Source organism: Oratosquilla oratoria, chromosome 22 (genome assembly GCF_046742065.1).
Source record: "Oratosquilla oratoria isolate Oo_2021 chromosome 22, ASM4674206v1, whole genome shotgun sequence".
Classification (NCBI taxonomy): domain Eukaryota; kingdom Metazoa; phylum Arthropoda; class Malacostraca; order Stomatopoda; family Squillidae; genus Oratosquilla; species Oratosquilla oratoria.
This window is the reverse complement of record NC_134798.1, coordinates 49,962,048-50,034,136: the sequence shown is the minus strand read 5'-3', so window position 1 is coordinate 50,034,136 and position 72,089 is coordinate 49,962,048. Positions and strand designations below refer to the sequence as shown.

General features: G+C 38.5%; 2 protein-coding genes across 2 annotated transcripts in view; both read left to right on the top strand.

The window, feature by feature from the left end:
* Positions 1 to 27,828, top strand: part of LOC143037571 (uncharacterized) — a 41,733-nt gene extending 13,905 nt beyond the window's left edge. The window contains exon 2 of the mRNA XM_076206000.1: positions 22,089 to 27,828. Coding sequence (XP_076062115.1) covers positions 22,093 to 25,704 — 3,612 coding nt within the window. The 5' untranslated portion in view covers positions 22,089 to 22,092 and the 3' untranslated portion in view covers positions 25,705 to 27,828. The remainder of the gene's footprint in view (positions 1 to 22,088) is intronic.
* Positions 27,829 to 29,738: 1,910 nt separating this feature from the next.
* LOC143037572 (uncharacterized) lies at positions 29,739 to 55,760 on the top strand. The gene is made up of 2 exons (XM_076206001.1): positions 29,739 to 29,924; positions 51,476 to 55,760. The coding sequence occupies exon 2, from the start codon at positions 51,483 to 51,485 to the stop codon at positions 54,234 to 54,236; it is 2,754 nt and encodes a 917-aa protein (XP_076062116.1). The 5' UTR covers positions 29,739 to 29,924; positions 51,476 to 51,482; the 3' UTR covers positions 54,237 to 55,760.
* Positions 55,761 to 72,089: the final 16,329 nt, after the last annotated feature.

The window sequence follows — 72,089 nt, the reverse complement described above, 5'->3', positions numbered from 1 at the left end:
CCTATTGGTGTTTTATATTCAATTTTGTCCACTATTCTAGGTTCAGATGTAATTATTAAGTCTAGCCTCGATGGTTCTTCTTCATTTCTATACCTAGTGTTCTCCTGTATCCATTGTGTCATTGAATGGTCAGTAATCATCTCAAGTAGAGCATTTCCCCATGAGTCATCACCACTCTTTACTGTCATTTCTTCCCAGCAGATTTCTTTGCAATTAAAGTCGCCCATCATAACTATTCTTCCTCCGTCTTCCATTATTTTAGTTAATGCTATCTTTGTGTCCTCTAACATACTTTTATATTCACTCTCCTCCCATGAGGCTGTTTTCTGAGGCACATAATTGATCACAAATTTTCTGCTCTTCTTATCTCTGTCTTCCACTTCTATCATAATCATCTCTACTGTATTCTTTCCATATATGACACCTTTCACGTTTATATCCTTCTTTGTCAGGAACATAACTCCACCCCCTTGCTTTTTCTCTCTGTTTCTAATCCAATAATTGTATGCGTGATGTCCTACACTGTTGGGTGGTAGTGGGCCTTTTAATTTTGTTTCTACAATTCCCATTATGTCCGGTTCTTTTTCTTTCAAATAATCATTCAGCTCATTCAATCCTGTTATTAATCCATCTATATTTGTGTAAGACACTCTTAGTTTTCTGCCACTTCCATTGTGTTCTCTGTTTCCCTTATGTTTTTCTTTTGTATGTCGAACTTCCTTAGTTTCATGTTCACTACTCTCCAATAGAATCTCTCTTTCTCTGACTCCGTTCTGTTCTCGTTTTTTGCCTTAGCTTCCAGTCTTTTCTGCTTTTCTTCCTCTCTTTCCTCTTTATTCATTTCTCTTTTTATCCATATCTTTTTGTATTGTTCACTTATTGCTAGTTTCCCTGTTTTGGATAAGATATTCTCTGCCGTTGTTTGTGACTTGAATTTAATCTTAATTGGTCTGGTCTTGTCTGTGCTATACTTTCCGAGTCTAAATTTCTCTTCGATTTGTTTCATAATTTCTGGTTCATCTTCCTGAACTGATTCTAGTAATTGGCTTACTTTTTCATTTTCCTCTTTGATTCTTGTGGTTCTATCTGGGTTATGTTTCTCTTCCATTCCTAATATAATTATACATTTCTTTTTGTCTGCTAAGTCTCTTACTATATTCTCCTTCTGTCTCATCACTTTAATAACTGAGTTTTCAGTTTGTTCATTCATTTGCTGTCTGATTATGTCAGTGAATGCAACCTTGCTATTTTCTTGAATTTTTTTCCAACCCTCCTTGTTCTCCATATTATTCTCCTTTAAGACTTTATTCTCATCTTTTACTTCTTTTAACTGTTGTTTTAATTCTTCAATTTCCTTAGTTAAGTTTTTGTTCGCCCTCTCTAGTTCTTCCAATTTTTCAATTCTCCGTATTATACTGTCAACATTACCGAACCTACGCTCCAGGTCCTCGTTCATCTTATTGACCTTCTCTTCTAGTCTTGTCAGTTGGGGGGGGTTGTGTCCCCCCCACCCTCTTTAAATCCCTTGAAAATATTCTCCTCACTTTCTACTATATTGCTCCTATCTATACCTCTAATCTTCACATTCCTATTAGACATGTCGTCATCATCCAGCTCGTCTTGCGGTCGTTTGTCTACCTTTCGGCGGCCCGTCAGGGCCAATTCCTCCACCTCCTCATTACCTTCCATTTCCCCAGCAATCCCTCCCCCTCTCCTCTTTCCTTACTTTCCCACTACCCCACGAGCAATTTCCCCCCACCCTGCAAATACAAAAAGGCACTTCTCTTTGCGTTGGGATCCACAATTTGCACTTTTCTTCAGAACGTTCTTCAAGCCGTCCATTCGTTGAAAGTGTGTGTGTGTGTGTGTATTTACATAGTTGTATTTACCTAGTTGTATTTTACGGGAAGGGGAGCTATGCTCGTGGAGTCCCGTCTTCATATTTCATTTTATCTGTTTTTGCACACACTGTTTTCTCATCTAACTTGTTCCAAATTACTCTGTGAGGAAAGCTGTTCTTTTTCAGATCTCTTCTATAACTGTCTTTCTTGATTTTCTTTCCGTGTCTTCTTGTATTTCTATCATCCCATTTTATTAGATCCTTTCTATCAGTAATTTCTATGCCTTTCATGATTCTGTAAATAGCTATCAAATCTCCTCTCTCTCTTCTTTGCTCTAGTGTCTGTAGCTCAAGTTTTGCAAGTCTCTCTTCATATGATAGTTTTGAGAGTGTAGGTGCCAATTTTGTAATTGCTCTTTGTATTCTTTCAAGTTTTGTTATACATTTATTGTACTTGGTGACCACATCGTTGCTGCATATTCCAATCTTGGTCTTATCAAAGTGATTAGTATTTTCTTCACCATTTCTTCATCCAGGTATATAAATGCAACTTTGATTGTTCTTATTGAATTATAAGTTTCACCTAAAATCTTATTTATATGTTTCTCAGGTGACATATTATTCATGACAATGACTCTCAGGTCTTTCTCATTTTCTACTTTTTTTTTTATTCTTCCATCTCCCAATTTATATGATCCTGTTATTCTGTTTTTGCTTTTTCCAAATTCCATTATACTACACTTTTTAGTGTTGAACTCCATCTCCCACTTCCTACTCCATTCCTGTACTTTATTTAGATCACTCTGTAGTGATTCACAATCTTCTTCCGTGTTCACTTTTTTTAATAGTTTTGCATCATCTGCAAAGAAACTCATATAACTTTCAATTTCTTCATCCATACCATTAGTATATATAACAAACATTATTGGGGCCAGAACTGTTCCTTGTGGAACACCGCTTATAACTTCATCCCATTTTGAGTGTTTGTCTCTTATCACTACTCTCATTTTCCTTTCTTGCAAAAAGTCTTCCATCCAATTAAGCAGTTTGCCCTGTATTCCTCCTTCAGTTTCTAATTTCTTAAGCAACTTCTTATGTGGTACTTTGTCAAAAGCTTTTTTTAGGTCTAGAAATGCACAATCAGCCCATCCATCTCTTTCTTGTATTATATCTATTAGCCTTGAATAGAAACATATTAAATTGGTGACACATGATCGTCCTTGTCTGAATCCAAATTGCCTTGGATTTAGCACATTGTTTTTTCTAAATATTTTACCCATCTACTTTTGACAATTCTTTCACAAATTTTTGCTATTGTACTTGTTAGAGAGACTGGTCTATAGTTGTTAGGGTCTTCTTTATTTCCTCCTTTATATATAGGTACTATATTTGCTTTTTTCCAATCTTCTGGAACTTTTCCTTCTTTCAAGGAACTGTTTATTATGCTATGTATTATATCTGCCAGTTCATTCCTGCATTCTTTCAAAATCCAGTTTGCTATTTCATTTGGTCCATGCGATTTTTCTGACATCAAGATTACTCAAATGTTTCATTATTTCGTTCTTTGTTACTTCTATTTTCTTTATGGGAGGGACTTTCTCTTTCCATTCAATCTCTTCAGGTTGTATGTTCTCCCTTGTAAACACTGATTTAAAATGCTTGTTCATAATTTCCACCATTTCTATTTCCTCTGTGTATTCAACTCCTCCTTGTCTTAATTTCTCCAAATCTTGTTTGTTTTTCAGTTTGGTGTTTACAAATCTAAAATAATTTTGGTTGATCTTTACATTATTCTATGACATCTTTTTCATATTTTCTCTTTTCCTCTCTGCACACTTGTACATATTCATTTCTATAACAAGTATATATTTTCCATTTTTCAGGTCTTTTGTCTTTCTTCATTTGGTCCAAGCTTTATCTCTTTTGTCTTTTAACTCCCTACAACTTTTGTTGTACCAGCACTTTACATATTCTTTTTCTTGTTTTTGTCTTGGGACATATTTTTCCACTCCTTTTTTATAATTTTTTGTCAAAATATTCCATTTCTCTCCCACTGTTGTTTCTTCTTTGTATATTCTTTCCCCGTTTTCTTTTTTAAAGAATTCTCTTATTTTATAAAAAGAAAAAAAAAATCATACATCATTCTTCCTTTTCTATATTGTTCATTTCTTTTCATGTATTTTTCTTCATTTAGTTCCAGTTCGATCAATATGTGGTCAGTTTTACTTATTGGTGTCTTATATTCAATCTTTTCCACTATTTTAGGTTCAGATGTGATTATTAGGTCTAATCATGATGGTTCTTCATTTCTATACCTAGTGCTCTCCTGTATCCATTGTGTCATTGTATGGTCAATAATCATCTCGAATAAAACATTTCCCCATTAGTCGTCTCCACCCTTTACTGTCATCTCTTCCCAGCAGACTTCTTTGCAATTAAAGTTATCCATCATAACTTTTCTTCTTCCATCTTCCATTATCTTATTTGATGTTATCTTTGTGTCTTCTAACATACTTTTATGTTCACTCTCTTCCCACGAGGCTGTTTTTGGAGGCACATAATTTATCACAAACTTTCTGCTCTTATCTCTGTATTCTTTCCATATGTGACATACCTCACGTTTATATCCTTCTTAATCAGGAACATAACTCCACCCCCTTGTTTTGTCTCTCTGTTTCTAATCCAATAATTATATGCATCATGTCCTACACTGTTGGGTGGTAGTTGACCTTTTAATTTTGTATCTACAATTCCCATTATGTCCGGTTCTTTTTCCTTCAGATAATCATTCAATTCAATCAATCATGTTATTAATCCATCTATATTTGTGTAAGACACTATTATTTTCTGCTACTTCCATTGTATTTTCTGTTTCCTCTTTGTTTTTCTCCGGTATGGCCCATCTCCTCACTTTCATATTCACTACTCTCCAATAGAATTTCTCTTTTTTCTGTCTCTGTTCTGTTCTCGTTTTTTTCCTTAGCTTCTTGTCTTTTCATTTTTTCCTCCTCTCTTTCCTCTCTATTCATTTCTCTTTTTATCCATACCTTTTTATATTGTTCACTGTCTGCTAGTTTCCCTATTTCTGCTAAGATATTCCCTGCTGTCGTTTGTGACCTGAATTTAATCATAATTGGTCTGGTCTTATCTGTACTATATTTCCCGAGCCTATACATCTCTTCAATTTGTTTCTTGATTTCAAGTTCATTTTCCTGAACTAATTCTAATAAACTGTTTACTTTTTCCTAGTTGATTCTAGTGGTTTTATTTAGATTATACTTCTCTTCCATTTCTAATATAATTATACAATTCTTTTTATCTGCTAAGTCTCTTACAATATTCTCCTTCTGTCTCATCACGTTAATAACTGAGTCTTCAGTTTGTTCTTTCATTTGTTGTTTTATGTCAGTAAATGTAACTTTACTGCTCTCTTGGATTTTTGTTCCAACTCTGTGCTTCTTTTGCTATGGACTCCTTATTCTCCTTATTCCTTTAATTCCTCATTCTCATCTTTTACTTTTAACTGTCTTTTTAATTCTTCTATTTCTTTAGTTAGTTTTTTTTTCACCCCTAATTCTTCCAATTTTTCAACTCTCTGCGCAATCTTTGCTATTGTTCCGAACCTACTCTCCCAATGTTCGGTCATTTTCTAAAGTTTTTCCTTTAGTCTTGTTAATCAGGGGAGGTTGGTATCCCCCCCCCCTCATTAAATCCCTAGAAATTATTATCTTCACCTTCCATTGTGCTGCCGTTATCTATATTTCTAATCTTTACATTTTTGTTAATCCCATCTCCAAAATCATCATCGGTCCTTCGCTTGTTTACAAGACGCCTGGCCTCCTGGACCAAGTCCTCTCCTTCCACATTTCCTTCCATTTCCCTCAGCAATCTCTCCCCTTCTCCTTTTTTATCACCTTCCCACTACACCATGAGCTTTCCCCTTCCCTATAAATAGAATAAGGTATTTCCTTGACGTTGGGATCCACGAAAATTTCACTTTTTTTTTCGGAACTCCAATCTTCGACGTCCATCCGACGAATGTGTGTGTGTGTGTGTGTTATTTGTAATATAGGAAAAGAGACTTGTGGGGTACTGTTTCCATATACTGTAATATATAAATAATTTATATTGTTCTGGGTGGCTAATGAATGCACAAATAAATTGTCAGTTTAATATATTTTGTACACAAACACGTGGAATCACTACAAGGTAGACTTTTCAACTGATGCGCCCGGCTTTTTCTTGCGCGGGAACGTCCGTCGCATTTGCAATATCTTACATAAAATAAATTATATACATAATATAATCATTACAATAAATACCAAAACAATACAATATAATATTATATAATATAATTCCACTAAACACCATGCCAACACAATATTACTCTATTTAACTGTCTCACATTGTAAGTTGTTCAGAATGGTATTTTTCGAATGTCTTCTTTTCTCAAAATCCTAGCAATTTTATTATTGTTATTATCATTACTAGTGCGTTATACCTCTAGGATGTAAACAATGTTGGTTGTCCTTTGGTATCTCTCGATCTTATCAGTAGTTTTCATTTACGATGGGAACCACTGCTGCCTATGCCATGAAACAGATACGATTTTTTTCCTCCATCACCCCTCCATAAATCAAGACTTCATGATCAACATTTTATTAGCAGCACTTTTTTATCATATATATATATATATATATATATATATATATATATATATATATATATATATAGTGTAACTTTCGTTTTCCAACGAGTAAAACATAGTTGGTTTATTTGTAATTAAAATCATCTTCACGTTTTTTTCCTTCTTGTATCAGCGTCTACATCCTTGTTTACTTGTCCTCATTGTTCTGTCCTTCATTCTCTTGTGTATATACTGTATATATATATATTATATATATATATATATATATATATATATATATATATATATATACGTATATATATATATATATTGTAACTTTCGTTTTCCAACGAGTAAAACATAGTTGGTTTATTTGTAATTAAAATCATCTTCACGTTTTTTTCCTTCTTGTATCAGCGTCTACATCCTTGTTTACTTGTCCTCATTGTTTTGTCCTTCATTCTCTTGTGTATATATATACATACATACTCGTATGTATATATATATATATATATATATATATATATATATATATATATATATATGTGTGTGTGTGTGTGTGTGTGTGTGTGTGTATGTGTGTGTGTGCGAGAGAGAGAGAGAGAAAGAGAGAGAGACTCACCATGGTGATTCACCAGGGTCTTAGATCACGTTCTGAACTCGTGATCGTCAGTTATTTCCCTCCCAGAAGAGAGCTCAGACCTTACACACACACACACACCCAACTACCCGCCCACGAAAATTGGAGTAACGAGTCCCATCGCAGCGATACTGAAATTATTACAGGCCTGGGCGGGATTCGAACCTGGACCGCCATAGTGGCGGCCATGAACACTACCACTGCGCCATGAAGTCGTGTGTGTGTGTGTGTGTGTGTGTGTGTTGTATTATATTGGATTGGCATCATGCGATTTGAAGTCGCGAAGCTCGATTAGATAGACACCGAAGCAGACTTACTAGTTGGCAAAGGGAGCGGGGGGCGACCTCAATTTTGAACCAGAAAGTAGAGTTGTCAACCTTGAAGCGAAAGTTTTCCATCAAAATTGTCTTTCGCTGCCTTGGGCCCTAGGACCAAGATATTTCCGTCCACCTTCGTTTCGTTTCCATAGCCATATCGCAGAAGAACTGACAGCCAATGCCTTTTCCACTCTGCTTTATCCTAGCCGTTGTCATGACAACAGCCTCATATAGCACAAGATCACTGTTACCAGCTACCGTAGGACTTTTTTTTTCTAATCTATATACCATGGGCTTCTTACCCCTTAAAAGGTGGTGGTAAAGTCAAAGGCACATATCCACTTCCACCCATTCCACTTCCATCCACCATCCTTTTCTCCCACTCATCTCAGTTCCTGGTAGATGAAGGGTCATCCCTGTCTCGTGCTCACTGTCAGGGTCGGAAGCAATGCAGCAAGACGCAGCACATTCACAGCAGGGCCGCTTCACTTACACGGCAACCCGACCCCTCTCCATCCCTTCATGCGGAAATTAGAGAGTACAGGGAGAAATCCATTTGGGCTGCGTCAAAATATCATGCATCAGCAACCATTCTCCACTCACCCCTATCCCCTGTCTACTCCCTTCCTTCCATGACAGACAGATAATATAAAAAATCCCTTCGAGCTGCGTCATAACATCATCTATACACAGCATCCACTCACCCTTATTCCCTGCCTTCTCCCTTCCTTGTTCAACATTTTCCTCTTGTTCAAAGCCCCTTTCACCCCATCCATCCATCCATCCCATCCTCGGTCATCCCTTCAAGTTCACTCCACCTCTCCCTTCCACACATGTTTTGCCAATCTTTCCTCACTCATTCATTCCATGTGTCCAAACCATCCCAATAATTTTTCATCAGCCCTTTCTGCCAGCTCCCTTTCCACTCTCGCTCTCATCCTCACCTCATTTCTCACTCTATTCAACCTTGTAACCCCTACCATACTTCTCAGACACTTCATCTCAAACACATTTAAACTTCTGCCTTTTAAATTCCAAGATTCCGCCCCGTACAGTTTCGTAGGCACAATCACCCCTTCATACAATCTTCTCTTTGCATCCATTCCCAGATGCCTATTTCTAATGACACTTCTGTCTCCCAAGATAATTATTTGCTTCCCTCAATCTACAGTTTACCTCCACCCTACTCCTCCATTTCCTACTACATGCGACCCCAGATACATAAAACTCGCTACTCCCTCCAGCCTCTTTCCTTTAAGACTTGCTTCCAACTCGCTGCCATCCTCTACCCTTGTACATCTCATCACCTTACTTTTACCCACATTTACTTTCAGCTTTATCCTATTGCATACCTTCCCAAACTTCATCACTAATTATCTTAATCCCTCCCCTGACCCTTAGCACACACACAATGCTGTCCACAAACAATAACTAGCTCACATCCCACTCCCCTCCAGTATCTTCAACAATCTCCAGTCCCCTGCCCATTACCACATTTACCTGCCATACCACCCCATCTATGCACACATGGTACAGCCATGGTCATATGACACATCCCAGACGCAGTCCCTCCTTTACCTCAAATGACTTGCTCTCTCAATTTCCAGTTCTAACACGGGCTCTACTACTCTTGTAAAAATCTTTGACTGCCCTAACAGCTTTCTCCCAATCCCATATATCTGCAATACCTCCCATAGTGCCTTTCTGTCTACCCTGTCAGCCTTCCCCAAATCCATAAGAGCCCAAAAAACATCCTTTCCTTTTACCAAAGCCTTCTCACATATCTGCTTTACCACAAAATCCTGATCCACACATAATCTACCTTTCCTAAACACACACTGTTCACTAATTACTTCCTCTGTTCCTCTCCTAATCCTCTCAATTAAAACTCTACCATACGCTTTCCCAACTACACTCAAACCGAGCCATCTGAAACTACAACAATCACGTTTGTCCCCTACGAGTATTCCTTTGTAAAGCGGAACTACACAGGCACTCCTCCATTCCTCCGGCACTCTCCCCTCCTGTAGACACACATCAACCTCACTAGGCAATCCACTGTAACTGTACCTCCCTTCTTCAGACACTCCACATGACCCACATGAAGCTTCTACCTCATCTTTTATCATATATCTGTCCAGTTTATGAACAACTGACTCTTTAATGATACTGTTGATTTTCCAACCAAAGACCTTGTAAATTTATCCTACTAGAAAGCTTTAGGTAAAAAAAAAAAAAAGTCAATAGTATTGTTTTGAGTCAGTTGTTCATAAACTGGGCAGCCCATGAAGATTGTGAAGAGAGAGGCGTGACGATGTGGTCCTTATGTCACAAAGGAAAACATAATTTACCTGAGAATCATAAAGTATGTCCCCTCTTTTTTTATGGTCACATGAAATCTAATGTGTATCATTTTCCAGTGATATGTCATTCTCAAAATGCGCATGTGAAGTCGAAAACCTTAATTTTGAGAATTAAGGTGTTGCATAGGCTGACCAAAAGGGACCATAAAAAAAAATTGGGGACTGCTATATTCAGTAATTAATCACTTGGAAAACTGCATCTCATACAACCCTACATCCTTTTGCTTCTCATTATCTTTACAAAACTTGGAAGAGAACCTTCCCCCTTTATCTTCTGTGCATGTTTCACCCAAACCCACACTTCCACCTACCATTCTCCAAATTGCAGACATTGGGCTGAACCCAGCGTGTGATGTATATGTATTTAGCTAATTGTAGCACTATACAGGAATGAGGCAACGCTCATTGGGTCCATCTCCTACTCTCCAATTCATCTTACCTAACCTCAAATTCATGTGTATGTGTATTTACCTAGTTGTATTTTACGGGAAGGGGAGCTATGCTCATGGTGTCCCGTCTTCATATCTCATTTTATCTAAACTGTTTTTGAATTCATGTATTGTTTTTGCACACACTACTTTCTCATCTAACTTGTTCCAAATGTCTATCAATCTGTGCGGAAAGCTGTTCTTTTTCAGATATCTTCTATAGCTTTCTTGATTTTCTTTCCGTGTCCTCTTGTATATCTATCATCCCATTTTATTAGATCCTCTCTATCGATAGCTTCTATTCCTTTCATGATTCTGTAAATAGTTATCAAATCTCCTCTCTCTCTTCTTTGCTCTAATGTCTGTAGCTTAAGTTTTGCTAGTCTCTCTTCATATGGTAGTTTTGAGTGCATTGGTGCCAATTTTGTAATTGCTATTTGTATTCTTTCAAGTTTAGTTATACATTTTTTTGTACTTGGTGACCAGGGGCCGTATACACAAAACTTTTTTGTTAGCCTTAACAATCTCTGCTAGCTAACAGAAAACCACTAAAAGTTATACACCAATGCTTAACTAACAACTGTTAGCTAGCAAACATTTGTTTGTCAAGTACCGCTAAACAGCGCTGAAGTTAGCAGCTTATGAACATGTAAATGGACGTATTATCAAAAATTGCACACATAAAACAGTGTTATTAATGCAGTTGTTCACAATTTATTAATAGAGTATCATGATAGCACATAGATATCGTATGTATGGGTTTTTAGAAGTACTTATTAACCAACGACAGATATTTTTGGACGAAGGCGCATTGTACAGGCGGCCGTGCCACAGACAAATCTTCCGACAGAAGACTCAACAATAATTTCAGAGGACATAGACATGGCAGAAGAAACACAGAAAAAGAAAAGGAAGCCAAACTGGTCACAAGAGGAAACACTCCTCTTGATCAACGTGATTATGGAGAAAAAATAATAATAAATGGGCGATTCAAGCCAAGTTTAAACCACAAGGATAAGAGGGAGGCATGACAAAGCACGTTGATGCTATGGTATTGTTTTCTGTTTACATATAAATGTTCATCGACACTTGGAGCCCCAATTCTAATGTTTGTGCCATCTATGGTACCCACAACACCGGGAAACCTACAGTTTTCCATGAACTCTGCTTGTTTTACTTGCATTTCTTGGCGAGTCAATAGGAATTTTACAAACTGAGTTACAATATCTGGTTCTGATAGTGCATCAATTGTTTGAGTAATGACACGGCTGATTGATGCTTGCGAGGTCCCAAATTCGTCACTGCTGCATTTTACCTGTGGCTAAATATCATAGGGTAATTGCCACCTTCGTCTCAGGACTCAGTGGTCGATTCCGTTCTGTTCGGGATTGAAGTTTGTCCCTCACTAAATCAGCCATTTTTATTATACCAGCACGGTTCATTCTGAAGCGTTTGATGAGTTCGTCATCATTGTACTCGTTAATTAAATATGTCCCGTCGCTGTCGATAAACTCGCAGTTGTTGTTGCTCCGCCATCTTCTCTACTAACAGGAACTTGTTAAGAGCTTAATAGTCCTCCTCAACACTTTTATCTTAACAGTACTTTTAAGGCCCTAACAAGTTTTCTGTATCACTGTTAGTGCTTAACAGCTAAATGTTAGCCTTAACAGGAATTTGTTACCCTTAACAGCTATTTGTTAGTGCTAACAAGTTTTGTGTATACGGCTCCAGCCGTATACACAAAACTTGTTAGCACTAACAAATAGCTGTTAAGGGTAACAAATTCCTGTTAAGGCTAACATTTAGCTGTTAAGCACTAACAGTGGATACAGAAAACTTGTTAGGGCCTTAAAAGTACTGTTAAGGTAAAAGTGCTGTGGAGGACTATTAAGCTCTTAACAAATTCCTGTTAGTAGAGAAGATGGCGGAGCAACAACAACTACAAAGACGACAGCGACGGGACATATTTAACGAGTACAATGACGACGAACTCATCAAACGCTTCAGAATGAACCGTGCTGGTATAATAACAATGGCTGATTTAGTGAGGGACAAACTTCAATCCCGAACAGAACGGAATCGACCACTGAGTCCTGAGACGAAGGTGGCAATTACCCTATGATATTTAGCCACAGGTAAAATGCAGCAGTGACGACTTTGGGACCTCGCAAGCAACAATCAGCCGTGTCATTACTCAAACAATTGATGCACTATCAGAACCAGATATTGTAACTCAATTTGTAAAATTCCCATTGACTCGCCAAGAAGTGCAAGTAAAATAAGCAGAGTTCATGGAAGACTGTAGGTTTCCCGGTGTTGTGGGTACCATAGATGGCACAAACATTAGAATTGTGGCTCCAAGTGTCGATGAACATTTATATGTAAACGGAAAACGATACCACAGCATCAACGTGCTTTGCCATGCCTCCCTCTTGTCCTTGTGGTTTAAACTTGGCTTGAATCGCACATTTATAATTATTTTTTTCTCCATAATCACGTTGACCAAGAGGAGTGTTTCCGCTTGTGACCAGTTTGGCTTCCTTTTCTTTTTCTGTGTTTCTTCTGCCATGTCTATATCCTCTGAAATAATTGTTGAGTCTTCTGTCGGAAGATTTGTCTGTGGCACGGCCGCCTGTACATTGCGCCTTCGTCCAAAAATATGTCGTTGGTTAATAAGTACTCCTAAAAATCCATACATACGATATCTATGTGCTATCATGATACTCTATTAATAAATTCTGAACAACTGCATTAATAACACTGTTTTATGTGTGCAATTTTTAATAATACGTCCATTTACATGTTCATAAGCTGCTAACTTCAGCACTGTTTAGCGGTACTTGACAAACAACTGTTTACTAGCTAACAGTTGTTAGCATTGGTGTATAACTTTTAGTGGTTTTCTGTTAGCTAGCAGAGATTGTTAAGGCTAACAAAAAAGTTTTGTGTATACGGCCCCAGATCGTAACTTGGTCTTATCAAAGTGATTAGTATTTTCTTCACCATTTCTTCATCCAGGTATGTAAATGCCACTTTGTTCTTATTAAATTATAAGTTACTCAAAAAAACTTGTATATATGTTTCACATGTTACATATTTTTCATAATAGTGACTCCTAGGTCCTTCTCATTTTCAACTTTTTTTATTCCTTCTCCCAATTTATATGATCCTACTATTCTTTTTTTGCTTTTTCCAAATTCCATTATACTACACTTCTTAGTATTGAACTCCATCTCCCACTTCTTACTCCATTCCCATACTTTATTGAGATCACTCTGTAGTGATTCACAATCTTCTTCAGTGTTCACTTTTTTTAACAGTTTTGCATCATCTGCAAAGAAGCTCATATAACTTTCAATTTCTTTATCCATATCATTAATATATATAGCAAACATTATTGGGGCTAGAACAGTTCCTTGTGGAACACCACTTATTACTTCATCCCAATTAGAGTGTTTGTCTCTTATCACTACTCTCATTTTTCTTTCTTGCAAAAAGTCTTCCATCCATTTAAGCAGTTTGCCCTGTATTTCTCCTTCAGTTTCTAATTTCTTAAGCAATTTCTTATGTGGTACTTTGTCAAAAGCTTTTTTTAGGTCTAGAAATGCACAATCAGCCCATTCATCTCTTTCTTGTATTATGTCTATTAGCCTTGAATAGAAACATATCAAATTGGTGACGCATGATCGTCCTTATCTGAATCCAAATTGCTTTGGATTTAGCACGTTGTTTTTTTCCAAGTATTTTACCCATCTACTTTTGATAATTCTTTCACAAATTTTTGCTATTGTACTATTAGAGAGACTGGTCCATAGTTTGTAGGGTCTTCTTTATTTTCCCCTTTATATATAGATACTATATTTGCTTTTTTTCCAATCTTTTGGAACTTTTCCTTCTTTCAAGGAGTGTTTATTATGCTATGTATTTTGTCTGCCAGTTCATTCCTGCATTCTTTCAAAATCCAGTTTGCTATTTCATCTAGTCCATGTGATTTTCTGACATCAAGGTCACTCAAGTGTTTCATTATTTCATTCTTTGTTACTTCTATTTCTTTCATTGGGGGACTTTCTCTTCCCATTCAATTTCTCCAGGTAGTATGTTCTCCCCTGTAAACACTGATTTAAAATGCTTGTTCATAATTTCTGCCATTTATATTTCCTCTGTGTATTCAACTCCTCCTTGTCGTAAAATAGTTTTGGTTGATCTTTATATTTTTCTATAACATCTTTTTCATATTTTCTCTTTTCCTCTCTGCGCACTTGTGCATATACATTTCTATAACTAGTATATATTTTCCATTTTTCAGGTCTTTTGTCTTTATTCCATTTTGTCCAAGCTTTGTCTCTTTTGTCTTTTAACTTCCTACCATTTTTGTTGTACCAGCGCTTTACATATTCTTTTTCTTGCTTTTGTTTTGGGACATACTTTTCCACTCTTCCACTGTTGTTTCCTCTTTGTATATTTTTTCCCAGTTTTTTTTTTTTTTTTTTTTTTTTTTTTTTGAAAGAATTCTCTTATTTCATAAAAAATCATACATTAATCTTCTTTTCTATATTGTTCATTTCTTTTCATGAATATCATTTAGTTCCAGTTCAATCAATATGTGGTCACTTTTACTTATTGGTGTCTTATATTCAATCTTGTCCACTATTTCAGGTTCTGATGTGATTATTAGGTCTAGTCTCAATGGTTCTTCATTTCTATACCTAGTGTTCTCTTGAATCCATTGTGTCATTGTATGGTTAATAATCATCTCGAGTAGAACATTTCCCCATGAGTTATCTCCACCCTTTACTGTCTTCTCTTCCCAGCAGACTTCTTTGCAATTAAAGTTGCCCATCATAACTATTCTTCCTCCATCTTCCATTATCTTATTTAATGTTATCCTTGTGTCTTCTAACATACTTTTATGTTCCCTCTCTTCCCATGAGGCTGTTTTTGGGGGCACATAATTTATCACAAACTTTCTGTTCTTCTTATCTCTGTCTTCCACTTCGATCATAATCATCTCTACTGTATTCTTTCCATATGTGACACACCTCACGTTTATATCCTTTTTAGTCAGGAACATAACTCCACCCCCTTGCGTTGTCTCTCTGTTTGTAATCCAATAAATATATGTGACATGTCTGACACTGTTGGGTGGTAGTGGACCTTTCAATTTTGTCTCTACAATTCTCATTATGTCCAGTTCTTTTTCCTTCAGATAATCATTCAATCCTGTTATTAATCCATCTATATTTGTGTAAGACACTCTTAACTTTCTGTTACCTCCATTGTATTTTCTGTTTCTCTTGTTATTCTCTAGCATGTCCCATTTCCTCACTTTCATATTCACTACTCTTCAATAGAATTTCTCTTTTTCTGACTCTGTTCTGTTCTCGTTTTTTCCTTAGCTTCTTGTCTTTTCATTTTTTCCTCCTCTCTTTCCTCTTTATTCATTTCTCTTTTTATCCATACTTTTTTATATTGTTCACTGTTTGCTAGTTTTCCTGTTTTGCTAAGATATTCTCTGCTGTCGTTTGTGACCTGAATTTAACCTTAAATGGTCCGGTCCTATCTGCACTATATTTCCCGAGCCTATACATCTCTTCAATTTGTTTTCCAATTTCAGGTTCATCTTCCTAATCTAATTCTAATAAACTGTTTACTTTTTCTTTTTCCTCTTCCATTCCTAATATAATTGTACATTTCTTTTTATCTGCTAAGTCTCTTACTATATTCTCCTTCTGTCTTATCACTTTAATAACTGAGTCTTCAGTTTGTTATTTCATTTGTTGTTTGATTATGTCAGTTGTCAGGGGGATACAATTTTCGTATATACTCGGTATTATTGAGAATTGGGCGTGAGAGAAAAGAAACACAAAGGTAACACAACACGTGTTTTTATTGGATAACAAGAGCACAACTAAACCAACTGAAACACATAAAATATATATCACCTGTGTGATATATATATATATATAAGAACAATTGTATACTAAACCACTCCTCGGCTCTGCGTAGTCTACTTCCAGACGAATCCCCATTGATGTCCTAACGTGGACGGGCGTACGTCTCCTCCTTGGTCTCCTTCTTGTGTCCTGCTCCTCGTGGTCTCCTACTGTTCCGGGCCCTCCCTCCGTGGAACTGGGAGGGGAGGGGGGGGTCCGCCCTCAACGGCAGACGGCCGTAGTAGCGTGTCTCCTGGTCCCTCGTGGACTCCTTTTGTCCCGGCGCCCTCCCTCCGTGGAACTGGGAGGGGAGGGGGGGGGGGTCCGCCCTCAACGGCAGGCGGCCGTAAGGTGTGTGCACTTCTGTCCCGAGCCCTCCCTCCGTGGAACTGGGAGGGGAGGGGGGGGGGTCCGCCCTCAACGGCAGGCGGCCGTAAGGTGTGTGCACTTCTGTCCCGAGCCCTCCCTCCGTGGAACTGGGAGGGGAGGGGGGGGGGTCCGCCCTCAACGGCAGGCGGCCGTAAGGTGTGTCTGCACTTCCGTCCTGGTGCCCTCTTATACATCCGGGAGGGAGAGGGAGAGTGGGTGGGTATGGCTGTGCGCATGCGCACAGCAGATACCTCGTAGGGACAGTTGGCAACACTGAGCCAAGCCTGACCTCACGCCACGATTTCGGCCGGCCAGGTGTGCTGGGTCACCACCACTCCTTGCTTCGTTTCGGCCAAAATCACGTGAACAGTGGATGATGAGGCGTCGCGCCGACAGCCTTCCAAGTCTCGTCACGTGACCCACGTGACAGTTCTCCGATGATGGGGACAACTCGCGACGCGGGTCGCGAGTTGTAAATGTGCCTATTAGCCTTGCTACCTCGATCTTCCGGATGAGCGAAAAACCTCAGGATCTTTCTTTTTCCTTGAGGGAAAACTCCGATGGAAGATCGAGAAGCTGTGGCTAATGTGACCACTAAACCAACTGAAACACATAAAATATATATCACCTGTGTGATATATATATATAAATAAGAACAATTGTATACTAAACCACTCCTCGGCTCTGCGTAGTCTACTTCCAGACGAATCCCCATTGATGTCCTAACGTGGACGGGCGTACGTCTCCTCCTTGGTCTCCTTCTTGTGTCCTGCTCCTCGTGGTCTCCTACTGTTCCGGGCCCTCCCTCCGTGGAACTGGGAGGGGAGGGGGGGTCCGCCCTCAACGGCAGACGGCCGTAGTAGCGTGTCTCCTGGTCCCTCGTGGACTCCTTTTGTCCCGGCGCCCTCCCTCCGTGGAACTGGGAGGGGAGGGGGGGGGGGTCCGCCCTCAACGGCAGGCGGCCGTAAGGTGTGTGCACTTCTGTCCCGAGCCCTCCCTCCGTGGAACTGGGAGGGGAGGGGGGGGGGTCCGCCCTCAACGGCAGGCGGCCGTAAGGTGTGTGCACTTCTGTCCCGAGCCCTCCCTCCGTGGAACTGGGAGGGGAGGGGGGGGGTCCGCCCTCAACGGCAGGCGGCCGTAAGGTGTGTGTGCACTTCCGTCCTGGTGCCCTCTTATACATCCGGGAGGGTGAGGGAGAGTGGGTGGGTATGGCTGTGCGCATGCGCACAGCAGATACCTCGTAGGGACAGTTGGCAACACTGAGCCAAGCCTGACCTCACGCCACGATTTCGGCCGGCCAGGTGTGCTGGGTCACCACCACTCCTTGCTTCGTTTCGGCCAAAATCACGTGAACAGTGGATGATGAGGCGTCGCGCCGACAGCCTTCCAAGTCTCGTCACGTGACCCACGTGACAGTCATTAAATGCAACTTTATACTGTTTTCCCAGATTTTTTTCCAACCCTGTACTTCTTTTGCTATTAACTCTTTCTCTTTATTATTCCTCTTTAATTCCTCATTCTCATCTTTTACTTCTTTTAACTGTCTTTTTAATTTTTAATTCTTCTATTTCTTTAGTTAGGTTTTTGTTCACCTTCTCTAGTTCTTCCAATTTTTCTACTCTCTGCGCAATCTTTTGTATTTGACCAAACCTACTCTCCCAATGTTTGGTCATTTTCTCAATTTTTTCCTCTAGGCTTGCCAATCAGGGGAGGTTGGTATCCCTCCCCCCCCCCCTCATTTAATCCCTGGAAATTATTATCTTCACCTTCCATTGTGCTGCTCTTATCTTTTTTTCTAATCTTAACATTTTTGCTAATCCCTTCTTCCCCAAAATCATCATGATTATCCGTCCTTTGTTCACAAGTTGCCTGGTCTCATGGACCAAGTCCTCCCCTTCCTCATTTCCTTCCATTTCCCTCAGTAATCCCTCCCCCTACTCCTTTTTCATCATCTTCCCACTACACGAGCTTTCCCTTCCCTATAAATACAACATAGGTACTTCTTTGTCGTTGTGATCCTTGAAAAACTTGGATAACTCCGGAGTCTGAACTTCGCCGTCACTTCAACCGACGTGTGTATTTTACCTAGTTGTAATTTACGGGAAGGGGAGCTACGCTCTTGGTGTCCCGTTCTTCATATCTCTTTTTATCTAAACTATTTTTAAATTCAGGTATTGTTTTTGCACACACCACTTTCTCATCTAACTTGTTCCAAATGTCTATTACTCTGTGAGGAAAGCTGTTCTTTTTCATATCTCTTCTATAGCTGTCTTTCTTGATTTTCTTTCCATGTCCTCTTGTATTTCTATCATCCCATTTTATTAGATCCTCTCTATCAATAATTTCTATTCCTTTCATGATTCTGTAAATAGTTATCAAATCTCCTCTCTTCTTTGCTCTAATGTCTGTAGCTCAAGTTTTGCTAGTCTCTCTTCATATGATAGTTTTGAGAGTGTTGGTGCCAATTTTGTAATTGCTCTTTGTATTCTTTCAAGTTTATTTATACATATTGATGTACTTATTGACCACATCATTGCTGCATATTCCAATCTTGGTCTTATCAGAGTGATTAGTATTTTCTTCACCATTTCGTCATCCAGGTATGTAAATGCCACTTTGTTCTTATTAAATTATAAAAATTTCCAAAAATCTTGTTTATTTGTTTCTCATGTGACATATTATTCATAACAATGACTCCCAGGTCCTTCTCATTTTCTACTTTTTTATTTTTTCTTCTCTCAATTTATATGATCATGTTATTCTGTTTTTGCTTTTTCCAAATTCTTAGTATTGAACTCCATCTCCCACTTCCTACTCCATTCCCATACTTTATTTAGATGACTCTGTAGAGACTCACAATCTTCTTCCGTGTTCACTTTTTTTTAATATTTTTGCATCATCTGCAAAGAAGCTCATATAACTTTCAATTTCTTCATCCATATCATTAATATATATAGCAAACATTATTGGGGCCAGAACTGTTCCTTGTGGAACACCACCTATTGCTTCATCCCAATTAGAGTGTTTGTCTCTTATCACTACTCTCATTTTTCTTTCTTGCAAAAAGTCTTCTATCCATTTAAGCAGTTTGCCCTGCAACTTCTTATGTGGTATTTTGTCAAAAGCTTTTTTTAGGTCTAGAAATGCACAATCAGCCCATCCATCTCTTTCTATTAGCCTTGAATAGAAACATATTAAATTGGTGACGCTTGATCGTCCTTGTCTGAATCCAAATTGCCTTAGATTTAGCATGTTTTTTTGTTTTGTTTTTTCTGAATATTTTACCCATCTACTTTTGAAAATTCTTTCACAAATTTTTGCTATTGTACTTCTTAGAGAGACTGGTCTTTAGTTGGTAGAGTCTTCTTTATTTCCCCCTATATATATAGGTACTATATTTGTTTGTTTTTTCAATCTTTTGGAACTTTTCCTTCTTTTAAGGAACTGGTTATTATGCTATGTATTTTGCCTGCCAGTTCATTCCTGCATTCTTTCAAAATCCAGTTTGCTATTTCATCTGGTCCATGCGATTTTCTGACATCAAGGTTACTCAAGTGTTTCATTATTTCATTCTTTGTTCTATTTCTTTCATAGGGGGGACTTTCTCTTTCCATTCGATCTCTTCAGGTTGTATGTTCTCCCTTGTAAACACTGATTTAAAATGCTTGTTCATAATTTCTGCCATTTCTATTTCCTCTGTGTATTCAACTCCTCCTTGTCTTAATTTCTCTAAATCTTGTTTGTTTTTTAGTTTGTTGTTTACAAATCTGTAAAATAGTTTTGGTTGATCTTTACATTTTTCTATGACATCTTTTTCATATTTTCTCTTTTCCTCTCTGCACGCTTGTACATATTCATTTCTATAACAAGTATATATTTTCCATTTTTCAGGTCTTTTGTATTTCTTCCATTTGGTCCAAGTTTGATCTTTTTGTCTTTTAACTCTTTTAACAAATTTTGTTGTACCAGCACTTTACATATTCTTTTTCTTGTTTTTGTCTTGGGACATACTTTTCCACTCCTTTTTTATAATTTTTTGTCAAAATATTCCATTTCTCTTCCACCGTTGTTTCTTCTTTGTATATTCCTTCCCAGTTTTCATTTTGAAAGAATTCTCTTATTTGATCAAAGTTTGTTTTTTCATACATTCTTCCTTTTCTATATTGTTCATTTCTTTTCATGTATTTTTCCTCGTTTAGTTCCAGTTCAATCAATATGTGGTCACTTTTATTTATTGGTGTTTTATATTCAATCTTTACCACTATTCTAGGTTCAGATGTGATTATTAGGTCTAGTCTCGATGGTTCTTCATTTCTATACCTAGTGTTCTCCTGTATCCATTGTGTCATTGTATGGTCAATAATCATCTCGAGTAGAACATTTCCCCATGAGTTGTCTCCACCCTTTACTGTCATCTCTTCCCAGCAGACTACTTTGCAATTAAAGTCGCCCATCAGAACTATTCTTCCTCCATATTACATTTTCTTAGTTAATGTTATTTTTGTGTCTTCTAACATACTTTTTTGTTTACTCTGTTGACAGGATGCTGTTTTTGGTGGAACATAATTTATCACAAACTTTCTGTTCTTCTTATCTCTGCCTTACACTTCGATCATAATCATCTCTACTGTATTCTTTCCATATGTGACACTCCTCACGTTTATATCCTTCTTAGTCAGGAACATGACATAACTTACTATATTCTCCTTCTGTCTCATCACTTTAATAACTGAGTCTTCAGTTTGTTCTTTCATTTGCTGTTTAATTATGTCAGTAAATGCAACTTTACTGTTTTCCTGGATTTTTATCCAACCCTCTACTTTTGCTATGGCCTCTTTATTGTCTTTATTATTCCTCTTTAATTCCTTATCCTCCTCTTTTACTTCTTTTAACTGTCTTTTTAAATCTTCAATTTCATTAGTTAAGTTTTTGTTCACCTTCTCTAGTTCTTCCAATTTTTCAACTCTCTCTGCGCAATCTTTGCTACGTTACCGAACTTTTTTTTCCCAATGTTCGGTCATTTTGTCAAGTTTTTCCTCTAGTCTTGTTAATCGGGGGAGGTTGGTATCCTCCCCCCTCTCATTAAATCCCTGGAAATTATTATCTTCACCTTCCATTGTGCTGCTCTTATCTATATTTCTAATCTCTACATTTTTGTTAATCCCTTCTTCCCCAAAATCCTCAGTCCTCCGTTTGTTTACAAGACACCTGGCCTCCTGGACCAAGTCCTCCTCTTCCTCATTTCCTTCCATTTCCCTCAGTAATCCCTCCCCTTCTCCTTTTTTCTCACCTTCCCACTACACCATGAGCTTTCCCTTTCCCTGTAAATAAAACACACTTCCTTGGCGTTGAGATCCACGTGAAATTGGACTTTTCTTTGGAACTCCAATCTTCGCCGTCCATCCGACGAAAGTGTGTGCGCGTGTCTGTGTGTCTGTGTAAAGAGGACCTTCAATATACAGAATATGTTCGAGGAAAGTTAAAAGGAATTTAAATATGCAGATTATGTTCAAGATACCTTTGCTCATTGGCTAAGGATGAAACAGTAATACAGATTTTTTTGGTTGGTAGAGACATGGATTTGTTGCTGGTGGCTGACCAGAAGGTGGAGCCTGGATGGATCTGCGGCCCAGAAGGTCTCCAGAAACCTCAGGATCGTTGTCTTTGGACTCGGGAGAAGACCAATGAAAAGTGGCAGTACCGCTTCTTCCGAAGTAAGGAGATTAAGGAGATGATCAAAACCAACCCTCAACTGCTCAGAGCACCCTGGATTGATCAGATCCCGAACTTGAACCTAGATAACTTCCTGCTCCTCTTGGTTTACCGCAAAGTCGAAGTGAAAGTCGGAAGTAGGAGACGTGAGGCCCACGTCAAGACACTGTCTGTTGGACCAGCAGCCCATCTTCTGTTTCGGTCAATGCTCTATACAGGTTCCCACATCATTGATGAATTAGAAAGAATAGTAGATACAGCGATTAAGACAAAATTCCATATTTACGACACTTTTAATACTTTGGGTAAATTTGCAAAGATTGTTTATTTAGGAGAAAATACATATCGTCAGACAACATATGAAGCCTTTAGGCTTATACTGAAGCACGTATTAAGTACAGATAGTGCACACGTACCCATTTTAGCCCACATCATCTTCCCACCACCGGTCCCAGAGATATGCAGTGCCATGGACACAAATGCGCAAGAGCAAAGTTCCAGGAGACAGAACATTGACCGCAACAGTCTCGAACTGAATCCTGAACTCACCGAAGAGGGAAGAGGAGGTGGATCCTTGACATATTCTCGCACCAATAGATCTGCGGTCAACTCAGAGCATGAGACACGTGCCCCACATACCGACACCACCAGCCGAGGGGAATCTGGATCAGAGGGGACTAAAGGTCTCTCCCAGTCACGTGACCAAATCGCAACAACCAACATAACTGGTGACAATAAAGAGACCCACAAAAGTGCAGACGTCCCACAGGCTGTACCTCTGAGCACACACCACACCTGCGAAGACATTCTACCACAAGTTCACACTAGTAAAACAAAGAACATAGACAAAATGCAGAATACATCAGTGACGTACAGAGAATGCAGGGAATTACTTAAGACATTACATCTCATTGATGGTGACCACCCCCCTAAAAGCTTAGAGTTATCTTCCACCAGGACGACCCCATCGAGTCCAGATGCCGACTCAGCCACATCCTCCACTAATAGGCCTGCCCTCCCCATCAGTAGAAACACTCAGAATTCCAGCACCTCACTCTCCCACCCCAATGTATCGCAACACCCCGGCAGAGTCATCTCCCATGCTGATCCGACCCAGAGCTTCACAGGCGCTACTTCCTGTAGTAGTGCAACCATTACTGATTCGTATCTAGATGAGCCCCTTGGGTTGGCCGCCTCAGCCTCGGTCACCAGAATCACCAATTCAGACAAGGACAGCCGAGTGGACACCTCAGCTCGGTGCGCCGAAACCAAAAACAAAACTTCCATTTTGCCTTTGAGTGAAAGAGTCGACACTTCAGCACAGGCCACCAGAACCACTAATTCGGCCGAGGACAGTGAAACCACTACGGCAGCGAGAGTCGAACCCATTACTTCAGTTTTAGGCACTAACATCTACATTTGTGATAGTCTCAAACCTGAGTTTCTACATCCAGCAACTCCTACTACCAGTAACAGCGCCAAAATGCAGAATACATCAGTGACGTACAGAGAATGCAGGGAATTACTTAAGACATTACATCTCATTGATGGTGACCACCCCCCTAAAAGCTTAGAGTTATCTTCCACCAGGACGACCCCATCGAGTCCAGATGCCAACTCAGCCACATCCTCCACTAATAGGCCTGCCCTCCCCATCAGTAGAAACACTCAGAATTCCAGCACCTCACTCTCCCACCCCAATGTATCGCAACACCCCGGCAGAGTCATCTCCCATGCTGATCCGACCCAGAGCTTCACAGGCGCTACTTCCTGTAGTAGTGCAACCATTACTGATTCGTATCTAGATGAGCCCCTTGGGTTGGCCGCCTCAGCCTCGGTCACCAGAATCACCAATTCAGACAAGGACAGCCGAGTGAACACCTCAGCTCGGTGCGCCGAAACCAAAAACAACACTTCCATTTTGCCTTTGAGTGAAAGAGTCGACACTTCAGCACAGGCCACCAGAACCACTAATTCGGCCGAGGACAGTGAAACCACTACTTCGTCAGCGAGAGTTGAACCCGTTACTTCAATTTTAGGCACTAACACCTCCATTTGTGATAGTCTCAAACCTGAGTTTCTACATCCAGCAACTCCTACTGCCAGTTACAGCGCCAAAAAAGACAAGTGTGGTATTCGAAGAAAAATCTTTGGAACCGTTTCGTCTGCCACCAAAAGCAGGACTCTTCTTCTACTGGGCGCCAAGGGCAGCGGGAAGACCTGCCTCATTAACGCTGTAGCCAATTTCATTTCCGGTGGCAAGAGCGACACAGAGAAAAAGTTGACCGTGTCGGACGAGGTTGCAGAAACTGGTTTCGCCTCCACGGACAACATCACCGGCTACACCTTCGTGTTTAAGGATCAGGAGGAGAATGTAGCCCTGACTCTGATTGACACTCCGGGAATGAACGATTCCTCGGGGAATGAAGTGCGCGACCACGTGGAGTCCCTAAAGATGTTCCTGACCAATGCAAAGCACAAGGGGCTCGAAATCCACTGTATCGCCTTCGTTGTCCAAGCCCACCTGGTAAGGCTGACATCCTCCGAGCGGCTGGTCATGGACAACATGAAAACACTCTTTGGCCAGGATGTGTCGGATCACATGGTCAACCTAATAACATTTGCAGACAACCAGAAGCCACCTGTGGTTGAGGCCCTCAACCACTATGGCCTGAGTACCAGACACTGCTTCATTTTCAACAATTCTGTCTTCTGCGGGTCGTCAGAGGAGAGCGAGGAGCTGGACAGGATCTACTGGAAAATTAGTCATAAGAGCTGGAAGAAGTGCTGGAAGGTTGTCAGGGACCTGAGTCCTCTGACGACCAACACCATGGTGTCCATCCAGAAAGAGATCTATGCGACCAGTAGGCAAGACATTGCCATGCGAGAACTACAGGCGGAAATTAATGGCCTTCTGCAACTCTGCCGAGGTCCATATAATAGCAAGGTCGAAAAAGGACGTCAACGGGTGTGGGATGCGGCTCGAGTGGCCTTCCAGATTCTTCGAACGACAGGCAACGGAAGGTATCCCTCGCTTTGGTCGCTCATCGAAGATACTGTCCCCAAGAAATATGGTTTTGAACAGGCCAGGAAAGTTAGCCACTTCTTGCTGGTAGGTACATCTATACAGCTCAAAGACACGATCGTGGCCATTTTAAGGAGTAATGTTGTTCTCCAAGGTCAGCTAATTCGTATGGAAAATTTGACAAAGTCTCGACTCAGACAACCGATTCACACTCTCAAGAACATGCAGTTAGCATATTCCGATCCAAAGATTAATTTGGATATTTTACCTCCGATCAAGACCTTAGTGATAAAGAATACTGCCATAATTCTTAGTAAACTGATTAATGATAATTCAAACAACTGCATAACCCAGAATGGTATTGTAAAGTATCTTAAATCTCTTCTAAAAGAAATGGACCTTAGCATGCATATTATGATTAAAGACGTCTGTGAGTATCTTGATGGGTAATTTCATATTAACCCAAGAGTTAGAAAATTAAGAAATGAATGAACAATTAGAAACTTTTATGAATAAATGTTCAGCATACCATTACTAATGTGCATACATCTGTCAATGTATGCATCTTGGAAGTTTCGGATCATGAAAATGTACAGTCGCAATGATGAGTCCCATCACTTTCTCAAAAATGTTCCCAAGAAAGTGGCTACTGTTGAACTACACGAAAGAAATGTTATGAGAAGAAGGTCAACACTATCACTATGCACACTCGTTTGATACCTACACCCTGACATGTGCCAGGCCGGAATCCAGTGAGACCTTTACCATATCAGCAGCAGCACAAGTGAGGCTACATAAGTTCAGGTTTGTCAAGAATTCTGGATATAATTGTAACAAGGGACTCGCTATGTACCACGATATAACACAAATCTGGACAAATATTGTTTTCCACTTCATTTTTTATAATCATGTACACCCTGCATTATGTGTGTGTATAAATACAATATCAGGGAAAGGCTCTTTATGTTGAGAGCTGGGCTCCATCCTGAATGACCATCTTGACTGTGAAGGAAGCTGAGTTGATTGTTTGTTGTTAGGTCACACCCACCATAATATGGAGTACTCATCTCGCGTGAGGAGTGACTAGACTTCCAGTACAATCTGGACTCTAGAGTTCGCCTTACTAGCTCAAGGGCAGTGAAGATTGTCCTTTAGCTGTCTTCAGCTTTCTATCAGCCACAGCATTATGTTTTTTTTTTTTTTTCATTTATCATGTATCATACTGTGTAAGATTTTGTATTCCTAGTCAGTGTTATTTTTTAATTGTTTATGCCAAAAATATTGAAGGTTGTTCTCCTCAAACGTTGTTTTTTTTTTGTAACAATGACACTGATCTTTGGAAGTTTACCCAAAATGTAGTCTCTTGGCATGGTCTTGTTATGTTCAAAAGTACATCTTTATGTTCTTGGTAACTGTGTTCAAAACATCCTGACGACCGTGTTCTCCTTCAGCTATAGACACTTTAGAACTTTCTGTAGTTCTTCAACTGGAGCTGCCATTGTGACAACTGTTCCAAGTCACATCCTCCAACCTTCCAGTGAGCAACTTTTGGACTTGGCAACTAGGAAGGAAGTGTCAGATTGTTTTAGTGTTGTATGGCAATCTAGTTGGTACCGGTACTATCCGGAGATCCACCGTTGACTCTCATGTGATGTTGCTCCTCTCCTTCAGGCCCTGTTGCAGCGTACCTTGGTGCCTTAGTCGTGATATACGAGGTTGAAGCTGTGCTTATTGGCTCCTGCCTCTATGCCTCCACTTATCAAACTTTGCCATGATTTCGTTTATGTTGTTGGCCTGGTTATATACCCATGCAACTTGTACCATAAGTTTACACATCTTTGTGGGGAACTATATTTCTTAACATCCTTCAAACAAATTTCTTCCTGATCTTCCATCCGTATGACTAGCAAATCCTCTCTCCCCATGTTTTAAATCTTTCACAGATTTAGATGTCATTATCATCTTCCCTCTCTTTGCTCGTTCAATGAGGGAAGTCCCTTTTTTCAATATTTCCTCATATATCTTATCATTTAGAGAGCGTTTGAATGTAACCATTATGTGATCTATTGTCATCATATCGCCTCTCTTTGCTCTTCCGCTGCAGGAAGACCCTTTGTTTATCTTTTCACGTATGTCTTGATATTTGGACATAATAGTGTGAGAGTGCGTGGGTGTGATGCAGTGACTGCACCACACAACACGAGCTACTTCCCAACTGTGCTCACCCAACTTCAAGACATTTTGTAACGGCTTGACCCTAAACTGATTTTGTGTACCTAAGGACCCTATTCGCAGGTTTATATTACTGTAAAACTCAAGAAGTTACTCCACGTTTGCAGTCATGTATATGAATTAAAAAACAGACTGATAGAGATGCATAAAGAAATAGGTAACTAAACAAATATATGAGCGAATATGTAAAAGAATATAAAATCAAACCTTTGTTAATACTATTTTTTGTGACCTATATCCTCGTTGTTGCCTTTTCAGCAGAGGGCCCTTTCCTTTACTTCATTCAGTTTGGGGAATTTTTTGTATATATATTTTTTGTATTAATAAAATTTTGTAAACATCTTCATTTTTCATATCCCTTTCTGTGTGATACATCTTGTTCTGGGTAGTGGCGCCATATGATTTTGTTCAGCTAGTAACATGATTCAAAGGAGCAAGTTTTGAGGCCCAAGTTCGAGTCCCGTCAGGAATTCTGAATCGCGAATCAAATTCTAAAACGAGGGGAGATAGAGATCAGTCAGTAAAAGAACGAACGACAGAAATGGTCGTTCCCTGTGCATAACTTATTTAACTTTCGTTAAATTTCCTTGTCAGAAAAAGTGCATACTCTAGTTAATTTTCTTTTCTTTTATTATTTATTTTTCCATATCCTAACCTCTCACGCTTAACACACACTTAGCCTTTCAATTTTTTTTTTTTATTGTTCTTACTAAGCGACGCGAGACTGTCCACCAGGACAGAAGCGCTGGAAACTCCAAATCATAACATACTGAGCATCTGACTTTTCCTATCCTCTCGAAGTCTCATCTACCCTATCTCACTCCCTCTCCTACAGATTAACTTTGTTTCTTAGCCTCACTTTACCTCCCAGTTTCTCATCTCTCTTCCCACGTTTCCTCCTAGGTCCACGTTTCCCGACCGTTTCCGACCCTAGCACCCCTATAATCAAGTCTAAGCCGTCCAGCCCCCTCTAGTAATATCTTACTAGGAGGATTAGAGAAAATGTATGTATGCATTGCTTCTCAGCACCCTAGCCTCTCGTAGCTCTTAGCACCATACGTTTCTCCTAACTTTTTACATTCTCTCCTAGCCTTTTAAGTGGTATCTATACCCTATCAATCATGACTGCACAATCATAGTAATAGCACAACCAGTTCATTCATTGGTTTGGCCACACACTAGTAATGATATTGTGCAATCGTCAGTTGTCGTGTGTGATTCGTCCAGTCATGATGAATAGGGAGATTGCATATATTGCCATTGTGACTGTCTTTGCCACAGAAAGGATGGAATCAAAGAGGAAAAGAAAGGTGTTAATGAAGGATAAGAATAGAGATGACTGCAAGAGACCATAGTGTATGGGGTGGCTGAATAAAAAAAAATAATCATTTGTAGTAATTTCATCAAAGCACTGACAGACATGCGTACACTTCGAAGACGAAAACAAGACTAACTCACGCCACTTGCATGGCGGGAAAAAACAGGCACGAATCGCATTGCGATTACAAAAATGCTCACAAAATATACAATAATAAATATATATATTAATAAATAAACAAAACTGGAAATGTGTGCATAAAAACACAAGAAATGTCACCATTAAAATAGGATCTACACTAGATAGTTCTATGACCCTTACCTCCTTTCATACCTAACCATAAAGTTGTCTAATCTCTTAAAACCAATTGTTTTAGCGTTCGCTACGACTCTTGCCCTGTTGTCATAATATAATGACCTTGCATGCACAACCCTTGTTAAAGCCCTTGATCTATTTGAATACCTCTATTAGATAACCCCGAAAGAAAAGGCATGAATTTACCCCACGACAACCTTCCACAGGAATAATCATTGTCATATCGTCAATTATGATTGCACAAGCATCATGATTGACAGTTAAATATCAAACCATGATCTGTCTTCAACCATTTGCGCACTCTCAATCATACCCACAGACATGCTTGTTCAATCATGACTGATAGTGTAGACTTTACATTCCTTTTGGCCTCAATCTTCATTTCCTCCCTTCATCCAGTTCGGTCACACCCCCTGGCCTTATCACACTGGGTTAAACATTTCACCAGCAATTCTATCATAATGTTCAAAATCGCGCGGAGGGAGAATGACGAGGTAGAGATGTTGGGGGGGGGAGGGAAAACTCTCTCTCTCTCTCTCTAACAGTAGAACCTTAATTCCCGTGTAGCGCCCCTCTCACTCCATTTCCGTTATCTGATAGCAACACCGACACTGCTGCTGTTTTGTTGATTTCACGACGACCGTTTCTGATGACGTTCGTGAGGCCCCCTGTCGTTTGACAATTTGTAGCAGAGCGGTGTCGTGGATTCGCTGTTGGGTAAAAGGCTAACGGTAGACCTACAGATCCCCCTTCGTCCTCCTGAAGACCTACACCAGAACGGTACCCAGGACCTTATGTGATACTGGTAGGCTACCGCTTCGTGTATTAACCTAGTTTTATTTTACGGGAAGGGGAGCTATGGTCGTGGTGTCCCGTCTTCATATCCCATTTTATCTTAACTGTTTTTAAATTCGTATATTCTTTTTGCACACCACTTTCTCATCTAACTTGTTACAAATGTCTATTACTCTGTGGGGAAAGCTGTTCTTTTTCAGATCCCTTCTATAACTGTCTTTCTTGATTCTCTTTCTGTGTCCTCTTGTATTTCTACTATCCCATTTTATTATATCCTCTCTATCAATAGTTTCTATGCCTTTCATGATTCTATAAATAGTTATCAAATCACCTCTCTCTCTTCTTTGCTCTAATGTCTGTTGCTCAAGTTTTGCTAGTCTCTCTTCATGTGATAGTTCTGAGTGTGTTGTGCCAATTTTGTAATTGCTCTTTGTATTCTTTCAAGTTTTGTTGTATATTTTTTGTACTTGACCACGTTGTTGCTGCATATTCCAATTCCTTTATCCATATAATAAATATATATATATATATAGCAAACATTATTGGGGCAAGAATTGTTCCTTGTGGAACACCACTTATCACTTCATCCCAATTAGAGTGTTTGTCTCTTATCACTACTCTCATTTTTCTTTCATCCAAGAAGTCGTCCATCCACTTTAGCAGTTTGTCCTGTATTCCTCCTGCAGTTTCTAATTTCTTAAGCAACTTCTTATGTGGCACCTTATCAAAACCTTTTTTCAGGTTCTGATGTGATTATTAGGTCCAGTCTCGATGGTTCTTCCTCATTTCTATACCTAGTATCCTCTTGAATCCATTGCATCATTGTATGTTCTATAATCATATTAAGTAATACATTTCCCCATAGGTCATCTCCACCCTTCACTGTCATCTCTTCCCAGCAGATTTCTTTACAATTAAAGTCACCCATTATAACTATTCTTACTCCATCTTCCATTATCTTATTTAGTGTTATCCTTGTGTCTTCTAACATACTTTTGTGTTCTCTCTCTTCCCACTAGACCGTTTTAGGAGGTACATAATTTACTACAAACTTCCTGCTCTTCCCATCCTTGTCCTCCACTTCCATCATAATCATCTCTACCTTATTCTTTCCATATGTGACATTCCTCACATTTATACCCTTCTTAGTCAGGAACACAACTCCACCCACCTCCACACCTCTCTGTTTCTAATCCAATATGTATATGCACCATGTCCTACACTGTTGGGTGTTAGTGGACCTTTCAATTTTGTCTCTACAATTCCCATTATGTCTGGTTCTTTTTCCTTCAGATAATCATTCAGTTCGTTCAAGCCTGTTATTAATCCATCTATATTTGTGTAAGACACTTTTAATTTTCTGCTACTTCCATTGTGTTTTCAGTTTCCCTTTTGTTTTCCTCTGCTATGAACCATTTCCTCACTTTCATATTCACTACTCTCCAATAGAATTTCTTTTTCTAACTCTGATCTTGTCTCGTTTTTTCCCCTTAGCTTCTAGTCTTTTTGCTTTCTCATCCTCTCTTTCCTCACTATTCATTTCTCTGTTTATCCATACCTTTTTATATTGCTCACTGTCTGCTAGTTTCCCTGTTTTGCTAAGATATTATCTGCTGTCATTCGTGACCTGAATTTAATTTTAATTGGTCTGGTCTTATCTGCATTGTATTTCCCGACCTATACATTTCTTCTCTTTGTTTTCCAATTTCTGGTTCATCTTGAACTACTTATTTACTTTTTTCTTTTCCTCTTTCATTCTTGTAGTCCTATTTAGGTTATACTTCTCTTCCATCCCTAATATAATTGTACATTTCTTTTTATTTGCTAAGTCTCTTACTATGTTCTCCTTCTCCTTCATCACTTTAATAACTGTGTCTTCAGTTTCTTTCATCTGCTGTTCCATTATACCTCTAAATTCAATTTCATTATTCTCCTGTACTTTTTTTCCAACCACTTACCTCTTTTGCTATGGACTCTTTATTTTCTTTATTACTCCTCTTCAATTCCTCATTCTCTTCCTTTACTTCTCTTAACTGTCTTTTTAATTCTACTATTTCTTTAGTTAGGTTTTGATTCTCCTTTAGGTCTTCCAGCTTATCAACTCTTTGAATAATTGACTTTATTTGGTTAAACTTAGCTTCCCGATTACATTCATTTCTTTTAGTTTCTCCTCTAAATTTACTAGTTGGGGGAGGTTGTCATTTCCTCCCTTATTAAATCCATGGAAATAGTTATCTTCACTTTCAGTTGTGCTGCTCTTATCTATATTTCTAATTTCTACATTTTTACTAATCACATCGACTTCACCGTCAGGCTGTCTCTTGTTTAAATAGCGTCTGAGTTGTTCCTGGGCCCTATCTTCCCCTTCCTCATTTCCTTCCATTTTCCTCAGTAATCCCTCCCCTTATCCGTTTTCTTCACCTTCCCACTACACCACGAGCTTTCCCCTTCCCTAATAATACAACATAGGTATTTCCTTATTGTGATCCTCGAAACTTGTAAAAATCACCGGAGTCCAGACTTTGCTGCCACTCCGACCAACATGTATTTACCTAGTTGTATTTACCTAGTTGTATTTTACGGGAAGGGGAGCTATGCTCGTGGGGTCCCGTCTTCATATCTCATTTTATCTAAACAATTTTTAAATTCATGTATTGTTTTTGCACACACCACTTTCTCATCTAACTTGTTCCAACTGTCTATTACTCTGTGTGGAAAGCTGTTCTTTTTCAAATCTCTTCTATAGCTGTCTTTTTTTATTTTCTTTCTGTGTCCTCTTGTATTTCTGTCATCCCATTTTATCAGATTCTCTCTATCAGTAATTTCTATGCCTTTCATGATTCTGTAAATAGCTATCAAATCTCCTCTCTCTCTTCTTTGCTCTAGTGTCTGTAGTTCAAGTTTTTGTAGTCTCTCTTCATATGATAGTTTTGAGAGTGTTGGTGCCAGTTTTGTAATTGCTCTTTGTATTCTTTCAAGTTTTTTTATACATTTTTTTGTACTTGGTGACCATATTGTTGCTGCATATTCTAATCTTGGTCTTATCTGGGTGACTTGGATTGTCCTCACCATTTATTCTTCCTGGTATGTATATTCCACTTTGTTTGTTCTTATTAAATAAAAAGTTTCTCCAAAAATCTTATTTATATGTTTTTCAGGTGACATATTATTCATAACAATGACTCCCAGGTCCTTCTCATTTTCTACTTTTTTTATTCCTTCTTCTCCCAAATTATATGATCCTGTTATTCTGTTTTTGCTTTTTCCAAATTCCATTATACTACACTTTTTTGTATTGAACTCCATCTCCCACTTCCTACTCCATTCCTGTACTTTATTTAGATCTCTCTGTAGTGATTCACAATCTTCTTCAGTTTTCACTCTTTTCAGTAGTTTTGCATCGTCTGCAAAGAAGCTCATATAGCTTTCAATTCCTTCATCCATATCATTAATATATATAGCAAACATTATTGGGGCCAGGACTGTTCCCTGCGGGACACCGCTTATTACTTCATTCCATTTTGAGTGCTGGTTTCTTATCACTACTCTCATTTTTCTTTCTTGCAAAAAGTCTTCCATCCAATTTAGTAGTTTACCTTGTATTCCTCCTTCAGATTCTAGTTTCTTAAGCAACTTCTTATGTGGTACTTTGTCAAAAGCTTTTTTTAGGTCTAGAAATGCACAATCAGCCCATCCATCTCTTTCTTGTATTATATCTATTAGCCTTGAATAGAAACATATTAAATTGGTGACGCATGATCGTCCTTGTCTGAATCCAAATTGCCTTGGATTTAGTACGTTGTTTTTTTCCAAGTATTTTACCCATCTATTTTTGATCATTCTTTCACAAATGTTTGCTATTGTACTTGTTAGAGAGACTGGTCTATAGTTGGTAGGTTCTTCTTTATTTCCTCCTTTATATATAGGTACTATATTTGCTTTATTCCAATCTTCTGGAACTTTTCCTTCTTTCAAGGAACTGCTTATTATGCTATGTATTTTGTCTGCCAGTTCATTCCTGCATTCTTTCAGAATCCAGTTTGCTATTTCATCTGGTCCATGTGATTTTCTGACATCAAGATTACTCAATTGTATCAATATTTCATTCTTTGATACTTCTATTTTTTCTATAGGGGGGACTTTCTCTTTCCATTCAATCTCTTCAGGTTGTATGTTCTCCCTTGTAAACACTGATTTAAAATGTTTGTTCATAATTTCCGCCATTTCCATTTCCTCAGTGTATTCAACTCCCCCTTGTCTTAATTTCTCCAAGTCCTGTTTGTTTTTCAGTTTATTGTTTACAAATCTGTAGAATAGTTTTGGTTGATCTTTACATTTTTCTATGACGTCTTTTTCATATTTTCTCTTTTCCTCTCTGCACGTTTGTACATATTCATTTCTATAACTGGTATATATTTTCCATTTTTCAGGTTTTCTGTCTTTTTTCCATCTGGTCCAGGTTTTGTATCTTTTGTCTTTTAACGCCCTACAACTTTTGTTGTACCAGCCCTTTTACATATTCTTTTTCTTGTTTTTGTCTTGGGACATACTTTTCCACTCCTTTTTTGTAAATTTTTGTCAAAATATTCCATTTCTTTTCCACTGATGTTTCTTCTTTGTATATTTCTTCCCAGTTTTCTTGTTGAAAGAATTCTCTTATTTTATCAAAGTTTGTTTTTTCATACATCATTCTTCCTCTTCTATATTGTTCATTTCTTTTGATATATTTTTCTTCATTAAGTTCCAGTTCAATCAATATGTGGTCACTTTTACCTATTGGTGTTTTATATTCAATCTTGTCCACTATTCTAGGTTCAGATGTAATTAATAAGTCTAGTCTCGATGGTTCTTCTTCATTTCTATACCTAGTGTTCTCCTGTATCCATTGTGTCATTGTGTGGTCAATAATCATCTCAAGTAGAGCGTTTCCCCATGAGTCATCTCCACCCTTTACTGTCATTTCTTCCCAGCAGATTTCTTTGCAATTAAAGTCGCCCATCATAACTATTCTTCCTCCATCTTCCATTATTTTATTTAATGTTATCTTTGTGTCCTCTAACATACTTTTATGTTCACTCTCCTCCCATGAGGCTGTTTTCGGAGGCACATAATTGATCACAAATTTTCTGCTCTTCTTATCTCTGTCTTCCACTTCTATCATAATCATCTCTACTGTATTCTTTCCATATATGACACCTTTCACGTTTATATCCTTCTTAGTCAGGAACATAACTCCACCCCCTTGCTTTTTCTCTCTGTTTCTAATCCAATAATTGTATGCATCATGTCCTACACTGTTGGGTGGTAGTGGGCCTTTTAATTTTGTTTCTACAATTCCCATTATGTCCGGTTCTTTTTCCTTCAAATAATCATTCAGCTCATTCAATCCTGTTATTAATCCATCTATATTTGTGTAAGACACTTAGTTTTCTGCCACTTCCATTGTGTTCTCTGTTTCCCTTATGTTTTTCTTTTGTATGTCGAACTTCCTTAGTTTCATGTTCACTACTCTCCAATAGAATCTCTCTTTCTCTGACTCCGTTCTGTTCTCGTTTTTTGCCTTAGCTTCCAGTCTTTTCTGCTTTTCTTCCTCTCTTTCCTCTTTATTCATTTCTCTTTTTATCCATATCTTTTTGTATTGTTCACTTGTTGCTAGTTTCCCTGTTTTGGATAAGATATTCTCTGCCGTTGTTTGTGACTTGAATTTAATCTTAATTGGTCTGGTCTTGTCTGTGCTATACTTTCCAAGTCTAAATTTCTCTTCGATTTGTTTTATAATTTCTGGTTCATCTTCCTCAACTTACTCTAGTAATTGGCTTACTTTTTCATTTTCCTCTTTGATTCTTGTGGTTCTATCTGTGTTGTGTTTCTCTTCCATTCCTAATATAATTATACATTTCTTGTCTGCTAAATCTCTTACTATATTCTCCTTTTGTCTCATCACTTTAATAACTGAGTCTTCAGTATGTTCTTTCAATTGCTGTTTGACTATGTCAGTGAATGAAACCTTATTTCCTTCTTGGGTTTTCTTCCAATTTTTAGTTTCTTTAGCTATTGTCTCTCTGTTTTCTTTACTATTCTTCTTCAATTCCTCATTCTCCACCTTTACTTCTCTTAACTGTCTTTTTAGGTCTTCTATTTCATCAGTTAAGTTTTTATTCGCCTTTTCTAGTTCTTCCAATCTTTCAACCCTTTGTAAAATGGTGTTCATATGACCTAACCTACTCTCCAAGTCCTCGATCACCTTATCAACCTTCTTCTCTAGTCTTGTCAGTCGGGGGGGTTTGTGTCCCCCCCACTCTCTTTAAATCCCTTGAAAATATTCTCATCACTTTCTACTGTATTGTTCCTATCTATACTTCTAATCTTTACATTCTTATTAGACATTTCGTCGTCCTCCAGCTCGTCTTGCGGTCTCTTGTTTACTTTTCGGCGGTCTGTTAGGGCCAAGTCCTCTACTTCCTCATTACCTTCCATTTCCCCAGCAATCCCTCCCCTTCTCCTCTTTCCTTACTTTCCCACTACCCCACGAGCAATTTCCCCCCACCCTGTAAATACAAAAAGGCACTTCTCTTTGCGTTGGGATCCACAATCTGCACTTTTCTTCAGAACGTTCTTCAAGCCGTCCGTTCGTTGAAAGTGTGTATTTACCTAGTTGTATTTTACGGGAAGGGGAGCTATGCTCGTGGGGTCCCGTCTTCATATCTCATTTTATCTAAACTATTTTTAAATTCATGTATTGTTTTTGCACACACCACTTTCTCATCTAACTTGTTCCAACTGTCTATTACTCTGTGAGGAAAGCTGTTCTTTTTCAAATCTCTTCTATAGCTGTTTTTTTTTATTTTCTTTCCGTGTCCTCTTGTATTTCTGTCATCCCATTTTATCAGATTCTCTCTATCAGTAATTTCTATGCCTTTCATGATTCTGTAAATAGCTATCAAATCTCCTCTCTCTCTTCTTTGCTCTAGTGTCTGTAGTTTAAGTTTTTGTAGTCTCTCTTCATATGATAGTTTTGAGAGTGTTGGTGCCAGTTTTGTGATTGCTCTTTGTATTCTTTCAAGTTTTTTTATACATTTTTTTGTACTTGGTGACCATATCGTTGCTGCATATTCCAATCTTGGTCTTATCAGGGTGATTAGGATTTTCCTCACCATTTCTTCATCCAGGTGTGTAAATGCCACTTTGATTGTTCTTATTAAATTATAAGTTTCTCCAAAAATCTTATTAATATGTTTCTCAGGTGACATATTATTCATAACAATGACTCCCAGGTCCTTCTCATTTTCTACTTTTTTTATTCCTTCTTCTCCCAAATTATATGATCCTGTTATTCTGTTTTTGCTTTTTCCAAATTCCATTATACTACACTTTTTTGTATTGAACTCCATCTCCCACTTCCTACTCCATTCTTGTACTTTATTTAGATCTCTCTGTAGTGATTCACAATCTTCTTCAGTTTTCACTCTTTTCAGTAGTTTTGCATCATCTGCAAAGAAGCTCATATAGCTTTCAATTCCTTCATCCATATCATTAATATATATAGCAAACATTATTGGGGCCAGAACTGTTCCCTGCGGGACACCGCTTATTACTTCATTCCATTTTGAGTGCTGATCTCTTATCACTACTCTCATTTTCCTTTCTTGCAAAAAGTCTTCCATCCAATTTAGCAATTTACCTTGTATTCCTCCTTCATATTCTAATTTCTTAAGCAACTTCTTATGTGGTACTTTGTCAAAAGCTTTCTTTAGGTCTAGAAATGCACAATCAGCCCATCCATCTCTTTCTTGTATTATATCTATTAGCCTTGAATAGAAACATATTAAATTGGTGACGCATGATCGTCCTTGTCTGAATCCAAATTGCCTTGGATTTAGTACGTTGTTTTTTTCCAAGTATTTTACCCATCTACTTTTGATAATTCTTTCACAAATTTTTGCTATTGTACTTGTTAGAGAGACTGGTCTATAGTTGGTAGGTTCTTCTTTATTTCCTCCTTTATATATAGGTACTATATTTGCTTTTTTCCAATCTTCTGGAACTTTTCCTTCTTTTAAGGAACTGCTTATTATGCTATGTATTTTGTCTGCCAGTTCATTCCTGCATTCTTTCAGAATCCAGTTTGCTATTTCATCTGGCCCATGCGATTTTCTGACATCAAAATTACCCAAGTGTGTCAATATTTCATTCTTTGTTACTTCTATTTCTTCCATAGGGGGGACTTTTTCTTTCCACTCAATCTCTTCAGGTTGTATATTTTCCCTTGTAAACACTGATTTAAAATGTTTGTTCATAATTTCTGCCATTTCCATTTCCTCAGTGTATTCAACTCCTCCTTGTCTTAATTTCTCCAAGTCTTGTTTGTTTTTCAGTTTATTGTTTACAAATCTGTAGAATAGTTTTGGTTGATCTTTACACTTTTCTATAACATCTTTTTCATATTTTCTTTTTTCCTCTCTGCACTTTTGTACATATTCATTTCTATAACCAGTATATATTTTCCATTTTTCAGGTCTTCTGTCTTTTTTCCATCTGGTCCAGGCTTTGTCTCTTTTGTCTTTTAACTCCCTACAACTTTTGTTGTACCAGCATTTTACATATTCTTTTTCTTGTTTTTGTCTTGGGACATACTTTTCCACTCCTTTTTTGTAAATTTTTGTCAAAATATTCCATTTCTCTTCCACTGATGTTTCTTCTTTGTATATTTCTTCCCAGTTTTCTTGTTGGAAGAATTCTCTTATTTTATCAAAGTTTGTTTTTTCATACATCATTCTTCCTTTTCTATATTGTTCATTTCTTTTGATATATTTTTCTTCATTAAGTTCCAGTTCAATCAATATGTGGTCACTTTTACCTATTGGTGTTTTATATTCAATCTTGTCCACTATTCTAGGTTCAGATGTAATTATTAAGTCTAGCCTCGATGGTTCTTCTTCATTTCTATACCTAGTGTTCTCTTGTATCCATTGTGTCATTGAATGGTCAGTAATCATCTCAAGTAGAGCATTTCCCCATGAGTCATCACCACTCTTTACTGTCATTTCTTCCCAGCAGATTTCTTTGCAATTAAAGTCGCCCATCATAACTATTCTTCCTCCGTCTTCCATTATTTTAGTTAATGCTATCTTTGTGTCCTCTAACATACTTTTATATTCACTCTCCTCCCATGAGGCTGTTTTCGGAGGCACATAATTGATCACAAATTTTCTGCTCTTCTTATCTCTGTCTTCCACTTCTATCATAATCATCTCTACTGTATTCTTTCCATATATGACACCTTTCACGTTTATATCCTTCTTAGTCAGGAACATAACTCCACCCCCTTGCTTTTTCTCTCTGTTTCTAATCCAATAATTGTATGCATCATGTCCTACACTGTTGGGTGGTAGTGGGCCTTTTAATTTTGTTTCTACAATTCCCATTATGTCCGGTTCTTTTTCCTTCAAATAATCATTCAGCTCATTCAATCCTGTTATTAATCCATCTATATTTGTGTAAGACACTCTTAGTTTTCTGCCACTTCCATTGTGTTCTCTGTTTCCCTTATGTTTTTCTTTTGTATGTCGAACTTCCTTAGTTTCATGTTCACTACTCTCCAATAGAATCTCTCTTTCTCTGACTCCGTTCTGTTCTCGTTTTTTGCCTTAGCTTCCAGTCTTTTCTGCTTTTCTTCCTCTCTTTCCTCTTTATTCATTTCCCTTTTTATCCATATCTTTTTGTATTGTTCACTTGTTGCTAGTTTCCCTGTTTTGGATAAGATATTCTCTGCCGTTGTTTGTGACTTGAATTTAATCTTAATTGCTCTGGTCTTGTCTGTGCTATACTTTCCGAGTCTAAATTTCTCTTCTATTTGTTTCATAATTTCTGGTTCATCTTCCTGAACTGATTCTAGTAATTGGCTTACTTTTTCATTTTCCTCTTTGATTCTTGTGGTTCTATCTGTGTTGTGTTTCTCTTCCATTCCTAATATAATTATACATTTCTTGTCTGCTAAATCTCTTACTATATTCTCCTTTTGTCTCATCACTTTAATAACTGAGTCTTCAGTATGTTCTTTCAATTGCTGTTTGACTATGTCAGTGAATGAAACCTTATTTCCTTCTTGGGTTTTCTTCCAATTTTTAGTTTCTTTAGCTATTGTCTCTCTGTTTTCTTTACTATTCTTCTTCAATTCCTCATTCTCCACCTTTACTTCTCTTAACTGTCTTTTTAGGTCTTCTATTTCATCAGTTAAGTTTTTATTCGCCTTTTCTAGTTCTTCCAATCTTTCAACCCTTTGTAAAATGGTGTTCATATGACCTAACCTACTCTCCAAGTCCTCGATCACCTTATCAACCTTCTTCTCTAGTCTTGTCAGTCGGGGGGGTTTGTGTCCCCCCCACTCTCTTTAAATCCCTTGAAAATATTCTCATCACTTTCTACTGTATTGTTCCTATCTATACTTCTAATCTTTACATTCTTATTAGACATTTCGTCGTCCTCCAGCTCGTCTTGCGGTCTCTTGTTTACTTTTCGGCGGTCTGTTAGGGCCAAGTCCTCTACTTCCTCATTACCTTCCATTTCCCCAGCAATCCCTCCCCTTCTCCTCTTTCCTTACTTTCCCACTACCCCACGAGCAATTTCCCCCCACCCTGTAAATACAAAAAGGCACTTCTCTTTGCGTTGGGATCCACAATCTGCACTTTTCTTCAGAACGTTCTTCAAGCCGTCCGTTCGTTGAAAGTGTATTTACCTAGTTGTATTTACCTAGTTGTATTTTACGGGAAGGGGAGCTATGCTCGTGGGGTCCCGTCTTCATATCTCATTTTATCTAAACTATTTTTAAATTCATGTATTGTTTTTGCACACACCACTTTCTCATCTAACTTGTTCCAACTGTCTATTACTCTGTGAGGAAAGCTGTTCTTTTTCAAATCTCTTCTATAGCTGTCTTTTTTTATTTTCTTTCCGTGTCCTCTTGTATTTCTGTCATCCCATTTTATCAGATTCTCTCTATCAGTAATTTCTATGCCTTTCATGATTCTGTAAATAGCTATCAAATCTCCTCTCTCTCTTCTTTGCTCTAGTGTCTGTAGTTTAAGTTTTTGTAGTCTCTCTTCATATGATAGTTTTGAGAGTGTTGGTGCCAGTTTTGTAATTGCTCTTTGTATTCTTTCAAGTTTTTTTATACATTTTTTTGTACTTGGTGACCATAGCGTTGCTGCATATTCCAATCTTGGTCTTATCAGGGTGATTAGGATTTTCCTCACCATTTCTTCATCCAGGTATGTAAATGCCACTTTGATTGTTCTTATTAAATTATAAGTTTCTCCAAAAATCTTATTTATATGTTTCTCAGGTGACATATTATTCATAACAATGACTCCCAGGTCCTTCTCATTTTCTACTTTTTTTATTCCTTCTTTTCCCAAATTATATGATCCTGTTATTCTGTTTTTGCTTTTTCCAAATTCCATTATACTACACTTTTTTGTATTGAACTCCATCTCCCACTTCCTACTCCATTCTTGTACTTTATTTAGATCTCTCTGTAGTGATTCACAATCTTCTTCAGTTTTCACTCTTTTCAGTAATTTTGCATCATCTGCAAAGAAGCTCATATAGCTTTCAATTCCTTCATCCATATCATTAATATATATAGCAAACATTATTGGGGCCAGAACTGTTCCCTGCGGGACACCGCTTATTACTTCATTCCATTTTGAGTGCTGATCTCTTATCACTACTCTCATTTTTCTTTCTTGCAAAAAGTCTTCCATCCAATTTAGCAATTTACCTTGTATTCCTCCTTCATATTCTAATTTCTTAAGCAACTTCTTATGTGGTACTTTGTCAAAAGCTTTTTTTAGGTCTAGAAATGCACAATCAGCCCATCCATCTCTTTCTTGTATTATATCTATTAGCCTTGAATAGAAACATATTAAATTGGTGACGCATGATCGGCCTTGTCTGAATCCAAATTGCCTTGGATTTAGTACGTTGTTTTTTTCCAAGTATTTTACCCATCTACTTTTGATAATTCTTTCACATATTTTTGCTATTGTACTTGTTAGAGAGACTGGTCTATAGTTGGTAGGTTCTTCTTTATTTCCTCCTTTATATATAGGTACTATATTTGCTTTTTTCCAATCTTCTGGAACTTTTCCTTCTTTTAAGGAACTGCTTATTATGCTATGTATTTTGTCTGCCAGTTCATTCCTGCATTCTTTCAGAATCCAGTTTGCTATTTCATCTGGCCCATGCGATTTTCTGACATCAAAATTACCCAAGTGTGTCAATATTTCATTCTTTGTTACTTCTATTTCTTCCATAGGGGGGACTTTTTTCTTCCACTCAATCTCTTCAGGTTGTATATTTTCCCTTGTAAACACTGATTTAAAATGTTTGTTCATAATTTCTGCCATTTCCATTTCCTCAGTGTATTCAACTCCTCCTTGTCTTAATTTCTCTAAGTCTTGTTTGTTTTTCAGTTTATTGTTTACAAATCTGTAGAATAGTTTTGGTTGATCTTTACACTTTTCTATAACATCTTTTTCATATTTTCTTTTTTCCTCTCTGCACTTTTGTACATATTCATTTCTATAACCAGTATATATTTTCCATTTTTCAGGTCTTCTGTATTTTTTCCATCTGTTCCAGGCTTTGTCTCTTTTGTCCTTTAACTCCCTACAACTTTTGTTGTACCAGCATTTTACATATTCTTTTTCTTGTTTTTGTCTTGGGACATACTTTTCCACTCCTTTTTTGTAAATTTTTGTCAAAATATTCCATTTCTCTTCCACTGTTGTTTCTTCTTTGTATATTTCTTCCCAGTTTTCTTGTTGGAAGAATTCTCTTATTTTATCAAAGTTTGTTTTTTCATACATCATTCTTCCTTTTCTATATTGTTCATTTCTTTTGATATATTTTTCTTCATTAAGTTCCAGTTCAATCAATATGTGGTCACTTTTACCTATTGGTGTTTTATATTCAATCTTGTCCACTATTCTAGGTTCAGATGTAATTATTAAGTCTAGCCTCGATGGTTCTTCTTCATTTCTATACCTAGTGTTCTCTTGTATCCATTGTGTCATTGAATGGTCAGTAATCATCTCAAGTAGAGCATTTCCCCATGAGTCATCACCACTCTTTACTGTCATTTCTTCCCAGCAGATTTCTTTGCAATTAAAGTCGCCCATCATAACTATTCTTCCTCCGTCTTCCATTATTTTAGTTAATGCTATCTTTGTGTCCTCTAACATACTTTTATGTTCACTCTCCTCCCATGAGGCTGTTTTCGGAGGCACATAATTGATCACAAATTTTCTGCTCTTCTTATCTCGGTCTTCCACTTCTATCATAATCATCTCTACTGTATTCTTTCCATATATGACACCTTTCACGTTTATATCCTTCTTAGTCAGGAACATAACTCCACCCCCTTGTTTTTTCTCTCTGTTTCTAATCCAATAATTGTATGTATCATGTCCTACACTGTTGGGTGGTAGTGGGCCTTTTAATTTTGTTTCTACAATTCCCATTATGTCCGGTTCTTTTTCTTTCAAATAATCATTCAGTTCATTCAATCCTGTTATCAATCCATCTATATTTGTGTAAGACACTCTTAGTTTTCTGCCACTTCCATTGTATTCTCTGTTTCCCTTATGTTTTTCTTTAGTATGTCGAACTGCTTTATTTTCATGTTCACTACTCTCCAATAGAATCTCTCTTTCTCTGACTCCGTTCTTTCCTCGTTTTTTGCCTTAGCTTCAATTCTTTTCTGCTTTTCTGCCTCTCTTTCCTCCTTATTCATTTCTCTTTTTATCCATACCTTTTTATATTGATCATTTGTTGCTAGTTTCCCTGTCTTGGATAGAATTTTCTCTGCTGTTGTTTGTGACCTGAATTTAATCTTAATTGGTCTGGTCTTATCTGTACTATATTTTCCGAGTCTGAATTTTTCCTCAATTTCCTTTATAATTTCTGGTTCATCTTCCTGGACTAATTTTAATAAACTGCTTACTCTTTCATTTTCCTCCTTGATTCCTGCAGTTCTATCTGGGTTATGTTTCTCTTCCATTCCTAATATAATTATACATTTCTTTTTGTCAGCTAATTCTCTTACTATATTCTCCTTCTGTCTCATCACTTTAATAACTGAGTCTTCATTATGTTCTTTCAATTGCTGTTTGACTATGTCAGTGAATGAAACCTTATTCCCTTCTTGAGTTATTCTCCAATTTTTAGCTTCTGTAGCTAGTTTCTCTCTGTTTTCATTACTATTCTTCTTCAATTTCTCATTCTCCTCCTTTACATTTCCTAACTGTCTTTTTAGGTCCTCTATTTCTTCAGTTAAGTTTCTGTTAGCCTTCTCTAGTTGTTCCAACCTTTCAATTCTTTGAAAAATGGAGTCTACGTTACCTAACTTACGCTCCAAGTCCTCGATCACCTTATCAACTCTCTCCTCTAGTCTTATCAGTCGGGGGGGGGGGGGTTGTGTCCCCCCCACCCTCTTTAAATCCCTGGAACATATTCTCGTCACTTTCTTCTGTATTGCTCCTCTCTATACTTCTAATCTTTACATTTTTATTAGACATTTGATCCTCGCTAAGTCTTTTGTTTACCTTCCGCTTGTCTGGCTGGTCAAAGTCTACTCCCTCCTCATTTCCTTCCATTTCCCTCAGTAATCCCTCCCCTTTTCCTCTTTCCCTACGTTCCCACTACTCCACGAGCAATTTCCCCCCCACCCTGCAAAAACACTAGGCACTTCTCTTTGCGTTGGGATCCACAGACTTCACTTTTCTTCAGAACGTCTTCTAAGCCGTCCATTCGTTGAAGTGTATTTACCTAGTTGTATTTACCTAGTTGTATTTTACGGGAAGGGGAGCTATGCTCGTGAGGTCCCGTCTTCATATCTCATTTTATCTAAACTATTTTTAAATTCATGTATTGTTTTTGCACACACCACTTTCTCATCTAACTTGTTCCAACTGTCTATTGCTCTGTGAGGAAAGCTGTTCTTTTTCAAATCTCTTCTATAGTTGTCTTTTTTTATTTTCTTTCCGTGTCCTCTTGTATTTCTGTCATCCCATTTTATCAGATTCTCTCTATCAGTAATTTCTATGCCTTTCATGATTCTGTAAATAGCTATCAAATCTCCTCTCTCTCTTCTTTGCTCTAGTGTCTGTAGTTTAAGTTTTTGTAGTCTCTCTTCATATGATAGTTTTGAGAGTGTTGGTGCCAGTTTAGTAATTGCTCTTTGTATTCTTTCAAGTTTTTTTATACATTTTTTTGTACTTGGTGACCATATCGTTGCTGCATATTCCAATCTTGGTCTTATCAGGGTGACTAGGATTTTCCTCACCATTTCTTCATCCAGGTATGTAAATGCCACTTTGATTGTTCTTATTAAATTATAAGTTTCTCCAGAAATCTTATTTATATGTTTCTCAGGTGACATATTATTCATAACAATGACTCCCAGGTCCCTCTCATTTTCTACTCTTTTTATTCCTTCTTCTCCCAAATTATATGATCCTGTTATTCTGTTTTTGCTTTTTCCAAATTCCATTATACTACACTTTTTTGTATTGAACTCCATCTCCCACTTCCTACTCCATTCTTGTACTTTATTTAGATCTCTCTGTAGTGATTCACAATCTTCTTCAGTTTTCACTCTTTTCAGTAATTTTGCATCATCTGCAAAGAAGCTCATATAGCTTTCAATTCCTTCATCCATATCATTAATATATATAGCAAACATTATTGGGGCCAGAACTGTTCCCTGCGGGACACCGCTTATTACTTCATTCCATTTTGAGTGCTGATCTCTTATCACTACTCGCATTTTTCTTTCTTGCAAAAAGTCTTCCATCCAATTTAGCAATTTACCTTGTATTCCTCCTTCATATTCTAATTTCTTAAGCAACTTCTTATGTGGTACTTTGTCAAAAGCTTTTTTTAGGTCTAGAAATGCACAATCAGCCCATCCATCTCTTTCTTGTATTATATCTATTAGCCTTGAATAGAAACATATTAAATTGGTGACGCATGATCGTCCTTGTCTGAATCCAAATTGCCTTGGATTTAGTACGTTGTTTTTTTCCAAGTATTTTACCCATCTACTTTTGATAATTCTTTCACATATTTTTGCTATTGTACTTGTTAGAGAGACTGGTCTATAGTTGGTAGGTTCTTCTTTATTTCCTCCTTTATATATAGGTACTATATTTGCTTTTTTCCAATCTTCTGGAACTTTTCCTTCTTTTAAGGAACTGCTTATTATGCTATGTATTTTGTCTGCCAGTTCATTCCTACATTCTTTCAGAATCCAGTTTGCTATTTCATCTGGCCCATGCGATTTTCTGACATCAAAATTACCCAAGTGTGTCAATATTTCATTCTTCGTTACTTCTATTTCTTCCATAGGGGGGACTTTTTCCTTCCACTCAATCTCTTCAGGTTGTATATTTTCCCTTGTAAACACTGATTTAAAATGTTTGTTCATAATTTCTGCCATTTCCATTTCCTCAGTGTATTCAACTCCCCCTTGTCTTAATTTCTCCAAGTCTTGTTTGTTTTTCAGTTTATTGTTTACAAATCTGTAGAATAGTTTTGGTTGATCTTTACACTTTTCTATAACATCTTTTTCATATTTTCTTTTTTCCTCTCTGCACTTTTGTACATATTCATTTCTATAACCAGTATATATTTTCCATTTTTCAGGTCTTCTGTCTTTTTTCCATCCGGTCCAGGCTTTGTCTCTTTTGTCTTTTAACTCCCTACAACTTTTGTTGTACCAGCATTTTACATATTCTTTTTCTTGTTTTTGTCTTGGGACATACTTTTCCACTCCTTCTTTGTAAATTTTTGTCAAAATATTCCATTTCTCTTCCACTGATGTTTCTTCTTTGTATATTTCTTCCCAGTTTTCTTGTTGGAAGAATTCTCTTATTTTATCAAAGTTTGTTTTTTCATATATCATTCTTCCTTTTCTATATTGTTCATTTCTTTTCATATATTTTTCTTCATTAAGTTCCAGTTCAATCAATATGTGGTCACTTTTACCTATTGGTGTTTTATATTCAATCTTGTCCACTATTCTAGGTTCAGATGTAATTATTAAGTCTAGCCTCGATGGTTCTTCTTCATTTCTATACCTAGTGTTCTCTTGTATCCATTGTGTCATTGAATGGTCAGTAATCATCTCAAGTAGAGCATTTCCCCATGAGTCATCACCACTCTTTACTGTCATTTCTTCCCAGCAGATTTCTTTGCAATTAAAGTCGCCCATCATAACTATTCTTCCTCCGTCTTCCATTATTTTAGTTAATGCTATCTTTGTGTCCTCTAACATACTTTTATGTTCATTCTCCTCCCATGAGGCTGTTTTCGGAGGCACATAGTTGATCACAAATTTTCTGTTCTTCTTATCTCGGTCTTCCACTTCTATCATAATCATCTCTACTGTATTCTTTCCATATATGACACCTTTCACGTTTATATCCTTCTTTGTCAGGAACATAACTCCACCCCCTTGTTTTTTCTCTCTGTTTCTAATCCAATAATTGTATGTATCATGTCCTACACTGTTGGGTGGTAGTGGGCCTTTTAATTTTGTTTCTACAATTCCCATTATGTCCGGTTCTTTTTCTTTCAAATAATCATTCAGTTCATTCAATCCTGTTATCAATCCATCTATATTTGTGTAAGACACTCTTAGTTTTCTGCCACTTCCATTGTGTTCTCTGTTTCCCTTATGTTTTTCTTTAGTATGTCGAACTGCTTTATTTTCATGTTCACTACTCTCCAATAGAATCTCTCTTTCTCTGACTCCGTTCTTTCCTCGTTTTTTGCCTTAGCTTCAATTCTTTTCTGCTTTTCTGCCTCTCTTTCCTCCTTATTCATTTCTCTTTTTATCCATACCTTTTTATATTGATCATTTGTTGCTAGTTTCCCTGTCTTGGATAGAATTTTCTCTGCCGTTGTTTGTGACCTGAATTTAATCTTAATTGGTCTGGTCTTATCTGTACTATATTTTCCGAGTCTGAATTTTTCCTCAATTTCCTTTATAATTTCTGGTTCATCTTCCTGGACTAATTTTAATAAACTGCTTACCCTTTCATTTTCCTCCTTGATTCTTGCGGTTCTATCTGGGTTATGTTTCTCTTCCATTCCTAATATAATTATACATTTCTTTTTGTCAGCTAATTCTCTTACTATATTCTCCTTCTGTCTCATCACTTTAATAACTGAGTCTTCATTATGTTCTTTCAATTGCTGTTTGACTATGTCAGTGAATGAAACCTTATTCCCTTCTTGAGTTATTCTCCAATTTTTAGCTTCTGTAGCTATTTTCTCACTGTTTTCATTACTATTCTTCTTCAATTTCTCATTCTCCTCCTTTACATTTCCTAACTGTCTTTTTAGGTCCTCTACTTCTTCAGTTAAGTTTCTGTTAGCCTTCTCTAGTTGTTCCAATCTTTCAATTCTTTGGAGAATGGAGCCTACATTACCTAACTTACATTCCAAGTCCTCGATCACCTTATCAACTCTCTCCTCTAGTCTTATCAGTCTGGGGGGGGTTGTGTCCCCCCCACCCTCTTTAAATCCCTGGAACATATTCTCGTCACTTTCTACTGTATTTCTCCTCTCTATACTTCTAATCTTTACATTTTTATTTGCCATTTCGTCATCCGGTGGTCGTTTCATGTTGACCTTCCGCCCGTCTGCCTGGGCCAAGTCCTCCACATCCTCATTACCTTCCATTTCCCCAGTAATCCCTCCCCCTCTCCTCTTTCCTTACTTTCCCACTACCTCACGAGCAATTACAACCCCCCTGCAAAGAGAAAAAGGCACTTCTCTTTGCGTTGGTATCCACAATCTGCACTTTTCTTCAGAGCGTTCTTCAAGCCGTCCGTTCGTTGAAAGTGTGTGTGTGTGTGTGTGCAAATTATGTAATCAAACAATGAATATGCAGCCATAATGTTTTTTAAACTAATTTTGGATGATATAACAGTTATCTTGCTGAATTGTACTACTCTTGTTCACACAACTCAACTGAAGCCTGAACGAAAGATTGTTCAGTGTTCAGAATTTCTTCCCCTGTATTCATAAAATCTCAATGACCTCTTAAACGGTTCACTCCAGTCAGAGCCCTTATCCTAAGTGCTGCCCTGGGGCAAAGCTCTCGGTGAAAAAAAGTGACCCCCCCTCCCCCATCACCACCTCCTATCTCCACCATACCTTACAACGTGTTTTACCCATTGGCTTGAGAGATAACTAAACGGATTTTAAAAATTGTAATTAATGTCCCTGTTGCAGAACGGATAAGGGGCAAAATATTTCATATTCGCTTGATTCTAACGCAAAATCTGTACATTACGGTAAACTATTCAGGGCTCCTTTGACCTTTTTTTTTATTATAATTATTTTGTCAGCCTTGTGGGTGGCATGTTCAAAGTAGAATTGCCACCCCCCTAAATGTGCCGCCCCAGGGCATGTGAGGAGGGCCCTGACTTTGCCATAAGCAGAACTGGTGCTAGGAATTGCGGGGCTACTCTACAAAAGTTCGAAATTGAAAATTTATTTCATCGGGATAATATGAAGAATCAAGGGCAATAAATTCGCAAGTTCACTGGCGAATCTCCCAGGCCCGTTTTGTTGTTTTCTTACTAATTTAAACGAAGTCTATCACAATTCTCTGCTCAAGGCCTGAGAGGCTCAAACACTTCTGCGTGGGACTCAATTTTATCAAATCAGTCAAACAGACTTAAAACTGGCCCTGGCCATAAGGCTTTTCTAAAACTACTTAAATCACGATAAAGTTCTCACAACGTCAATATGATTTTTTTGAGTACTTATATTTTCTATTTAAGAAAATTACCTTACTGTAAGCTAAATACTACAAAGGTAAAGGTATCACATACTCGACAAAAACAAATAAGTATTAACGTTGCATGAAATGTAGCGTCGGTCAAAACTTTTGCTCGTGACTGTACATCACTTGTGCACCAGTGACAGGATTGGGTCCTACATTCACTTAGTTGTGGGTTCAAATCCCGCATCCCTCTCCGATTCCCAGTAGTGAATGTTACCTATCCAGACAGTCCAAGCTCATTGGGCGAAGGTAACGACCTCGGTCGCAGCTACTCAGCGCCTCCTGGCATAGGCTCCTTACCTTGTACACGTATCAGTGAGCTCCTCCAGAACTCAATCTTCACGACCTTTCATCAAAGGCCCGTTTAACACTCCCACATCATCAAGGAGAGATGCAACTGCCAACAAGTCAGAAAACAAATTATGGCTGTACAAAATCCTTATTGCATTTTGTTCATTCGAACTTTATCAAGTAAAAAATTGAGTGAAATGTTGTAAAGACTTTTGTCCTGTACTTTTCCTGATCCTCTCCCTCCCCACTTGCCCTCACCACCACAACATACTCATGATCTATATTTGCTCTATAACCCTATCAGTACCCTGTTATCTGTTACCAACCATTTAATTTCCTGGAACAGTGCCTTCTGATAAATACTCGAGATCCCGTTTGCTGTAAACGCTGCTGATTGCTACCATCTAGCGCCATCTGGCAACAAAGCGACACTCACCATTTCCAGTAAGGGTCAGTCGAGAAAAACTTTCAGAAGCCTTGGTGAATGCTGTCTACCACTAGAAAATATAATTCAACTGACCTCCTAGGCTAATCAAAATTACCTCTAGATTTTATAGATGAGCCAGATTAACCAGGCAAGTTTCTACTTTCTAATTACGAAAAGCGTTCGCCAAGACTGTGAAAGTTTTCAAAAGTACGGTCCAAAGTATCACACACTTGGCATCAGTCAGAATAAAGAGTACATTTGAAGTTACACAAGTTGTGTAATATCATTCTGGCTGTCAGAAAGTTATTTTCTTCAGCTGAGGGAAACTCTCCACAGTTGTTATGTCAACCCTTTCAATTCAATGTTCCAGCATGTTCATTTTAATTTGAAATAGACTTGGAACAAAAATTACAGCAAGTATTAAGGTAACACAATGTCGGTGAAAGGCGCACATACACACAAAAGAAAAAGACAATGGCAACAAAGAATGTAATTCAGCAAAATCTAAGAATTACAAGTCAGCTATCCAGCATCACTGTCAAAGAAATATTTCAATAATATGTTTGGATAACAGAATAGTCTCAGTCCACTGCAACTATCTTTTTTTTTTCTTTCTTTCTTTCTTTCTCCTTTCTCTCCTTCTTAGAAATTATCCTTGGCTACATATAACATGGATGTTTGCTGGCCAAGCTTGTTAGGGCGTCGCTGCTTGCGACGGGGGTCAAAGTGATGGCGGTATGAACCCTGCCACTGGTGAATTGAACAAAAGATATGGTCAATCAAATTTCATGCTACAAAGCCCTCTGTAAGGAGCACCGTCCTAATCTCATGATAGGGGTGGGGGGTTTGCGACGTTAAACCGAATCCTCATCAATCCATAATAAATGACTCAACCTCTTTGACACAATATCATCTCTAAGGATAGAAGTGCTGGTTATTGGTGATGAAATACAACTGTCTGATTTCCCTTCTTCACTTTCAGAACTGCCATGGAAGTACTTCTACTCCCTAACCAAAGACTTAAACTTGGTGAGGTCTTCAATCCACTCGGTCATCTGACACCACAGCTGCCCATTTTGAAGAGCAGTGATGACCACCTTCACTTCCTCATATTTGGGAGCACCTACCTCAAGGAGATGGTTCACCTCAACCCTAAAATAAAGGAGATGTCCTGGTTCAAATATATTTCCAGCTCAAGTTTTGGCACACTTATAGTTACTCTTTTCAGATCTGTCACAATAAAACAGACTCTAGTGCAGGGTTTTGTCTTTCAAAAAATTTATGGGGTTGTGGGGCACCTCCATTTGCAGTCTTTATCTCCTGAAGGAAGGATGGGGGAAAGGACCATATTAGAAGGAAACAGGTTTAAAAACTGGATAGAACAGTATATAAATACAGATACTCAGTGTAATTTTGAGTATGATATTTCCAAACAATACAAATATAACCTTTTCTATGGTGACAAAATTCAGTGTTATAGTGACCTCAAGGAGGCATTCCAGACTTTGAAACATTATGTAGTCTCCTCCACAAATAATGAGGTCTGTCTAGTCCTGGAGCAAGGTCCCTTTCCTAAAGAAACATTCCATGGCATCAATAAATTAAACCCTTCCTCCACAATTGAGGGGGACTCACAAGTCTGCAACCTTCAGCCCCATGATCAAATCTACAACCAGAAAGACAATCAGATGTTACAAGAACCTCTTGCAGGTCTACCTGTACAATCACAAATTTCCTCAACTTTATCAGGAAGTTCTTGTAAAGTGAAAGGATCTGACAAAGAGCCTCTGCAAATTGCCACAGCAGGACTATATCAGACTGGCACAGAAGAAAAATGTGAAGACCTGAAGCACAAGGAAGAGAAAAAAACATGTCAAGACATGTTGCATTGCTCCATGAAACAAGAAACAGAAAATTATTGTCAGGACTCTCAGATACCCTGTAAAAGAAACAAAAAGGCAACACCCACATCCATGAGCATGTCCGAGTCTACATCTCATGTTGGAGGAGATCATGCTCCAGAGGCAAGAAAAGTAGAGGGCGTGCCTGGGTTGCCACTGACATCCAAGAAGTCTCACTACTACCATGATCAGAATGAAGAGGACATATTAAAAGGAAACACAGGCCAAGGGCTCCTCCCCAAAGCCTTTTCAGCAGACCATTCAAACTCCTCCTCCATTTCACACAAGAATCAAAATGCATCATTGTTAGTGCAGGAAGATCACTCTCTGACCTCTAGTAAGGCTGACTTGTCTATGAAAAAGATCCCAAGTCATCTTTGCCTAGTTGAAGTAGTGAGTTCTTCCACTGCAAAAGAGGATGACTGTGGCATACAGAGGAAGTACTTTGGGTCAACTGCTTCAGTGACAAAGGCCAGGACTATTCTTCTACTGGGTGCCAAAGGGAGTGGGAAGACCTGCCTCATCAATGCTGTGGCTAACTTCATTTTGGGCATCAAGAGCAACACAGAGAAGAAGTTGGTTGTGTCTGATGAGGTTGCAGAAACAGGTTTCACCTCCACAGACAATATCACCAGCTACACCTTTGCATTTAAGGATCATGAAGAGGACGTGGCCCTGACAGTGATTGACACTCCTGGGTTGAATGATTCCTCAGGAAATGAAGTGCGTGACCATGTAGAGTCCCTCAAGACATTCCTGTCTAATGTAGCGCACAAAGAGCTCAAAATCCACTGCATCGCCTTCGTGGTCCAAGCCCACCTGGTAAGGCTGACATCCTCCGAACGACTGGTCATGGACATCATGAAAACACTCTTTGGCCAGGCTGTGTCAGATCACATGGTCAACTTAATAACATTTGCAGACAACCAGAAGCCACCTGTGGTTGAGGCCCTCGACCACTATGGCCTGAGTACCAAACATTGCTTCAGTTTCAACAACTCAATCTTCTGCGGGTCATTAGAGGAGAGTGAGGAGGTGATGAGCTGGGCCTATTGGAAAATGAGTCACAAGAGCTGGAAGAGGTGCTGGAAGGTTGTCCAAAATCTAAGTCCCCTGAAGTCCAACATCATGATGTCCATTCAGAAGGAACTTTATATGACCAATGTGAGAAATTCCACCATACAGGAACTGCATGTGGAGATGAAAAATTTCTTGGATGTTCGTAGGAGGGCCAATTCCTTAGAGATCGGGAAAGTACGTAATCGGATATGGGACTTAGCATATGTGGTCTACCATACAATGCAGGAGAATGACAGACAACTCTATACATCTGTAGATGAACTTATTGAAAAGAAATTCAACGATTGCAATACTAGAGGTGATGGGAGTCGGGAAGATCTTTATGCACTAAAGTTGGTAGTACCCATGTCTGTCTTGAAATCTGTCAAGGTTATCATCGAAGGAAGCATGAACATTTTAAGAGCCAACAAGACCCTAATTCATGACCTCAGTTATTACTATAATAAAACAGAATGGACTATTGTATCTTTTAAGAACTATGTAATGGGTGAACACAATATTCAAGAGCAAGCTTCACTTGCAGAGGATAACATAAGAGCAATTGAAGACATTGTGATTACCATGACTTTTGAATCTATACGTCAGTTGGTGGAGCATAATGCCTGCCAACTCCATTCCAAACTGACACCTCATTCTTTACTCTCACTCTTGAAGGCACAAATGAAGGGCATGCAGTATTCAAAGATCAGTTATTCCTGGATGGTCGACAAACTGTTAGAATGCAAGTCAAAATGGGAAACTCATAATAATGCAAAGATATGAAGAGATGATATGTGTTTTCTCATACTTCTTTCTACAACAAAGATATCTGTTTGTACATTCAAATTTGTGTAGTTTACAGGGATATATCAGGTGAAAACATCAAGATTGTGTTCTTCTCAAACTTCAAACTACATTGAATATTATTATTTCCTTTTTGTAAATATAATCAGATTTTGTGTAGTTTGCATGGATACAATTGGTAAAAATATCAATATGTAATGTTCTCAAACTTCTGACTAAACAAATATTACTGCTCTCTGTAAATATGATCAGATTTTATACAGGTGAAGATACCAAAATTTTGAGTGTTTCCAAAGTTCAAATTCTAGTACATAAAATATCATTATTCTCTATATGAGGAACTAAGATGAGAGGGAAACAGTGGGTGGTGGATAGGAGAATGTGTGGGAGTGGCTGCATGCCTTAACTTACCTGCCTTATAAGGGGAAAGAAGCCCTTGGTATGTATAGATAGATCTTTAAATACAATACAATAAAAGGATGTGGAAAGCAGAGGTGGATGGAGTGAACTTGAGAGGAAGACAGGGAATAGGATGAATGGATGGGATAAAGGGAGAATCAGATACAAATGTAAAGTGGTTGTTAATGGATGATAAATTGACACAGCCCAAAGGGATTTCTTCTTGCCTACTCAATAAAATGTGAAGTGGATGAGAAAGGAGGGACTTATGTAAGTGTAATCAAATTTTGTGCAACTGACAGATATTATAGCTGTTGTCATATTTTTCAGTGCCTGCTATGTATATGCAATTTTATTTAATTTGCATCATATAGTCAGACATATTCTTCAGTTCTTTGGTCACTTGTTCATGAAATTTGCTGAACCACTCCAGGCACTACTCCCAAGGAATGTCTGTGGTAAGGATAAAATAGCCTAAAGTAGCAAAAATACAAAAAAGTGCAGCAACCCCTTTACTACAGAGAGCAGCATGACAAAGATAAAGAGAGATCATCATTCTGTCATGGATGATGCCCTGAGGACACTAACTCGAATCTTCTCCTTGATCACTGAGGCGTACTCATTGAAATGTTTGTTCTGATGCCAGATAATTTTAGTCAACTGACAGTATGTGTGTGTGGGATGTGGAGTACCAGAACCCAGATTGAAAGGCCCTCATCAGGCTGACATTCGCCCAACAACAAAATAGAATTATTTGATGACAGAGTAAAACTTATCATCCCTTTACTGTCAGGGGAGTGCCACAGAGATGAATGAAAGAGCTTGGTATAGTCAGCACTAAAGGGAAAGTGTCTTTCAGCATGGATAGAGTTGAGATAGACAACTAGATAAAAGAAGTGGCATCAGGCAGAGAAAGGTTAAGCAAGCATGAGGGTCTTTGTCACAAAAGAAAGACTGTGAATGCTCAAAATGTAAATAATATTGAAAAAATAATATTGCTCCTATCTAAACATTAAATAACAGACTGGTTCTTGTTTTTCTAATTGATCCATTAAAAAATAATTGACAAATTCAAAGAGTTTTCCTGCTTCTTTAGGAAGTACTGCCCTTAATAAAATGCATTACTCAATTTAGTTGTTTTTCCTGTGAAAATTATCATTGGCTGGTGTTAACTGTCCTGGACTGGAGAAGAGCAAGTCAGGATATAAATATCCTCACATGTGATGCCAGGAGACCTGAAAAGTTCAAAGGTTGATGCAATCCTGTATAAAGAGGATCAGACACAAGGAATACTTACCAGTCCCACACAATCACAAATATTATAGGTTAAGTACTAATGGGTAACCACTTTTGTGTATGCTCATATTCTTTTGCAGGAATGTTCAACAAATCTTTTTTGAATTCACTTTAAACCTTTAAATTCTTTCAAGTCTCCTTCATCATCCCAGCACTCACTACCCTTCCTTCTATTTCCTCCTGTCCTCCTTGTTCCACACACCATCTTTGCACACCTTGTCTCCGAGAGCCACTACTTGTGCAAGCAAGCTTTCTATGTTTGCAACTTCTATATCTAAAGTTGCATCACTAGCTTGAATGACTTTGTTGCAAAAGTCAATAGGGACCAGTATTCTGTGCCACATGACTGACATTATGATGCAGGTGAAGGAACTGACATAATATATAGCTCCATGGATTTCATTCCTGGTTTTTAGAGTGAAATTCAGCTCTAGCAGGTCTTCCAAAGCCAACTTGACCCCTGGAAGGTGAGCTACAAATGGTTTTACACTCTCATCTCGATCTGACCATCTAGTGCCAGATATGCCATGAAGGGAACAACCAATACGTTTTGCCAATATTTCTCACCTCTTGGGGCTGCAACTGAATAAGGTGTATATTGTTTGTATAGTTCCGAAGTAGATTATTGCTTCTGGAATACATTCAGCAGCAGCATTACCACATAAATTGTGTGGCAACCACAAGGAGAGAATATAGCAGTAGGGCACTGTTCTTTTATTATTGTTTGTGCACCATTGTATTTGCCTGTATTTGCCGCATTGTCATAACCTTGTGCCCTACAATCAGCAAGTGGAATAGCATGGCTTTACAATGTTTCAGTAATCATTTAAGCAATTTCTGATCTCATTTTGTCACTACAATCTACAAAATTCAGAAATCCTTCCACAATTTCAAATCATGATTCATGAACTAGGTAATGCAAAAGGAATGTTGTTTGTTCAACATGAGATGAATCTGGTGTGGAATCTATTATTGCATAGTACTTTGCAGACTGCCTTTCTCCAAAAACCTGCTGCTTAACAAGATCAAAGCATTCTGCACTGAATTGATTTTGGGACTCATTAGAGAGGTAATGTACTTGCAGTCTTTCACCCTTTTTCTGCGACTCTTCTACCTTTAGTACATGTTCCTTTAGAATGGGGTCCCAGTGGGAAAGCAACTCTATCAGACTTAAAAATTTCCCATTATTTGAGTCACCAAAGAACCCGGAAAGCAAGGCCACATTCCCCTAAGAATAGGGTAACATCAATAATTCGTTTCAAAAGGAAAAGGAGAAGGAGTACGGAAAGAAGCTGAAGGAGGAGTGGGAGGGAGTAAAGGATAGAGTAGAGATGGGTGTGGAGGAGGAATGGGGATGGTTCAAGGAGGGAGTCATAAAGTGTGCAAGGATGGTGTGTGGAACAAGAAGGACAGGGGGAAATAGAAGAAAGGGTAGTGAATGGTGGGATAAGGAAACAAAGAAGGTTGTAGAAGAGAAGAAGCGAGCATTCACAGATTGGTTACAAAAGAGGACGAGGGAGTCATATGAGAGGTACAAAGAAAAGAAAAGAGAAGTGAAATGGGGTAAGAGTATGACAGAAAATTTTGAAAGTAATAAAAAGATGTTTTGGAAAGAAATTAAGAGAGGAAGAGGAGGCGAATCAAGTAGGGAAGAAAAGGTAAAAGGTGCAGATGGAGAGATGATAATGGAAGAGAAGGCAGTAAGGGGAAGATGGGCAGAATATTTTAGGGAGTTGCTAAATGTGAAGGAGGATAGGGAAGGAAAGATAGCTGCAGTGGGAAATGCGAAGAAAATGAGAGTGATGAGTGAGGAGAATGGAGGAGAAATAAGGAAGGATGAGGTGAAGGCAGTTAAGATGATGAAAGCAGGTAAGGCACCTGGTCTGGATGGATGCCATACAGAATGTCTGAAAAAGGGAGGTCAAGTGATGGTGGACTGGTTGGTGAGGTTATTTAATGTTTGCTGGAGAGAGGGTAGAGTACCGGAGGACTGGAGGAGTGCCTGTATAGTTCCTCTTTACAAGGGAAAAGGGGACAAGTGTGAATGTAGTAGTTTCAGAGGGATTAGCTTGTTAAGTGTAGTTGGGAAGGCTTATGGGAGGATCTTGATTGAGAGGATTAGGAGAGGAACAGAAGGAGTAGTTGGTGAGGAACAGTGTGGGTTTAGGACAGGTAGAGGTTGTGTAGATCAGATCTTTGTGGTAAGACAGATATGTGAGAAAGCTATAGGAAAGGGGAAGGATGTTTTTTGGGGCTTTTATGGATCTGGAAAAGGCTTATGATAGGGTAGACAGAAAGGCACTGTGGGAGGTTATGCAGATTTATGGGATAGGAGGAAAGCTTTTGGGAGCTGTCAAGAGTTTTTATGAGAGTAGTAGAGCTTGTGTCAGGATTGGAAATGGAGAGAGTGAGTGGTTTGAGGTAAAGGTGGGACTTCATCAAGGATGCGTTATGTCACCCTGGCTGTTCAACTTATACATGGATGGGGTGGTGCGAGAGGTGAATGCAAGGGTAGTGGGTCAGGGATTGGAGATGGTTCAAGAAAATGGAGAAAAGTGGGAGGTGAGCCAGCTGTTGTTTGCAGACGACACTGCGCTTGTGGCAGGATCGGAGGAGGGATTGAGGAAGTTGGTGGCAGAGTTTGGGAGAGTATGTGATAGAAGAAAGCTAAAGATAAATGTGGGTAAAAGTAAGGTGATGAGATGTACAAGGGGTGAAAGTGGCAGTAGACTGGAAGTGAACATTAAGGGAGAGCAACTGGAGGAAGTGGATAGTTTTAGATACTTGGGTGCAAATGTAGAAGGAAAAGGTGGAGTGAAGGTGGAGGTAGAATGTAGATTGAGAGAAGCGAGTAAATGCCTTGGTGGATTAAAGAGTGTAATGAGGAATAGACCTTTAGGAATGGATGCAAAGAGGAGACTGTATGAAGGAGTGATTGTGCCAACAGCACTGTATGGGGCAGAAACTTGGAACATAAGAGAAGAAGAGAGAAGGAGTTTGAATGTGTTTGTGATGAGGTGTCTGAGAAGTATGGTGGGGGTTACTAGGCTAGATAGAGTGAGAAATGAGGAGGTGAGGAGGAGAACAGGGGTGAAAAAGGAGCTGGGAGATAGGGTTGATGAAAGAGTATTAGGACGGTTTGGACACATGGAAAGAATGAGTGAAGAAAGACTAATAAAAGAGGTATGGAAGGCAGATGTGGAGGGAGTGAACATGAGGGGACGTCCTAGGATGAGGTGGATGGATGGGGTGAAGGGGGCTTTGGGGAAGAGGGGAATGTCTGTTGAGGAAGGACGGGAGAGGATGGAAGACAGAGGTGAGTGGAGAATGGTTGTATATGGATGATGATGTGATTGCATGAGGAGGAATGGGCAGGGGGGTGGGGGGTGAGGTGGTATGTGTGAGCAAATTTTGACGCAGCCCGAAGGGATTTCTCCCCGTCCTCTCCTTATATGCAAGGAGGGACAGAGAGGGGGGTCACTGATTAAATGAAGCGGCCTTGCTGTGGATGTGCTGTGTCTTGCGACACTGCTTCTGACCCAGGGCAGTGGGCAAGGTGCAGGGATGACCCGTCATCCAGGAGGTGCTCAGATGAGAGGGAGGGTGGGAGGGGTGTGGAGTGTATTTAGGGATGAAATGGGTGGGAGTGATTTTATGCCTTTCCCTTTTTGGCTACCTCCCTTGAAAGGGGGAAAAAGCCATGGTATATGTATGTATGTAAAATGTTGTACCATTTTTCCAATTCCACTTTAATTGATGCTTCTAGAGGATTTTCAATACTGTACCTTCTTGCAATCACATATATCTTTTTAGATAGCATTCCCTATGCCCATTACTCTTTTCATGCTCAGGAACCCTGTTACATAATTTCTGCCACTTAGCACTGGCTGGCCAGCCTTCAGATGTAGCTAATGCAGATTTGGATGCAGTACTCAGCCCGCAGCAAACAATGTTCCAAAATAGCTGGCACAGAAAACAATATAGTGACTCATTATGCTGACTCCAAACAAGTCAGTCTCAGGTATGCTGTTCTGCATTAATGTTTCTGAACTTCAGTATTCCTTCTGGAAATGTTTGATTGTTACCATCTTTAGGCAATGTTAAAGGAAAGTCAATATGACCCCTGGTAACATAATTCTCTATCTGATTGAGAAGGAAATTCTGCTGTGAGGAATCCAATGTCAAGCCCAACAAGCCCAGTGCTAATTTTTTCAAATTTATCTTGAACTGCTTTCATTGATTCACTACTTGTTTTAGGAATTTCTGTTGCACTGTCTGCCTGATTTTGAACTCTGATATTCATGGGCCCCCTCTTATGGGCCCTGGTGCAGTGCACTGGCTGCATCCCCCTCTTGTGGGGCCTGTTGCGACTCCCTCCTTAAAACATCCTCATTCCTCCTCCACTCCTAGTTCTACTTGTACTCTATCCTTCTCTCCATCCTACTCTTCTCTCAGATTCCTCTGGTACTTCTCCTTCTCTTTCTCATTTAAGCAGTTTACTGTAAGTACCTCCCTACCTTCTGTCCTTTTCCTCTTTATTCATATATCCTCCACTCCCAACTTACCTTCCACCCAAAAATTATCTGACATTTCCCCACTCTCTCCCTTTAGAGCATATACATCTAAAACTCTTGCTACTCTTCTCCTGGTTACCACTATATAGTCCACATTACCCAAAATACATTCTATGGTGTGGGGTTTTTGATAGGATTTTAGGTTCACCTTTTGGGATTTTAAATTGGTGTGTCATATGGGCTTTTACCAATTTGTTCTCATGAGTGACCTTTGTTTATATGTTTCCTCCTTCTTTGTTTATCCACATTACACATAAACTGAATGTTGGTCATTTAAGGGTTGTTCTGTCTCGTGTGATAATTTTCTTGTCTTCTGATTGTTAATTTTCATCAAGATAAAATACTTCATCCTTCTATTTACTCAAGAGCTTTCGTTGTTATTATTTTGTGTAAATAAGATTTTAAAATGAAACACACTATTTCATTCCTGGAGAAATTAGAGTAAATAAATTAGCTCTACTTAAATATTTTAAACCTAAAAAGTAACAGTTTTATGCATGACTTTCTTGCTAAACACTGTATTTGCTATCATCAACTCTCTAGACACCTTAGGATTCTGTTTGGAAAACTCTTCCCAGACCCTTTCATGCCTTTGCGATTTTTCCCAGAACTCCACACTTCCCAACCACTCCGTCTGTTGGTTCATCTCCTACCCTATCATTGAGACTTCCCAGTAGCACTACAGCAACATTTCTTCCTAAACCCTCTATGCACTCATTTAAATCTATCAAAAAACCCTCCCTTTCCTCTACACTCTTCTCACTACCAGGCCTATGTGCACTTACAAAAACCCACATCTCCCTTCCCAGTTTCACCTCCATCCACGTTAACCTTGAAGAAACCTCCTTCCACTCCACCACATGACTACCTATCTCGTCACTTACTAGCATAGCCACCCCTTCTCTCCCTCATCCTCTCCTCACTCCTGGCACCTTCCCAACTAATCTCAAACTCACCCCCCCTTTCAACTTAGTTTCACTCAATGCCAACATATCCATCTTTCTTCTAACAAACATACTGCCTATCTCTTCCCTCTTACTCTCATCTGCACTACATCCACACACATTAAGAGACCCAATCCTTAGGGTTCTGTTTGGAAAACTCCCAGACCCTCTCATGCCTTTGCTTTCTTTTTTTAGGAATGTACCCTTTGAGGCTACAGAAAGGAGGATGTCTAGTCTTATCCCTGTCCCTTTTTTTGTCACCTTTTATGACTCAAGTGGGGACACTCAGTGGCAGAATTCTTTCTATCCTACAACAAGGTTCAGCAAAGAAGAAAATGAATATTCAGAGAAGTGGTACAGAACAGTATTAAGAGTGGGGGGACGTCATAACAGAGGGACAGTCACAGTATAATAAAGTAGCATCATTTCTCTATGAATAGAAATTTCCTCTATCACAGACAAAATGATGTGTGGCCCTGGTCCATATGGGCACCCCATACAGACCCCAAAGCATCAGCTGCATGCTACTGAACAGCTTTTAACCTCACAATAACATGCAGCCAATACCCCAGACAGGGATAGATGATCAGGCACAAGGAATATTTATCAGTCTCACACAATCACAAATATTATAGGTTAAGTACTAATGGGTAACCACTTTTGTGTATGCTCATGTTCTTTTGCAGAAATGTTCAACAAATCTTCTTGAAATTCACTCTAAACCTTTAAACTTTTTCAAGTCTCTGATGAAGTCACTCTTTTGTGTCCTTCATATTCAAAGTCTGTTCCTTACAGTGGTGTGGGTATAGTCACTCCTCCATACAACTTTCTTTTGGCATTCATCCCAAAATACCTGTTTCTCATATTTTTCATTCCACCCACATTTACCTGCTTTTACTCTACTGTTCACCTTCGCATCCACTCCTTTATTGGCAAAACTTTTTTCAATCCACCCTCAATTAGGCTGTCATATCTGTAATTCTTAAATCTTAAGTGTTGTCAAGAGTTCCATTGGCTATAAGCCTTAGATAAATCTCTGCAAAGATATTTTGGACTGTTGTGCTGCATTAGTCTGGGCCTGTTTCTGTCACCCTGAGATCAGGGTCACCCCACTAATAACAGTTCCATTGCATGGACAATGAACCATGTATATGAACCGTTCTGGACCACCCAAATACCACTTATGTAAAAAAGTGGAGGAAACAAAGTAGGTTGACAGACTACACTATTGGATTGAGTCTAGAGACTGTGTCAGCCCCTTGGAGTGTTGACAAATTTTGAAAATGGACTGCAGACTGCAGGAGATAATATTTCATGATATTCCTCTTGTAGGACCACCACTAGCAAGTACCCATCACTAGTGGGTACTCACCTGAGTAACTGAAACTGCTCCCAGGGATCAATGCCACCTGCATAAGAGCCATTGGCAGGGACATGCTGAGGCCATTTGGCCCCCAACTCTTTGGGTTGGGGGTGGTTCCACAACAAAGACACTGCCACACCAGGACCTACACTACACTATATAGCAGAACACACACACATGCCAAGAAACATCAAAACAATACCCAGATACCTATATCACACACAAATACTCTCTTCTCTCCTCCACAACCACCAGCCTCCAGAAGCATATCCATAATCATATCACTCGCTGCTCCATCAACAAACTAAAAGATAATACATTGCTGCATGCCAGACCCCCTGATATCCATCACTGAATCCTCTCTTCCCTGAAAGGACAGAGTCCACCTGATCAGACTGCAGTGTGACCACCATCTAGCCTTTCTAAGCTATCAGAAGAGGCTGGATGACCACTCCACAGATAACTGTCCAGGATGCAACACTCCACACTAGACTATACAACACATTATGGATTGCTTTGTACACAATCACACACACCTACAACACGATATACACTCTAAAAAGGATTTGTGGGAAAACCCCATTCCAGCCATGGCATTCCTCATGGAAAAGGGACTGCTTGGCCAGACAGTCTAGGGAACATGAACAACCCATCACTAGTTCACAAAATCTATTATTGGATCATCAAAACTTTCTACCTGCTTCAAATCTATATCTTTCTCTTAGGTACCATCTCAAGTATGCATCCCAGCAATGAAGAAGCTGACAAGGTGACTCAAAAGGTAGTATTCAACCTTTTTAACATCTCCAATCCACTGTCAATAAGACAGTTCTTCAATAAGCAATGCTAAATATGCGGCAAGGATGCTGGGAACAACAAATCATCTAAAAACAACCAAAATGGCTGTCTTCACATTAATGTAACAGACATTTTGAAACAGTGTTAGTAGACCTAAGAACAGGATATGACCCTCCCAGAACATTCTTCTTATTTGTTACTGTGTTGGTGATGTACAAAACAAGTGTCATATCCTTGGTGAAGAGGAATGCTGAGTTACTTGGTGTGTATATCTCCTTAGCCCTTATGACATCTGGGATTTCAGCTTTGTTCACCCTCAATGTTCCCACCAATGTCATCTCACAGTTATGCAACATGTCCTGCATGAGGGGCACAGATGTGAACCAGTTGTCTGTGATGACATTGCAGTTTGTGTTGTGGCAAGGGCATGTCAGGTCCTTTGTAAACATGAGGCCAAGTTGCATCCCATCTCTTGGTCAAGTACTCCATCTCTGTAGGTAGGGAATACCTTTCAACAGATTTTTTTTTTTCAACATCATTGACCACGATGAATTTTATACCATATTTTGCTGGCTTGTTGAGGATATACATCCTAAATGGGCAATTACCCCTAAAACCGAGCAATTGATCAACCACAGTCAGGTGCTTATGGGGTGTAAAGTGTGCTTCACAGGAGACTATGAACATGTCCCCACACATTCCTGACCGGGACAAATTTGTCAGTGACCCGCCTCTCCTCCCACATGTTCATGTCGTCAAACCGCAGGCAGTAAAGCAGGAAGGAAAAACATGCCTCAGACATTGCTGCCTTGTAGAAAAGAGCCCCTGCCACAGGGCACCACAACTCCTTTGTATTCAGGTAATTGTCTTCTCTTTACCCTGTAAATACAAGCATACCTAGTAAAGCACATATCTCTATTGCTGTTGTTTGCTGCACAGTAGATGTCATCTTCCTGTACCTGTTGGCTACATCATCAACTTTCTTGTATGTCCACTCCACTATCACATTCACAATGTCAGCACTTATAAATAATTGAAAATGCTGTTCTGGGATGGTGGCCTGAGCAGCTAAAAGCTCCCACAATATTTCTTGCTGCAGTGACCTGAGGCATAAATCCACTGCCACACATATCTTGATCTACTTGTTACTGATGCTGATTGGAAAGTAACAAGCACATCCTCGTTGACTTCACATTGTCGACATTGTCCCTGGAGAACAGCAGCAGCAACAGCAGCAGGATAGGCAGAATGACCAGCAGCAGAGTAAAGAGTGGCAAGAAGTAGGGGTGGCAGGGTCAGAAGCATGCGTGTTGTGGGTAGCAGGCAGGGTGGCGTGAGTAGTAGGGGAGGAGATAGGAAGCAGATGCCTAGGCCTCTTTGGCCAAAAACTTTGTAACTTTTTCTGCCTGCTCTAGCATCCAATATCTTCCCCAGAGTCACTGGTCACCAACATATTCTCTATCATTGTCACTATCATATAACACTTCAGGTTCCACATCACCATCATTATCACTTTCAGGACCAAGGTAGCTTGGATATCCTCCACACTATCACCAATGTATTCAAATCTCTTGGCCATATTGATCACTATACTTTGAAATATTAGCCTGTAAGGGAAGCAATTTATCATTACCTCATCACAACACCTTCTCTTAGTGCACTATTACCACTGAACTCAGGATAAACACGCTGAATTTTTCTTTTTACTGTTGTCATCGAACATGGGTGAGTGGCACCCAAACATGTGTCTCAAGGAAAATCCAGGCTGTGGACCAGAGTGACATGACCTACCTTTGTGAGATCTTATGGTATACTGAAACTACCCAGCTTCCCACCACTCTACCTTGGTGGGAACACTGCACATTGATAACTACATCATCAGCATTGGGTTATCTAAACCCATGTTCAGTGCTCCTGGATTAAGAAGGAAATAGGTAAGAACTGATTTACCAATAGAGTGATCAATGAACGGAATAGACTTGGTAACCATGTAGTGACTGCTGAAACTACCAGTTGCTTTAGGAAGAGGTTAGACAACTTTACAGATGGGGTTGATAGGGGGTAATGGACATGGAATTGCCTAGTGTAGGCCTTATGGTCTCTTGCAGTCTCCTTCATTCTTCTGTTTTTTGTGGCTACATCTCCAGATACAGATACAGGTGTTGGTAGGCCTATAAGCTTAACCTCAATCATAGGAAGAATTGTGGAAACTATCATCAAAGATGCTATGGAACACAATTTAGAAACAGTTAAACAGTTTACTTAACAGTTAAAACAGTTAAACAGTTTACTTATTTGTTAAACCGTTCCTTAAGTAACGCTTTAACAAATGATAGCCAACATGGATTCAGACAGAAATGTTCTTGAGTGACTAACCTATTCAAATTCTACAGCACAGTCATCTCAAACTATGACAAACAATATAGATTTAATATATCTGGACTTTGCAAAGGCTTTTAATACCATCCCAAATGAAAGACTACTTGATAAATTAGCTTTACACAGAATAAGGAGTAGCCTATTAAGTTGGACTAGTAATTAGTTAAATGATTATAAACAGAGTTGTTCTAAATGGCAAAACTTCTAGATGGAAAAATGTCACGAGTGGAGTTCCTCCGGGTACCATTCTTGGGCCACATCTATTCATAGTATACATGAATGATATAGACCATGGACTGAAATATATTGTCTCTAAATTTCCTGATGATACAAAACTGTGCAGAATGGCAAATGATCACTTAAACCAATAAGATATTCAAGAAGATTTAGATAAACTACAGCAATGAACTGAATACTAGCTAATGAAATTTAACGAGTATGTAAGGTTATGCACATAAGTAAAAATAACAATTAGTTTGATTACAAGTTAGTTGGAAATTCATTAACAAAAGTGGATAGTGAGAAGGATCTCAGCATAATTATCAGTGATAATCTCAAATCATCTAAGCAGTGTATTTCCACCTCAGAGTAGGCAAATAAGATTCTAGGACTCATTGTGCAATCTTATGATTTTAAAAGTCCATCTGTCATTAACAAGCTATATGAATCATTAGTTCATCCTCATTTGGAATATCCTGTTTCTGTATGGTCACAGAATCTCATTAAAGACATTGACAGATTGGGAAAGGTACAATGGTTTGCCTTAAAACTGATTCCAAATATCAGAAATAAATCATACAAAAATTGACTAAAAAATATGAATCTATTTCCCCTAAAAAAGTGTAGACTCTAGGGTGATTTGATACAGGTCTTTGAGATTGTAAAGGGAACAGATAACATCAAGTGATAAAATTTTCACACTGAATGTGAATTAGACAAGAAATGAGGATCTCAAACTGTCAGGAAGTAGATTTAATTTGGAAGTGGGTAGAAACAACTTCACAAAACATGTAGTAAATAAATAGAATAAGCTTCCTGCAGAGGCAGTGCAATGTAGTACAGTTCGAAGTTTTAAGATTAATTTAGATAAGCACCTAAGCAATATGCTGTAATGCAAGGCTAATGGGCCAGGGATTGGGGATGGTTAAAGAAAATGAAGAAAACTGGGAGATAAGTCAGTTGTTGTTTGCTGATGACACTATGCTTGTAGCAGGATCAGAGTAGGGATTAAGAAAATTATTGACAGAATTTGGGAAGGTGTGCGAAAGGAGGAGGTTGAAGATAAATGTAGGTAAAAGTAAGGTGATAAGATCTACAAGGGAAAAGGATGGCAGCAAATTGGAATGGAGTATTAAGGGAGAGAGATTGGAGGAAGTGAATAGCTTTAGATATTTGGGGGCAAATGTGGTGAGGAAGGATGCTAAGAGGAAATTGCATGATTGTGCCAACAGTACTATATGGGACAGAAACATGGAACATAAAAGAGGAAAAGTTTAAATGTGCTTGAGATGAAATGCCTGAAAAGTATGGTAGGGGTTACTGGGCTGACATTCCTAAAAAAATGCAAAGGCATGAGAGGATCTGGGAGTTTTCCAAACAGAACTCTAAGGTTTGGGTTTTTTAGTGTGCATGGATGTGGTACAGATGAGAGTAAAAGGGAGGAGATTGACAGAATGTTTGTGAGAACATGGATGTGTTGGCATTGAGTAAAACTAAGTTGAAAGGGAGGGGCGAGTTTAAGTTTGAGAGTGTAGTTGGGAGGGTGTCAGGAGTGAAGAGAGGACATGGGAGAGGGGGTGACTATATTAGTAACTGAAGAGATGGGTAAACGTGTGGTGGAGTGGAAAGAGGTTTCTTCAAGGTTAATGTGGATTAGGGTGAAAATGGGAAAGGAGATGTGGGTTTTTGTAAGTCCATATGGGCATGATAGTGAGAAGAGTGTAGAGGAAAGAGGGGATTTTTGGATAGATTTAAAAGAGTGCATAGAGGGTTAGGGGAGAAATCTCAGTGTAGTGGTATTGGAAGACCTCAACACTAGGGTAGGAGATGAACCAATGGATGGAGTGATTGGGAAATGTGGAGTTCCAGGAAAAAATTGTAGTGGAGAGATGATGGTGATGTGTCTAGAGAATTGATGATAGCAAATATAGTGTTTAGGAAGAAAGTCAAGTATAAGTACACATAGGAAAGAGTGGTGGGTGGGTGGTAGATAGGGCTTTAATGGACTATATAGTGGTAAACAGATGAATAGAAAGAGTTTTAGATGTACATATTCTAAGGGGAGAGAGTGAGGGAATATTAGGTCATTTTTTGTTGGAAGTTGAGAGTGGAGGATAGATAGGGGAAGAGAAAAAGGACAGAAGGTAGGAAGGTGCTTATAGTAAATTGCTTAAATGAGAAAAAAAGGAGTACAAGAAGAAACTGACAGAAGAGTGGTAGGGTGATTTTCTCAGTGACAATTACTTAGTTCAGCATGTAAAAGAGCCCACAAGACATGGAAACTTACTCGATCTATTGATCACTAGCCATGAAAGCATGATAACCGATGTAGAAGTTGGTGAAACTATTGCAAATAGCAATCACAACTTAGATTCAAACTGGTAAAAATTTTTAGAATAGATACTTGTGTATCTAAAATATCCGATTTTAGTAAAGCTCAGCTTATAGGACTATGTCAGGAGTTTCAGCTTACAGATTGGGAGGCAAAAGTAAGCAAAAGACCTGTAGATCAGATGTGGGAAATATTTCAAAATAGGTTTACTAAGATGATTCATACTTACATCCTGTTTAAGGACAGACACCCTCCCCAAATCAGGCTCTCCCACAATGGCTCGACAAAGAAAAGAGACAGGCTTATAAGAAATACAAGTGCTCGGGTGCACCTAATGACTATCAAAGTTATGTAATAATACAGAGGGATTTAAAAAAGACAATAAAAAAGTGAAAATGGCAATATCAAATGAATATCTCTGATAAATCCAAAGAGAATCCCAAAGAATTCTATAGTTACATTAGAGATAACAAGGTTATTAGGAATCACATTGACCCACTATTATCTGCTGACGGTCAACTTGAGTATTCAAAATGAAGGAATGTGTGATATTTAAAACAACTATTTTAGCTCAGTATTTGTAAACAAAACACCTCAAAGTGAACTACAAACTGAAACGTGTGAAAAATCTAGGGTGAACTTACTATGGTAAATATAACAAAAGAAAAAATTAAAAGGTATATAGAGAAACTCAAAATTAATAAAACACCAGGGCCTGATGGTTGGCATCCAAGAATCTGAAAGGAAATGAAAAATGAGATTGTTATTCCATTACAAATTATTTTCAAGAAATCCATCATATCTCAAGATGTCCAAAGAGAATGGAAGCTAGCTAATGTTACTCCCATATTAAAAAAAAGGTGACAAAAGGAAACCAAATAACTGCAGGTTTATAAGCTTGACTTCAATCATAGAAAAAATTATGGAAACTATCATCAGAGATGCTATCGAACATCATTTAGAAAGTAACTGTTTGATAAATGATAGCCAGCATGGATTCAGACGGAAACATTCTTGCATGACTAACTTACTCGAATTCTACAACACTGTCATCTCGAATTATGACAAGAAACAATATAGGTTAATATATTTAGACTTTGCAAAAGCTTTTGATACCATTCCCCCACAAAAGCCTACTTACTAAATTAGCTTCACACGGAGTAAGTGGTAGCCTATTAAGTTGGACTAGAAATAGGTTAAATGATCAAAACCGAAAGTTGTTCTAAATTGCAAAATTTCTAGATGGAAAAACATTACGAGTAGAGTTCCTCAGAGTCATACTTGGGCCACTTCTATTCATAGTATATATAAATGATATAGACCACGGACTAAAATCTATTGTCTCCAAATCTGCTGATGATACAAAATTGTGTGGAATGGCAAATGATCACTTAAACCAATTAGATATTCAAGAAGATTTAGATAAATTACAGCAATGGTCTGAAAAGTGGCTAATGAAATTTAACACAAGTAAATGGAAGGTTATGCACATAGGTAAAAATAATAGTAAGTACGATTACAAGTTATTTAGAAATTCATTAACAAAAGTGGATAGTGTAAAGGATCTCAGTGTAATTATCAGTAATGATCTCAAACCATCTAAACAGTGTATTTCAGCCTCTGAGAAAGCAAATAAGATTCTAGGACTGATTGTGTGATCTTTTGGCTTCAAAAGTCCATCTCTCATTAACAAGCTATATAAATCATTAGTTCATCCACATTTGGAATATACTGTTTCCATATGGTCACCGAATCTCAATAAAGATATGACAGATTGAAAAAAGTACAATGGAGAGTCACAAAACTGATTCCAAATATAAAAATAAATCTATGAAAATCTACTAAAACATATGAATCTGTTTTCTCTAAAAAAAGTGTAGACTCAGAGGTGACTTGATATAGGTCTTTAAGATTCTAAAGGGGATTGACAATATCAAAAGTGACAAAATTTTTACATTGAATGAGAATCCGACAAGAAATAATGGCCTCAAACTGTCAGGAAATAGATTTAATTTGGAAGTGGGTAGAAACAACTTCGCCAAACATATAGTTAGTGAATGGAATAAACTTCCCGCAGAGGCAGCACAATGTAGTTCAGTTCGAAGCTTTAAGATTCACTTAAATAAACACTTCAGCAAGATGCTGTAATGACCATCATTTATTCTATATTATTTGTTTTTGTTATTATTTGTCTGTTTATTTGCATGATTTTCATTACTGTTTATGTCAATTTATTATTTACTATTTACCTGTTTGTTTATTATTTAACTATACCTATGCATTTATTTTATTTATTATTTATATTATTATAAATTTAATTTATTTTTTTCATTTATTCATCATTATTATTTTTTTTCTGCATCTGACCTAGTTATGGACCAAAAGGTCTCCTGTTGGTATGCTCCGCATTTGTAATCCTTTGAGTGAAGGATATATTAGAACTAGAAGTGAAGGAGAAATGGGGATGTTTCAAATAGGAAGTCACAAGGTATGTAAAGATAGTGTATGGAACAAGGAGGACAGGAGGAAATTGAAGGAAGGATAGCGAGTAGTAGGATGATGGAGTAAAGAAGGTTGTTGAAGAAATGAAATGAGCATTCACAGATTGGTTACAAAATAGGATGAGAGAATCATACGAGAGGTACAAAGGAAAGAGAAATAAAGCAGAAGATAAATGAGGCAAAAAGGAGAGCAGATGTGAAACGGGGTAAGAGTATGATAGAAAATTTTGAAAGTAATAGAAAGAGGTTTTAGAAGAAAATTAAGAGAGGAATGGGAAGCGAATCAAGTGGAGAAGAAAAGGTAAAGGGTGCAGATAGAGAGTTGATAATGGAAGAGATGGTAGTAAGAGGAAGATGGGCAGAGTATTTCAGGGAGTTGCTAAATGTGAAGGGAGGGAAAGATACTTGCAGTGGGAAGCACTAAGAAAATAACAGTGATACATATATACATATACCATAAGTTTCCTCCCCATTACAAGGGAAGTAGCCAAAAAACAAAGGCATAAAAAACACTCCCACCCATTTCACCCCCACATACTCCACTCCCATCCATCCCTATCTTGGCTCCTCCTGAATGACGGATCACCCCTGCATCTCGCCCACTGCCCTGAGTCAGAGGCAGTGTCACAAGACAAAGCACATCCACATCAAGGCCACTTCATTAAATCAGCGACGCCCCTCTCCATCCCCTCATGCAGAAATGGAGAAGACGGGGAGAAATCCCTTCAGGCTGCATCAAATTATTTTTCACATATACTCCCTCACCCCACATCCCCCACCCACTCCTCATGCATCACAGCAACATCCATACATAACCATTCACCCATCTTCTGTCCTCTCCCGTCCTTCCTCAACTGACATTCACCTTTTTCCCAATGCCTCTTTTACCCCATCCATCCATCTCATCCTTGGTCAGCCCCTCATGTTCATTCCTTCCATACCTCTTTTACTAATCTTTCTTCACTCATTCTTTCCATGTGTCCAAACCACCCCAATACTCTTTCATCAACCCTATCTCCCAACTCCC

Coding starts and splice junctions, on each gene's coding strand:
- LOC143037572 (XM_076206001.1), top strand. CDS start 51,483: ATGGAAGTACTTCTACTCCCTAACCAAAGACTTAAACTTGGTGAGGTC.